At 41.7% G+C, this 72,089-nt stretch overlaps 1 pseudogene across 1 annotated transcript; it reads left to right on the top strand.

The window, feature by feature from the left end:
- Positions 1-14,445: 14,445 nt before the first annotated feature.
- LOC309801618 (piwi-like protein 3) lies at positions 14,446-49,280 on the top strand (annotated as a pseudogene). The gene is made up of 15 exons: positions 14,446-14,765; positions 26,376-26,572; positions 28,561-28,672; positions 34,856-34,982; positions 35,191-35,308; positions 36,024-36,138; positions 37,315-37,493; positions 37,935-38,007; positions 43,654-43,838; positions 43,964-44,067; positions 46,054-46,124; positions 46,484-46,637; positions 47,344-47,464; positions 48,311-48,464; positions 49,146-49,280. The product of its transcript is annotated as a piwi-like protein 3 (transcript).
- Positions 49,281-72,089: the final 22,809 nt, after the last annotated feature.

Genomic DNA, 72,089 nt, shown 5'->3' with positions numbered 1-72,089 from the left:
TGTCTATAGCTTCATTGTCAAAGCTTCAGCCTGCTGAAGCTGTAAATAGAGGGCTGGGCAAAATAGGAGCCAAATAGAAAATGACAGCCTGGGAAGGGGGTGTGGTGTCCATAAGTTCAGTGTCAGAGTTTCTGCCTCCTGAAGCCATAAATGGGCAACTGGGGAAAACAGGATCCTAATGGAAAATGACGGCTTGGGAATGAGGTTTGTTGTCCATAAGTTCAGTGTCAGAGCTTCTGCCTGCTGAAGCCCTAAGTGGGTGGCTGGGGAAAAGAGGAGCTAGCTGGAAAATGACAGCCTGGGAAGGAGTGTGCTTTCCGTCGGTTCAGTGTCAGAGCTTCTGCCTACTGAATCCTTAAAGGTGGGTCTGGTGAAAAGAGGAGACGATTGGAAAATGATAGCCTGACTAGGAGGTGTGTTTTCCATAGGTTCAGTGTCACAGCTACTGCCCTCTGAGCCATAAATGGGGGACTGGGGACAACAGGAGCTGAATGAAAATGACATCCTGGGAAGGAGGTGTGGTGTCCCTAGGTTCATTGTCATAGCTTCTGTTGGCTGAAGGCATAAATGCGGGACTGAGAAAACAGGAGTCGAATGACAAATGACAACCTGGGAAGGAGGTATGTTGCCCATAGGTTTTTTGTGAGAGCTTTTCCTGCTGAAGCTGTAAATGGGGGAATGGGAAAACAGGAGCCGAATGGAAAATGACAGCCTGGGAAGGAGATTTGTTGTCCATAGTTTCAGTGTCTGAGCTTCTGCTTGCTGAACCCAGAAATGGGGGGCTTGTGGAAACAGGAGCCAAGTGGAAAATGAGAGCCTGGAAGGAAGTGTGTTGTCCATAGTTTCACTGACTGAGCTTCTGCCTGCTGAAGCCACAAATGGGGGGCTGGGGAAAACAGGAGCCAAATGGAAATTGAAAGCCTGGGTAAGAGGTGTGTTTTCCATAGGTTCAGTGTCAGAGCTTCTGCCTGCTGAAGGCATAAATGGGGGCTTGAGAAAACAGGAACCTAATGGCAAATGCCTGCTTGGGAAGGAGGTGTGTTGTCCGTTGGTTCCTTTCAGAGCTTCTGCCTGCTGAAGCCGTAAATGGGGGTCTGTGGAAAACAAGAGACAAATGGAAAATGAGATCCTGTGAAGGAGGTTTGGTGTCCACAGGTTCATTGTCAGAGCTTCTGCCTGCTGAACCCGGAAAAGGGGGGCTGGCGGAAACAGGAGACCAATGTAAGAAGACAGCCTGAGAAGGAGGTGTGTCGTCCATAGGTTCAGTGTCAGAGCTTTGGCCTGCTGAAGCCGTAAATGGGGGGCAGGGGTGATCAGGAGCCAAATGGAAAAGGCCCGCCTTGGAAGGAAGTGTGTTGTCTATAGCTTCAGTGTCAAAGCTTCGGCCTGCTGAAGCTATAAATAGAGGGCTGGGGAAAATAGGAGCCGAATAGAAAATGACAGCCTGGGAAGGCGGTGTGGTGTCCATAAGTTCAGTGTCAGAGTTTCTGCCTCCTGAAGCCGTAAATGGGCAACTGGGGAAAACAGGATCCTAATGGAAAATGACAGCTTGGGAATGAGGTGTGTTATCAATAGGTTCAGTGTCAAAGCTTCTGCCTGCTTAAGCCTTAAATGGGGGACTGTGAAAACGAGCCGAATGGAAAATGACAGCCTGGAAGCAGGTGTGTTGTCCATAGGTTCATGGTCAGAACTTCTGCCTGCTGAAGCCGTAAATGGGGGGCTGGGAAAACAGTAGCCAAATGGAAAATGACAGCCTGGAAGCAGGTGTGTTCTCCATAGGTTCAGTATCTGAGCTTCTTCCTGCTGAAGCTGTAAATGGGGGGCTGTGGAAAACGGGAGCCGAATGGAAAATGACAGCCTGCAAGAGGGGTGTTCTCCATAGGTTCAGTATCTGAGCTTCGGCTTGCTGAAGCTATAAATGGGGGGCTGCGGAAAACGGGAGCCGAATGGAAAATGACAGTCTGGGAAGCAGGTTTGTTGTCCATAGTTTTAGTGTCAGAGCTTCTGCCTGCTGAAGCTGTAAATAGAGGGCTGGGGAAAATAGGAGCCAAATAGAAAATGACAGCCTGGGAAGGGGGTGTGGTTTCCATAAGTTCAGTGTCAGACTTTCTGGCTCCTGAAGCTGGAAATGGGGGGCTGGGGAAAACAGGAGCCCAATGGAAAATGACAGCCTCCGAAGGAGGTGTGTTTTCCATAGGTTTAATGTCAGAGCTTCTGCCTACTGAAGGCTAAATGGGGGCCAGGGGAAAACAGGGGCCGAAGAGAAAATGACAGCCTGCGAAGGAGGTGTGGTGTTCATAGGTTCAGTGTCAGAGCTTCTGCCTTTTGCAGCTATAAATGGGGCAATGGGAAAACAGGTCCCGAATGGAAAATGACAGCCTGGGAAGGATGTGTGGTGTCTATAGTTTCAGCATCAGAACTTCTGCCTGATGAAACCTTAAATGGGGGGCTGGGGAGAACAGGAGCCAAATGGAAAATGACAGCCTGGGAAGGCGGTGTGTTGTCCATAGAATCAGTGTGAGAGCTTCTGCCTGCTGAAGCCCTAAATGGGGTGCTGGGATAAACAGGAACTGGGTGGAAAATGACACCCTGGGAAGATGGTGTGTTGTACATAGGTTCAGTGTCAGAGCTTCTTCCTGCTGAAGCCCTAAGAGGGGGACTGTGGAAAACAGGAGCCCAATATAAAAAGACAGCTTGGGAAGGAGGTGTGTTGTCCATAGGTTCAGTATCAGAGCTTATGCCTGCTGAAGCCGTAAATGGGGTGCTGGGGAAAACTATGACCTAATGGAAAATTACAGCTTGGGAATGAGGTGTGTGGTCCATAGCTTCAGTGTGAGAGCTTGTGCCTGCTGAAGCCATAAATCGGTTTTGGGGAAAACAAAACCGAGTGGTAAATGATAGCCTGTGAAGGAGGTGCATTATCCACAGTTTCAGTGTCAGAGCTTCTGCCTGCCAAAGCCGTAAATGGGCGGCTGGGGAAAACTGGACCCTAATGGAAAATGACAGCTTGGGAATGAGGTGTGTTGTCCATAGGATCAGTGTCAGCGCTTCTGCATTCTGAAGCCCTAAATGGGTGGCTGGGGAAAAGAGGAGCTGGATGGAAAATGACAGCCTGGGAAGGAGGTGTGTTGTCCATAGGTTCAGTGTCAAAGCTGTTGGCTGAAGGCATAAATGGGGGACTCAGAAAACAGGAGTTGAATGAAAAATGACAACATGGGAAGGAGGTATGTAGTCCATATGTTCTTTGTCAGAGCTTTTCCTGCTGAAGCCGTAAATGGAGGGCTGGGAAAACAGGAGCCGAATGGAAAATGACAGCCTGGGAAGGAGGTTTGTTGTCCATAGTTTCAGTGTCAGAGCTTCTGCCTGCTGAATCCGTAAAGGTGGGGCTGGCGAAAACAGGAGCCAGGTGGAAAATGACAGCCTGCAAGGAGGTGTGGTGTCCATAGGTTCAGTTTCAGAGTTTCTGCCTGCTGAAGCCGTAAATGGGGGGATGGGAAAGCAGGTGCCGAATGCAAAATGACAGCCTAGGATGTAGGTGTGTTGTCCGTAGGTTCAGTGTCAGAGCTTCTGCCTGCTGAAGCCGGAAATGGGGGGTTGGCAGAAACAGGAGACCAATGTAAGAAGACAGCCTGAGAAGGAGGTGTGTTGTCCATAGGTTCAGTGTCAGAGCTTCTGCCTGCTGAAGCCGTAAATTGGGGGCAGGGGTGATCAGGAGCCAAAAGGAAAATGACAGCCTGGGATGGAAGTGTGTTGTCCATAGCTTCAGTGTCAGCGCCTCTGCCTGCTGAAGCTGTAAATAGAGGGCTGGGGAAAATAGGAGCCAAATAGAAAATGACAGCCTGGGAAGGGGGTGTGGTGTCCATAAGTTCAGTGTCAGAGTTTCTGCCTCCTGAAGCTGGAAATGGGGGGCTGGGGAAAACAGGAGCCCAATGGAAAATGACAGCCTCCGAAGGAGGTGTGTTTTCCATATGTTTAATGTCAGAGCTTCTGCCTGCTGAAGGCTAAATGGGGGCCAGGGGAAAACAGGGGCCGAAGAGAAAATGACAGCCTGCGAAGGAGGTGTGGTGTTCATAGGTTCAGTGTCAGAGCTTCTGCCTTTTGCAGCTATAAATGGGGCATTGGGAAAACAGGTCCCGAATGGAAAATGACAGCCTGGGAAGGATGTGTGGTGTCTATAGTTTCAGGGTCAGAACTTCTGCCTGATGAAACCCATAAATGGGGGGCTGGGGAGAACAGGAGCCAAATGGAAAATGACAGCCTGGGAAGGCGGTGTGTTGTCCATAGGATCAGTGTGAGAGCTTCTGCCTGCTGAAGCCCTAAATGGGGCACTGGGGAAAACAGGAGCTGGGTGGAAAATGACACCCTGGGAAGAAGGCGTGTTGTCCATAGGTTCAGTGTCAGAGCTTCTTCCTACTGAAGCCCTAAAAGGGGGACTGTGGAAAAACAGGAGCCCAATATAAGAAGACAGCTTGGGAAGGAGGTGTGTTGTCCATAGGTTCAGTATCAGAGCTTATGCCTGCTGAAGCCATAAATAGGGGGCTGGGGAAAACCGTGACCTAATGGAAAATTACAGCTTGGGAATGAGGTGTGTTGTCCATAGCTTCTGTGTGAGAGCTTGTGCCTGCTGAAGCCCTAAATGGGGAACTGGGGAAAACAGGAGCTGGGTGGAAAATGACACCCTGGGAATGAGGTGTGTGGTCCATAGCTTCAGTGTGAGAGCTTGTGCCTGCTGAAGCCATAAATCGGCGTTGGGGAAAACAAAACCGAGTGGTAACTGATAGCCTGGGAAGGAGGTGTATTGTCCACAGTTTCAGTGTCAGAGATTCTGCTTGCTGAAGCCGTAAATGTGCGGCTGGGGGAAACTGGACCCTAATGGAAAATGACAGCTTGGAAATGAGGTGTGTTGTCCATAGGTTCAGTGTCAGCGCTTCTGCATTCTGAATCCCTAAATGGGTGGCTGGGCAAAAGAGGAGCCGAATGGAAAATGACAGCCTGGGAAGGAGGTTTGTTGTCTATAGGTTCAGTGTCAGAGTTCTGCCTGCTGAATCCTTAAAGGTGGGGCTGGTGAACACAGGAGCCGAGTTGAAAAATGACAGCCTGGAAGCAGGTGTGTTGTCCATAGGTTCATGGTCAGAGCCTCTGCCTGCTGAAGCCGTAAATGGGGGGCTGGGAAAACAGTAGCCGAATGGAAAGTGACAGCCTGGGAAGAGGTGTGTTCTCCATAGGTTCAGTATCTGAGCTTCTATCTGCTGAAGCTGTAAATGGGGGGCTGCGGAAAACGGGAGCCGAATGGAAAATGACAGCCTGGGAAGGATGTGTGGTGTCTCTAGGTTCAGCGTCAGAAATTCTGCCTGCTGAAGCCGTAAATAGAGGGCTGGGGGAAGCAGGAGCCGCATCGAAAATGACAGCCTGGATAGGCGGTGTGGTGTGCCTACGTTCAGTGTCAGAGTTTCTGCCTCCTGAAGTTGGAAATGGGGGGCTGGGGAAAACAGGAGCCCAATGAAAATGACAGCCTGGGAGGGCAGTGTGTTGTCCATAGGTTCAGTGTCAGAGTTTCTGCCTGCTGTCACCCTAAATGGGGGGCTGTGGAAAACAGGAACCCAATGTAAAAAGACAGCCTGAGAAGGAGGTGTGTCGTCCATAGGTTCAGTATCAGACCTTATGCCTGCTGAAGCTGTAAATGGGGGTTGGGGAAAACTAGACCCTAATGGAAAATGACAGCTTGGGAATGAGGTGTGTTGTCCATAGGTTCAGTATGGGAGTTTCTGCCTGCTGAAGCCGTAAATCGGCGCTGGGGAAAACAGAAACCGAGTGGTAAATGATAGCCTGGGAAGGAGGTGTGCTATCCACAGTGTCAGTGTCAGAGCTTCTGCCTGCCGAAGCCTTAAATGCGCGGCTGGGGAAAACTGGAACCTAATGGAAAATGACAGCTTGGGAATGAGGTGTGTTCTCCATAGGTTCAGTGTCAGAGCTTCTGCCTGCTGAAGCCCTAAATGGGTGGCTGGGGAAAAGAGGAGCTAGCTGGAATATGACAGCCTGGGAAGGAGGTGTGTTTTCCGTAGGTTCAGTGTCAGAGCTTCTGCCTACTGAATCCTTAAAGGTGGGTCTGGGGAAAACAGGAGCCAAATGGAAATTGAAAGCCTGGGTAAGAGGTGTGTTTTCCTTAGGTTCAGTGTCAGAGCTTCTGCCAGCTGAAGCCGTAAATGGGGACTTGAGAAAACAGGAACCTAATGGCAAATGCCTGCTTGGGAAGGAGGTGTGTTGTCCGTTGGTTCCTTTCAGAGTTTCTGCGTGCTGAAGCCGTAAATGGGGGTCTGTGGAAAACAAGAGACGAATGTAAAATGAGATCCTGTGAAGGAGGTTTGGTGTACACAGGTTCATTGTCAGAGCTTCTGCCTGCTGAACCTGGAAAAGGGGGGCTGGCGGAAACAGGAGACCAATGTAAGAAGACAGCCTGAGAAGTAGGTGTGTCGTCCATAGGTTCAGTGTCAGAGCTTTTGCCTGTTGAAGCCCTAAATGGGTGGCTGGGGAAAAGAGCAGCTAGATGGAAAATGACAGCCTGTGAAGTAGGTGTGGTGTTCATAGGTTCAGTGTCAGAGTTTCTGCCTTTTGCAGCTGTAAATGGGGCATTGGGAAAACAAGAGCCGAATGGAAAATGACAACCTGGGAAGGAGGTGTGTTATCTATAGGTTCAGTGTCAAAGCTTCTGCCTGCTTAAGCCTTAAATGGGGGACTGGGAAAAGTGGAGCCGAATGGAAAATGACAGCCTGGAAGCAGGTGTTTTGTCCATAGTTTCATGGTCGGAGCTTCTGCCTGCTGAAGCCGTAAATGGGGGGCTGGGAAAACAGTAGCCGAATGGAAAGTGACAGCCTGGGAAGAGGTGTGTTCTCCATAGGTTCAGTATCTGAGCTTCTTCCTGCTGAAGCTGTAAATGGGGGGCTGCGGAAAACGGGAGCCGAATGGAAAATGACAGCCAGCAAGAGGAGTGTTCTCCATAGGGTCAGTATCTGAGCTTCTTCCTGCTGAAGCTGTAAATGGGGGGCTGCGGAAAACGGGGGCCGAATGGAAAATGACAGCCTGGGAAGGATGTGTGGTGTCTCTAGGTTCAGTATCAGAACTTCTGCCTGCTGAAGCCATAAATCTGCGCTGGGGAAAACAGAAACCGAGTGGTAAATGATAGCCTGGGAAGGAGGTGTGTTATCCACAGTTTCAGTGTCAGAGCTTCTGCCTGCCGAAGCCTTAAATGGGCGGCTGGGGAAAACTGGACCCTAATGGAAAATGACAGCTTGGGAATGAGGTGTGTTCTCCATAGGTTCAGTGTCAGAGCTTCTGCCTGCTGAAGCCCTAAGTGGGTGGCTGGGGAAAAGAGGAGCTAGCTGGAAAATGACAGCCTGGGAAGGAGTGTGCTTTCCGTCGGTTCAGTGTCAGAGCTTCTGCCTACTGAATCCTTAAAGGTGGGTCTGGTGAAAACAGGAGACGATTGGAAAATGATAGCCTGACTAGGAGGTGTGTTTTCCATAGGTTCAGTGTCACAGCTACTGCCCTCGGAGCCATAAATGGGGGACTGGGGACAACAGGAGCTGAATGAAAATGACATCCTGGGAAGGAGGTGTGGTGTCCCTAGGTTCATTGTCATAGCTTCTGTTGGCTGAAGGCATAAATGCGGGACTGAGAAAACAGGAGTCGAATGACAAATGACAACCTGGGAAGGAGGTATGTTGCCCATAGGTTTTTTGTGAGAGCTTTTCCTGCTGAAGCTGTAAATGGGGGAATGGGAAAACAGGAGCCGAATGGAAAATGACAGCCTGGGAAGGAGATTTGTTGTCCATAGTTTCAGTGTCTGAGCTTCTGCTTGCTGAACCCAGAAATGGGGGGCTTGTGGAAACAGGAGCCGAGTGGAAAATGACAGCCTGGAAGGAAGTGTGTTGTCCATAGGTTCACTGCCTGAGCTTCTGCCTGCTGAAGCCGTAAATGGGGGTCTGTGGAAAACAAGAGACAAATGGAAAATGAGATCCTGTGAAGGAGGTTTGGTGTCCACAGGTTCATTGTCAGAGCTTCTGCCTGCTGAACCCGGAAAAGGGGGGCTGGCGGAAACAGGAGACCAATGTAAGAAGACAGCCTGAGAAGGAGGTGTGTCGTCCATAGGTTCAGTGTCAGAGCTTTTGCCTGCTGAAGCCGTAAATGGGGGGCAGGGGTGATCAGGAGCCAAATGGAAAATGCCCGCCTTGGAAGGAAGTGTGTTGTCTATAGCTTCAGTGTCAAAGCTTCGGCCTGCTGAAGCTGTAAATAGTGGGCTGGGCAAAATAGGAGCCGAATAGAAAATGACAGCCTGGGAAGGGGGTGTGGTGTCCATAAGTTCAGTGTCAGAGTTTCTGCCTCCTGAAGCCGTAAATGGGCAACTGGGGAAAACAGGATCCTAATGGAAAATGACAGCTTGGGAATGAGGTGTGTTGTCCATAAGTTCAGTGTCAGAGCTTCTGCCTGCTGAAGCCCTAAATGGGTGGCTGGGGAAAAGAGGAGCTAGATGGAAAATGACAGCCTGGGAAGGAGGTGTGTTTTCCGTAGGTTCAGTGTCACAGCTTCTGCCTGCTGAAGCCGGAAATGGGGGCTTGGTGGAAATAGGAGACCAATGTAAGAAGACAGCCTGAGAAGGAAGTGTGCTGTCCATAGGTTCAGTGTCAGAGCTTTTGCTTGCTGAAGCCGTAAATGGGGGGGGGCAGGGGTGATCAGGATCCAAATGGAAAATGACCACCTGGGAAGGATGTGTGTTGTCCATCGCTTCAGTGTCAGAGCTTCTGCCTGCTGAAGCTGTAAATAGAGGACTGGGGAAAATAGGAGCCAAATAGAAAATGACAGCGTGGGAAGGAGGTGTGGTGTCCATAAGTTCAGTGTCAGAGTTTCTGCCTCCTGAACCTGGAAATGGGGGGCTGGGGAAAACAGGAGCCCAATGGAAAATGACAGCCTCCGAAGGAGGTGTGTTTTCCATAGGTTTAATGTCAGAGCTTCTGCCTGCTAAAGCCTAAATGGGGGCCAGCGGAAAACAGGGGCCGAAGAGAAAATGACAGCCTGTGAAGGAGGTGTGGTGTTCATAGGTTCAGTGTCAGAGCTTCTGCCTTTTGCAGCTGTAAATGGGGCATTGGGAAAACAAGAGCCGAATGGAAAATGACAGCATGGGATTGAGTTGTGGTATCTATAGGTTCAGTGTCAAAGCTTCTGCCTGCTTAAGCATTAAATGGGGGACTGGGAAAACGAGCCGAATGGAAAATGACAGCCTGGAAGCAGGTGTGTTGTCCATAGGTTCATGGTCAGAGCTTCTGCCTGCTGAAGCCATAAATGGGAGGCTGGGAAAACAGTAGCCGAATGGAAAGTGACAGCCTGGGAAGAGGTGTGTTCTCCATAGGTTCAGTATCTGAGCTTCTTCCTGCTGAAGCTGTAAATGGGGGGCTGCGGAAAACAGGAGCCGAATGGAAAATGACAGCCTGGGAAGGATGTGTGGTGTCTCTAGGTTCAGCGTCAGAAATTCTGCCTGCTGAAGCCGTAAATAGAGGGCCGGGGGAAGCAGGAGCCGCATCGAAAATGACAGCCTGGGAAGGCGGTGTGGTGTGCCTAAGTTCAGTGTCAGAGTTTCTGCCTCCTGAAGTTGGAAATGGGGGGCTGGGGAAAACAGGAGCCCAATGAAAATGACAGCCTGGGAAGGCAGTGTGTTGTCCATAGGTTCAGTGTCAGAGCTTCTTCCTGCCGTAGCCCTAAATGGGGGGCTGTGGAAAACAGGAACCCAATGTAAGAAGACAGCCTGGGAAGGAGGTGTGTTGTCCATAGGTTCAGTATCAGACCTTATGCCTGCTGAATCCGTAAATGGGGGGCTGGGGTAAACAGTAACCTAATGGAAAATAAGAGCTTGAGAATGAGGTGTGTTGTCCTTAGGTTCAGTGTGGGAGCTTCTGCCTGCTGAAGCTGTAAATCGGCGTTGGGGAAAACAAACCGAGTGGTAAATGATAGCCTGGGAAGGAGGTGTGTTAACCACAGTTTCAGTGTCAGAGCTTCTGACTGCTGAATCCTTAAATGGGCAGCTGGGGAAAACTGGACCCTAATGGAAACTGACAGTTTGGGAATGAGGTGTGTTGTCCATAGGTTCAGTGTCAGAGTTTCTGCCTGCTGAAGCCCTAAATGGGTGACTGGGGAAAAAAGGAGCTAGATGGAAAATGACAGCTTGGGAAGGAGGTGTGTTTTCCGTAAGTTCAGTGTCAGAGCTTCTCCCTACTGAATCCTTAAAGGTGGGTCTGGTGAAAACAGGAGACGATTGGAAAATGATAGCCTGGCTAGGAGGTGTGTTTTCCATAGGTTCAGTGTCAGAACTTCTGCCTGCTGAAGTGGTAAATGGAGGGCTGGGGAAAACAGGAGCGAACTGGAAAATGACAGCCTGGAAGGAGATGTGGTGTCCATAGGTTCAGTATCACAGCTTCTGTTGGCTGAAGGCATAAATGCGGGACTGAGAAAACAGGAGTCGAATGAAAAGTGACAACCTGGGAAGGAGGTATGTTGTCCATAGGTTCTTTGTGAGAGCTTTTCCTGCTGAAGCCATAAATGGGGGTCTGTGGAAAACAAGAGACGAATGGAAAATGAGATCCTGTGAAGGAGGTTTGGTGTCCACAGGTTCATGGTCAGAGCTTCTGCCTGCTGAAGCCGTAAATAGGGGGTTGGGAAAACAGGAGCCCAATGAAAATGACAGCCTGAGAAGGAGGTGTGTTGTCCATAGGTTCAGTATCAGACCTTATGCCTGCTGAAGCCGTAAATGGGGGTTGGGGAAAACTGGACCCTAATGGAAAATGACAGCTTGGGAATGAGGTGTGTTGTCCTTAGGTTCAGTGTCGGAACTTCTGCCTTCTGAAGTGGTAAATGGAGGGCTGGGGAAAACAGGAGCCAACTGGAAAATGACAGCCTGGAAGGAGATGTGGTGTCCCTAGGTTCATTGTCATAGCTTCTGTTGGCTGAAGGCATAAATGCGGGACTGAGAAAACAGGAGTCGAATGACAAATGACAACCTGGGAAGGAGGTATGTTGCCCATAGGTTTTTTGTGAGAGCTTTTCCTGCTGAAGCTGTAAATGGGGGAATGGGTAAACAGGAGCCGAATGGAAAATGACAGCCTGGGAAGGAGGTTTGTTGTCCATAGTTTCAGTGTCTGAGCTCCTCCTTGCTGAACCCAGAAATGGGGGGCTTGTGGAAACAGGAGCCGAGTGGAAAATGAGAGCCTGGAAGGAAGTGTGTTGTCCATAGGTTCACTGCCTGAGCTTCTGCCTGCTGAAGCCACAAATGGCGGGCTGGGGAAAACCGGAGCCAAATGGAAATTGAAAGCCTGGGTAAGAGGTGTGTTTTCCATAGGTTCAGTGTCAGAGCTTCTGCCTGCTGAAGCCAGAAAAGGGGGGCTGGCGGAAACAGGAGAACAATGTAAGAAGACAGCCTGAGAAGGAGGTGTGTCGTCCATAGGTTCAGTGTCAGAGCTTTTGCCTGCTGAAGCCATAAATGGGGGGAAGGGTTGATCAGGAGCCATTGGAAAAGGCCCGCCTTGGAATGAAGTGTGTTTTCTATAGCTTCAGTGTCAAAGATTCGGCCTGCTGAAGCTGTAAATAGAGGGCTGGGGAAAATAGGAGCCAAATAGAAAATGACAGCCTGGGAAGGGGGTGTGGTGTCCATAAGTTCAGTGTCAGAGTTTCTGCCTCCTGAAGCCGTAAATGGGCAACTGGGGAAAACAGGATCCTAATGGAAAATGACAGCTTGGGAATGAGGTGTGTTGTCCGTAAGTTCAGTGTCAGTTCTTCTGCCTGCTGAAGCCCTAAATGGGTGGCTGGGGAAAAGAGGAGCTAGATGGAAAATGACAGCCTGGGAAGGAGGTGTGTTTTCCGTAGGTTCAGTGTCACAGCTTCTGCCTGCTGAAGCCGGAAATGGGGGCCTGGCGGAAACAGGAGACCAATGTAAGAAGCCAGCCTGAGAAGGAAGTGTGCTGTCCATAGGTTCAGTGTCAGAGCTTTTGCTTGCTGAAGCCGTAAATGGGGGGCTGTGGAAAACAGGAGACGACTGGAAAATGACAGCCTGGAAGGAGGTGTGGTGTCCATAAGTTCAGTGTCACAGCTACTGCCCTCGGAGCCATAAACGGGGGACTGGGGACAACAGGAGTTGAATGAAAAATGACAACCTGGGTAGGCGGTATGTTGTCCATAGGTTCTTTGTCAGAACTTTTCCTGCTGAAGCCGTAAATGGGGGGCTGGGAAAACAGGAGCCGAATGGAAAATGACAGCCTGGGAAGGAGGTTTGTTGTCCATAGATTCAGTGTCAGAGCTTCTGCCTGCTGAAGCTGTAAATAAAGGGCTGGGGATAATAGGAGCCAAATAGAAAATGACATCCTGAGAAGGGGGTGTGGTGTCCATAATTTCAGTGTCAGAGCTTCTGCCTCCTGAAGCTGGAAATGGGTGGCTGGGGAAAACAGAACCCCAATGGAAAATGACAGCCTCCTAAGGAGGTGTGTTTTCCATAGGTTTAATGTCAGACCTTCTGCCTGCTGAAGCCTAAATGGGGGCCAGGGGAAAACAGGGGCCAAAGAGAAAATGACAGCCTGTGAAGGAGGTGTGGTGTTCACAGTTTCAGTGTCAGAGCTTCTGCCTTTTGCAGCTGTAAATGGGGCATTGGGAAAACAAGAGCCGAATGGAAAATGACAGCCTGGGAAGGAGGTGTGTTATCTATAGGTTCAGTGTCAAAGCTTCTGCCTGCTTAAGCCTTAAATGGGGGACTGGGAAAACCGGAGCCGAATGGAAAATGACAGCCTGAGAAGGATGTGTAGTGTCTCTAGGTTCAGCGTCAGAACTTCTGCCTGCTGAAGCCATAAATAGAGGGCTGGGGGAAGCAGGAGCCGAGTCGAAAATGACAGCCTGGCAAGGCGGTGTGGTGTGCCTAAGTTCAGTGTCAGAGTTTCTGCCTCCTGAAGTTGGAAATGGGGGGCTGGGGAAAACAGGAGCCCAATGATAATGACAGCCTGGGAAGGCAGTGTGTTGTCCATAGGTTCAGTGTCAGAGCTTCTGCCTGCTGTAGCCCTAAATTGGGGGCTGTGGAAAACACGGGCCCAATGTAAGAAGACAGCCTGGGAAGGAGGTGTGTTTTCCATAGGTTCACTGTCAGAACTTCTGCCTGCTGAAGTGGTAAATGGGGGGCTGGGGAAAACAGGAGCCAACTGGAAAATGACAGCCTGGAAGGAGGTGTGGTGTCCATAGATTCAGTGTCACAGCTCCTGCCCTCGGAGCCATAAATGGGGGACTGGTGAAAACAGGATCTAAATGAAAATGACATCCTGGGCAGGAGGTGTGGTGTCCCTAGGTTCAGTGTCAAAGCTTCTGTTGGCTGAAGGCATAAATGTGGGACTGAGAAAACAGGAGTCGAATGAAAAATGACAACCTGGGAAGGAGGTATGTTGTCCATAGGTTCTTTGTCAGAGCTTTTTCTGCTGAAGCCGTAAATGGGGGTGCTGCGAAAACAGGAACACCAGGGGGAGAGGCCCTCTGCTGCCCATGAGTGGTCCCAAATATGGGCTGTGGTTTGGTTTGGGGGCCAAAAGGATGGTTAAAATTGGGGTGGCCTAGGGCACCATCGGCAGATGTGCGGTGATGGACACTCTTACCCCTGCAGGGTGCCTCTGCTCCACCCTGAAACCTGGGAGAGACCTAAAAATTACAGCTTGGGAAGAGGCTGTCGTGTCCATGTATAAATCAGAGTGTGCAGTAGACTGGAAGGTGAAACTTCCCGATGCCGTGGCCATGCTGGTGGAAGGGATTCCCATAGAACTTATTGGCCGCCCGGTTAAAATAGGGGGATTGATGGTAGGGACTGGAAGAGGGGTAAGTAAGTATAAAGGGGGGCTAGAATCTACACAAACAGTTGTTGGGGGTTCCTTTTCGTGGAATGGTGGCTGGAAGGAGAAAGCCTGGATGCTAGGAGGTGTGGGGAGTTCAGAAATAAGAGGTGTGTGGCTGTGACTGAATGAAAAGGTCCTTCATTCTTCTTTAGTGGAATTCCCAAAATGGGATCAGAAGCTGAAGGAGGAAGAGAATCAGCAGGACTGGCAGCTTAGGGACTGTGTATCTTGTTTCCTGATCAATATTAGGTGTTGGGGAAGGTGGAGGGGCAGACAGGATGAGGGACGTGGAATATAGGTCGGCCAAGGCGGTGGTAGCAGCAGGGACCTGCAAAGTGTGAGTGGCCGTGGGCAGGGAGTCTGCAGTGTGTGAGGCAGGTGGGGAGAGAGAAGGGGCAGGCTGAGGGGCACTGCATTCTTCCTTGACCGTCCTTAATATGATTCAGGATCTTGTTCCACTGACAGTCAGTGTTCTTCTCCAAGGTGCCTGGGTTTTTGGCAGCAGCTAAGCGCAGAAGCTTAGGAGGGGACAGCTCACCTTGATCCCATGTCAGTGCCTCGATCCCTGATGGGAGTGACCTCAGCCCTGGAAGTGGCAGAAAAAGCGGCAGGGGAATCCCCCTTGCAGGGCCTACTGCTGGTAGATACCAGGGAAGAGGAGCTTTTTGATGGGATGCGTGAAGACTTTTCACGCTGCAGCTCCTTCCCAGCCATCAGTGAGCCTGGTGATTTGGGCTGGTGGTCTTCACCCAGCACTTCTTTTGTTGGCCTCTCCAGCAGCAGGGAGCAGCATGCGGTTGGGGCAGAGAACACCATGGCATGGGATGGGACCTTCACCTCCCTCTCCTTTGGGGAAGGAAGTGGGAGGTGACTGGATGGTACCAGATTCCTAACGTTGACTACCTGCTCAGGGCAGAAGTAGTATTTGGAGTACTCTGATAGCTATCCTAATAGATAACATTTTGTTCATTTCAATAGTTTTAATGAGAGAGCTGGGAACTAGGGACACACAGCATCAAGGTTTTTATAATGCATTTTGTAAGAGTTCTTTTTAAGTGTGTACAAATATAGAAAATATATGCACTCATATACACCTCTGTTGTTTTATTTAGCGCTTTACAAGAGCCCCTCAGTGAAGGGGTAGTAGCAGCTCTCAGTATCCTTCCTTTATGATGAACTTAATTTATGCAAAGTTACATCATAATTTATTTGTAACTGTGAAACTAGACTTAGTTATTGAGTAGACCCTCCCTAGAAACCTATGGCATTAATAAAACCAACAAAAATTTGTTCAATTTCCAATGATACACACACTACAGACTGAATTATGGGCCATCCATTTTAATGAAGGGAAGAAGTGCTGTAACAAATACAGAGCAAACGGAATATGAAGTTTTGTCCTCCATTAATATTAGTGACGGGTAAAGTGGGCTCCAACGCCTTCAAGGTAGCTGTAGACCATCATCTCTGTGTCATGGGCAGAGGGATGTTCAGCCAGGATGTCTTTCTCTGTCACTGAGAAAAATTTCCATAATATATAATGATACTTACTGAAACAGATATGGGGCATTTGGGTAATTAGGAATCCGTTAGCATATTTTTCTCTCTTCTCTTTTTCATATATGTCATCTTTTTCAGCAGATGTGTTTGGCTAATATTGGGAGGTAACACGAGTAAGAAAGGATATGATAAGATTCCTTAGACATTCTTGTTTCTTAAAAAAGAACTGCTTCCTTTCTCTGTTAGAAGTAATTTCATATTCAGATGGAAAGCATGGCTTCCCGAAGCTGTTAACATGTTCACTTAGTCTTGGATGTGACCAGTAGCACAGAACTCTGGTGGAACTCAGTAAGACTCCAAATGGTAGCAAGTCAGCATGTCATGGAAAGCACACCATAAGCAGGGTAAAAACTAGATGTGCAGGGGCAGCAGGAATGGTGGCAGGCACACATATTGCACGTGTCTCCTCTGCTCATGCGTACATTTTATCGTCCCATAAACGTTCCTTACAAAACGTAAGTTCAAAGATAAAATTATTAAGAATTTCAAGACAGCAGTAGCAGAGCATGAAACCAAGCAAGCGTGGGGCCTTCCTGAGCATTGTTCATGAGGGACGTGATAAACTGATAAAACAACCAAGGCTCTGAGATACCCACACCATGTCAGTGACAGAAGTCCAAGCTACAGATATTGAAGGAACCCTCAATGCCGCTCAGGTACCAAAAGCCCTGTCACTGAGAATGAACCAAAATATAAATTTGGGAGGATAATTTATGGACATTTAGGACTTTGGATTTTTAACCCACAATAACAAGAAAACTTCATTTCAAAAGAAAGTGTGAGGTCTTCAAGTTTGCTTTGGTTATTGAGGGTCCTTTGTGGTTACATATCAATTTTGGGGTCGTTTCTTCTATTTCTGCAAAAATAGGGGATTTTGATAGGCATTGTATTAAATCTGTAGATAGCTTTGTATAATATGGACATTTTAACAATAGTTCATGAACATGGGGTATCTTTCCATTTATTTATGTCTTCCTTAATTTCTTTCAATAATGCTGTAGTTTTTGTTTTTTTTTTTTTTTTTTTTTTTTTTTTTTTTGCGGTACGTGGGCCTCTCACTGTTGTGGCCTCTCCTGTTGTGGAGCACAGGCTCCGGACGCGCAGGCTCAGCGGCCATGGCTCACGGGCCCAGCCGCTCCGTGGCATGTGGGATCTTCCCGGACCGGGGCACAAACCCGTGTCCCCTGCATCGGCAGGTGGACTCTCAACCACTGCGCCACCAGGGAAGCCCAATGCTGTAGATTTCAGTGTACAAGTCTTTCATGTCTTTCGTTAAGCTTATTCCTAATTATTTTCTTCTTTTTGATGGTATTGTAAATGGAACTGTTCTCCTAATTTCTTTTTCAGATTGTTCATTGTTAATGTACAGAAATGCAAGTGATGTGTATATGTTGATTTCTTACTCTGCAAACTTTGCTAAGTTGTTTTATTCTAATAAATTTTTTGTGAAATATTTAGCATTTTCTATATCTTTTTCAATAGTTTCCCTTTCAGCCTAAGTGTATCCTTAAATCTAGGGGACATTATGACCTCCATCTGAGGCTTTCATCTTAATTATCAACTTATTCAGAGTCTTAGTTGGTTAATGTTCTCCTTATTGTTTGCCACTTTGGAGAATCCAACAAAATGTTCTACTCAAGGTGAGACCTCTTTTCTCTTCCACCTCTGAACCTGAATATCACTTATTACTTACTTCATTCTCTTAGAAGTTTAGCATTTGAAGTTTAAGTGGTGATCCTTCTTAAAAGAGGTCAATATGCTCACCGAATTCAAGACCTCTGGTGAGTTGTGTCAAGTGTATAGGAATCATATTGACTTCTTGGCTGTTAGCACCCCTGGAAACATTTCTAAAGTGGCATTTGAGCTTGATATTCAGGTTTATTGGACACCACATTAAAGAGGTTAACAGAATAAGAGTAGGCTGGTCTTTCCTAAAGCAGACTTTATTCAAGAGTGACCTTGTAGCCACGTGCATCAGGCTCATCCTCATTGAGTCACTGAGAGCCCTCAACCCCCCTAAACTGTAAACTCCTTATAGACAAGAATTATATTTTATAGCTGTTGTTCCCCTTCCCTATGCCTAAACATGCCTGAAATAGAAGGTGCCTCTACGAACAGGTGTTGCTTTATTTTAAACTACATTAAGTACATGTATATGTTCATTTCCCTCTGGGAAAGGAGGCTGCATTCCACAGGATTCAAATATCAAGCCTTTAAACTTCTTTGAACCCATAGATATATAAGTAGTTGCATAACTATCCTCCCTCTATACAACTCTAAGATGATCATATCAAAGTATGGTCATTAATTGTTTTTAATTGCAAACAGATAATAAAGCAAAAGGAACTTATTCCACCAAAGTAAAGGCCAAAGTTCGAAAAGACAAATTAATATGGGATTTGTTACTATTTAATTAGTAAAGAACACTGACAAGAAATATCACAGTGCTGGTTGCTATTATCATCTTTTCATTTTCCATTACAGTTGTTTATATTATCTTCATGGAGTTTCACTGAAGTTATCAAGGTTTTTGTATAGTCAAATTAAAAACCAAAATCCCTTGAAATGCCAATACAAAGAAAAATGAGTCAGAACATGAAAAAATGCTTTAGACAAGTTGACAACACATATTCTTTGCTCATTTCTCTTTTTGAGAGAAGTTCCTTTTTATTCGCACCCACATGTACAAGACACTGAATAAAATACAACCCCATCACTCGATGGTGATAAAAAAAGGAAAGACAAGCTGTTTCCAGAAAATTCCTCTATTTATTCCTAGTATCTTGTTGCATCTGGCAAAAAAGAGCATTTTGAAATATTCTCTGAAGTTTTGTATTTTATAATTTGCTTATTTATCTCAATTTAAACATTAAAAACACATGAGAAATATTTTGACATTTGGCATTTGACTATTCCTATCTATTTCCTTAATGTTTCCTTTGCCTCCTATGATGATCTTTTGGGATAGACAGCACATACCGCTCTCATACTCCCCAGACTCTACAGCCCCATACACATGCAAAATAGCTTGTGGAGATGTGTTAACATACACTTGGTTGAGGCAGGAAGGCTGTAGAATACATCGTTTATACACCTCAACATTTTAAGTGTTTTTGGAAAGTAACCCTAGTTTGAGTGCAAATTCCATCGATTTATCAAATGCATTTCAGGTATACCTAGATATGTCCAGTCAAATGGAAAGGCTATATTACTGGGAGACTATTTACATGAGCAAGTGAAAAGAAATCAGTGGAAGAATATATTATAACCAAGAGTCAGATATAATAGGTCAATCAAATAGAATGTAGATCCCAGAAGCATATCCACACATATAAGGACAATTGAATTTTCAACAGAGGTTCAAAGCCAATTTAGAGGAGAAAGGATAGTCTTTTTGACAAATGATGCTAGAAGCATGTAGTACACGGATATTGTGCATAGATAGCCATATGCAAAATTATGACCTCTGATCCCTACTTCACACCATATAAAGAATTAACTAAATGTAGATGAAAACATGAATCTCTAAAACATGGACAGAATCTTTTTGACCTTGAGTTAAGTGAAGATTTCCTACAGATGATACCAGAAACAAGATCCATAAAGGAAAAAAAGTGATAAATTGGGTTTCATCTTTGGAAGCCATTATTAATAAAAGCCACAGGTTGGAAAAAAATATTTACAAATTATATACATGAAAAGACTTGTATCTCTAACACATATAGAACTCTCAAAACTCAGTAATTAGAAAAAATTTTAAAAATTAACAGTATGGGTAAAAATATTTTAAAAGAGATCCTGCCAAGGAGGTGTACGGATGCAAATAAGCACAGGAAGTTGCTCACTGTAATCAATTATTAGCTAAATGAAAGTGAAAGCCCCAGGAGATACCACTACATTCCTATTGAATGTCTAAAATTAGAAAAGTCCAACCACACCACTTATTGGTGAGGCAGTGTAGGAACTGGAAGTCTTTTACACTGCCAGTGGGAAGGAAGGTGTCATAGTCACTTCAGTCAACAGTTTGGCTGTTTCTTTATAAGTTGAACATACACCTACCGTATGATCCAGCCTTTCTGCACCTAGATATTTATGCAAGAAAAATGAAAGTATATGTTCATACAAAGACTTGTACATGGATCATCATAGCATCTTTATTTTTAATAGACAGAATTGTAACAACCTCAAGCACGCATCAACAGGCGAATGAATAAACGTACTGTGGTATCCTCATACAGTGAAACACTACTCAGCAAAACAAAGTGATAAACTATTGATAGCCACAAAAATATGAATTACTCTCAAAATGATTACATTGAGTAAAAGAAGCCAGATAAAAGAGTCCTCACTGTGTGAATCCCTTTATATAAATTTCTAGAAAAATGCAAACACATCTATAACGATAGAAAGCATATCAGTGGCCATTTGGGGATGTGGAGGGGTGGAATGTGAGGGGGGAAAGGGCTTTATGAATGAGGCATAAAAACACTTGCAAGTGATGGATATGTTCGTTTTCTTGATTGTGTTGGCAGTTCCATGGGTATATGCATAGTTCAGAACTTAAATTGTGTTCTTTAAGTATGTGCAGTGTACCGTGTGTCCGTTATATTTAACAGAGCCATTAAAAAAGGCTAAGAACAGACGTTTGTCTCGACAAATGTAGCAAAGAACAGAAAAGTCAAGTACAGTATGATCTCTGTCCATTGAATTTTCCTATACTTTATTTCCCTCAAAAAATATATCCCAGTTCTTAAAAGAGATGGGACTCTTAATAAAAGGTAAAAACAAAACAAAACAAAACAAAACAAAAACCGGCAAAGCCATCAGCAGGGTGAGCTCCAGCTACTTTTCAATTGTGAGACACTAGGTGCACGGTGCAGACATGCCAGGATGTTTGTTCTTCCTGCACAATATTTTAGAGAGGAAATTAAACCACCCCTGTTAAATGCCTGCAAGTGACGGCCAGAGTGGAGTTTGGAGAATGATGGCTGTGATCTTTAATATGGTTGTGCCTTTGTAAAGACTCTCACTCAGAATTTCCAGGGTAATTTTGGAGTCAACTTGTTTTTGTTTTTTGGATGATATATATGTCTTAACTCACCTCAAGAATATATACACGTAGACTTGAAGTTAGGGACCAGCTGGTATAAATTTGTGTGGTTATCTCCTGACCTTACCTTGTAGCTTCCTTTTGTTCCTTGATTGTAGTTAAGCTTCATCTTCCCTCAAGGCCTTTGTATTTGCTGTTCCCATGTCTTGGAAATAATATTTACAGAAAAATTGTCCATAAATGATTCCTTTCTATTTGGCACTCATCTCTTAAAGATATTTTTTCCTTGATTGTCCTACGAGCCTAACTCAGTCCCAATTTATCAGATTACCTTACTTCTTTCACAGAATAATAATAAAAACAAATATTATCTTTGGTGTCTCTTTGTATTTAGATGAACTTCTTCCCAAAGAACTCAAGCCCCGCAGTGACAGAGGTTGTTACTTTTCTTATCTCTTATTCTGTGTCTTAGAACTGTGTCTGGCATGTAGTAATCACTTGAGGTCTGTTGACTGGGTAAAGAAGATGTGAGTAGATGAACAGATTTGGAGTTATTTGAGGTCGTGCTTAATGACGGCTGGTGTTGGTGATTCAAATTGTAGGTTTTAGAGTTGGAAGTGATCTTGCTGGTCTCACAGCTACAGCAAAACTCTCCCTACTGTAACATCCCTGACAGACGATCAAGTCTGAGCTTGAATAACTGTATATGGAAGACCCTAACCAGGGCACCCTCCTAGTTCTCTTCAAGCAGATCACAACTTTCCATGGGAGTTTGCTCCCAGTTATTCAGCTGTAATTAGGAGAAAACGGTTTGACTTACCCACAATCATCTTCTCATTCTCCCTGTTCTAGTTCCTAGAGAATAGACAGGAAGAGTTTCCTCTAAATTACATCCTTTGGATTTGCATTCTTGCTTGTACCAAAATAAACACCATGCTATGGCAAAATTCCCCTTGATTGTCTGCCACTTATTGCTACATTGCTTGTTAGTGTTTAGAAATAATTTGTCTTAATGTTCCACATTATAACTGATGGAGTACCTAAATAAAAGAGCTCTCAGTGTTATGTCAGAAGCAATCATACAGATATTTTAACTTACCCTTTTCATGTATTTAATGCTGATGCTGTGTGGAATTGAGCAATAGAGTCACCACATTATTGCCATTGATGAAAAAACATATTTATGGTGAAATTTTTGGTAACTTTGAAAGCTTTACCTGATGCGGAAATTGTCAGCTACATCTTAGAGCTCTGAGCATTTCTCAAAAAGCTGTGATACGAAACATCTCTGCCTTTTCTTGTATTTCTGTTATGTTCAACCACTTCACAAAAAGCATTCTTCATATTCCTGAAATAATGATGGGCTTAGTTGAGATTCTTTTGGGACCTAAGGGACCCACATGTGTTCATAATAGTGTTGAGTTACACAGAGCCTGGATGTTTGGCTCCAGACTGAAAGCCCCATGGAGTCGCTTTTTCACATCTGTTTACCAGTGTGTATGAATGGGAGAAAACCAAAGTTCTGGTTCATTTGATCAAGGTGAGCCAAAGTCCTTTTACTTTTGCTGTGACAAACAGGTAAAGAGGTGTAAAATATCTGAAACCAGCCACTTAGGGTTTGGTAGAATGCTTAGAGAATATACAACAAAAAGAAAAACAAGTGAGTACTGCTGGCAAACTGTTTCAAGGACAGCTAACGAAATAATAATAATAGTAACAACAATAGTAAGGTTGATTTTAAAAGACTTAAGAGTGGCATAGATTCCTAACCACTCTACATGTATTAACTCCATGCCACAGCTTTGTAGAATGGGTGAGGTTATTAACCCCTTGTTTTTTAAAAAGGAAGTGAAACAAAGAAGAAACACTCCTGAAGTCCCACCACTAATAAGTGGTAAAGCTGGGGGAAAAAGATCCAGGCAAATTAATTTCAGAGTTAGTGGTCTTAACCAGTAGGTTATGTCCCACAGGTAATATTTGCACGTTTTGAAATCACTTTTCAAATACTATTTCTACCCCTAAAGTACACAGGGAATACCCAGAGAAATTGGCATTATAATTATTGTTATTTCTTTGCCAATAATCTGTTAACTTTTGGCAGTTCAGTATCCTTCCCCAACTTCTTAAAAATTCAGCCAACAATCCCAAAAAAATAAGGGCTAGTGAAAATAAATGTCTTCTAAATCCAGTTCAAGAGAGCAACTAAAACCTAAGGCCCCCAAGGATGTAAAAGAGAAAGCAAAAGAAAAGAAGAGACAAGAAGCCCAAACCCAATGATTAAGCTCCACGTTGTTAGGTAAAGGGGCACTTAACTAATGCTTCTTTAACACCTTGTGCACAGAGACATGGCTCTACAGAAGCCAAGGAGTCTCCCTTTCATCACTGATTCATGGTATGCTTCTGGCAGGGTCACTTCCTTCTTTGAGCCTCAAAGCTTTTCATGAATATAATGAGGGAATTAGAACAAAGTGAGCTCTCACAAGCCAGCTCTCATGTTCTCTCGTGGTACCTGTGAGTCTAGGTAAGTGCTGAATGTCGTTAACATGACAGGTTATATTTTTCTTAACCATTTCTCTTCTCCTGATTTTTATGTAATTTCTAATACATAGTAGAATACTAGAAAAGAAAAAATACCAAACTGAAAAGTAACTGATACACTAACTTTCCATTCTCATTTCACTGCCAATTCAGCCAAAAGCCATCTGTAGAATTCTGATGCAGACCATGAAAACACACTCTAATTGTTCCAAAGTCTTTGCCATACTTGGTAGTCCTGTGATTTCCATTGGCAGAACTATCTTGGACTGTCATCTGCAAATCAATGAAAAAGAAATTAAGTAATAGGAATTCATATCAATGGTATTGGAGAAAGAAATCCTTGAAGTTATCTTATTGTGTGAACCTTCATCCATGTACAAAATCGACAAGAAAAGTTAAGCTTTAAAGGCAACATATTCCCATGAATAGAAGGGAGAACATAACACAAACAATATACAATGCTGAAATTATGTACATGCACATATATACAAGTGGTCTTGAAATATATTCCAGGATATTAATTGGATTAAGTTTTGGGGCACTAAAGCATTTTTTCTCATAGAGAACATTATTCTTTAAGACACATACAGACACACACATATCTGCCCTGCTGGCCTCTCATAGTTTCAGTTGATTCCAATCATTTCCCCATATATTTATTCTCAGATTAATGATTTTTGAACAAGTGTTCATCTCTTTAGAAATACCTGTGCCATGACCGCAGAGTGCTCAGATTTTTTTTGGCATTTGGTGGCATATGATGGGGAAAATGATGAGTTGTGTGACAGGAGAGGTACAAGGTGAACCTTAGAGTAAGTAAGACTTTGTGCATAGTTCTTAATCCCAAAAGGAAAAGAGAAGGATAGCAACAGCAGTCATTGGAATAAAGGACCTCTCAGATGAATCAGCATTAGGATAATTCATTGGTTACTGACTGTCCAGTCATTTTACGTTATAAAGTATTCCTGAGTGACTGCATCATTTTATGAAAGGATCTACCTAACTATAGCTATGTCTTGCTGGAATTAGTTTAGATGGCAATAATGTGCATAGAGAATGGCAATTCTGAATTCATGTCTTCCCAAAATTGAAGACACTCATTAAGGTACAAGTTTACCCAACACCAAAAATGATTTATCCATACTATACTAACTGAGACTGTGTCTTACCATTCTTGTTTGTTAAAGGAGATAACAAGGCTAACTTTTAGTAGAGTAATAGCAGTATACTTAGAAAATGCTTTCAGGTTAAGTTTTGTAAGCAAAGTTCAGTGTTCACCCACCAAAAGCAAATCAGCTCATTTAGTATTGCAGGAAATGCCTTCATACTTTTTCATTGCCACTAAAGGAATTGAAAACACCTGTTGGATATATTCCCTCCTAGAATGTCATTTGTACACTTATTCCTAATAGGACCTGTTATTTTAAAAGCAAACTCCTATTATACAGCGCAGAATAGATACTCAGTATTTTTAGTGATCACATGGTTTGGGGTTCTAAGATTTGGGCTCAGACTTGCATTTCAAGCATTGCAATCTGGGCTTGTTAAATGATTTCCTTGCAACCAGGAAAAGTTGTTTATCTGAATCTAGAGCCCAATTAAGTAAATGTGATAGTGGTGATAGTGGTTGATGAAGCAGACTAGCATAGCAGCTAGGGCAATTATGGACAAGTTCCTTTCAACCTCTCTGTGCCTCAGTGTCTTCCTCTGAAACTGAGTTTCTTCATCAATGGTGATAAATACTGGTACCAATCTGACAGACTTATTGGAAGAAATGAAGGAGTTCACAAATTTCCTAAAGGCTTAATGTTTAGCTTGTCGTTACTAAATGCTGGTAATTAGTAGTAAAACAATATCCCTCTATTATTTATTATATCAAAATAATAATGATAAGGGCCTGTAATTTTATTTATTTATTTATTTAGTTTTGTTTTTTGCGGTACACAGGCCTCTAGCTGTTGTGGCCTCTCCCATTGCGGAGCAAAGGCTCCGGACGGCAGGGGCAGCGGCCATGGCTCACGGGCCCAGCTGCTCCGTGGCATGTGGGATCTTCCCGGACCGGAACACGAACCCGTGTCTCCTGCATCGGCAGGCAGACTCTCAACCACTGAGCCACCAGGGAAGCCCAGGGCCTGTTATTTTAGTAGTTCTATTTTTTGGTCATATAGTTTAGACTAACACATATTGTTTAAATGTGAAACCAAGAAGAAAAACAGTTTTGTTTCTTAAACCTGGTCAAGGCACCCAAATCACCTAATTCAGAAATGTTTCTAATTTGGCATCTGCTTTGAATCTGTCACATCCAGAGAAAGTTTATTGTCTCAGAAAGTGACAGCCTTGTATTTGTGTAGCATAGAAAAGAAGATACAAGCTAGATAAGATACATATACCCCTTATCCTAGTCATGCCACATAGAGTGCAAAACTATTCCTGCTGGGTTCAAACATTGTGATCCAGAGCCTGCCATTGCCTATTATCAGGAGCAGCAAAGGGTAAGAACCGTATGTGTTTTCCCTTAAGTTGTTCTACAACACAGATACTGTCAATCAGCGTCTGATACTACCCTCCCCATGGACAAACTTCTGTGCTCTTTTGAGCATGCTCAGATGGAGTCTACCATCAGTGTGGTGGGAGTTCACTTCGCTTCAAGTGTGTCCACGTTGAAGGGTGAAATTAACACATACTAACGAAATTGTGGCTGTCCAAACTAGGAAAATAGTTAAAGAATCAGGACAGGAAGAATCAGGCAAATACTCATTTGGCATCAACCCAATAAAAAAGCTTCTTGGTGAGAAAATAGTTGCCAAAGATGAAAACCCAGAATAGTGCTACTTTAGCCTAACCACAGTGTCAAAGCAAATAACACACATACACAAAACGCAAAAGGAAGCCCTCTTCACACTAATGCCCCAAAGTCCTTTATGGGTCTTCAAATTGAGCAGGTATGTTGGTTGATTACTTGGGTAATTTCTCTGAAAATATTGTCAGTCATCACACTTGTGTCTCTGTGTATGTATTACTCCTTGGTATACGTGTATATAATTTACATATGTATGTATCATATATATCCTCACATTTGAGTACAGATAATAGTTTAAGCCCATAGGTGATAATAAAAATGGTTTAACAAAGATGATGTATTACTTATAACTAGTGTATCTGGTAAAAATCTCTGTTTGAAGATCCTTCAAAAGACCAGAGATTATTAAAAATAAGAGATTAAAACTGACTCTAAAAGCCTCAATTTTAGACAGTGAGTTTAGGTTCCCTAATACCTGGATTTACGTCCAGAGCTGGGATCTTGACACCCACATCTAACTTATTTGCAGATCGGAAATCTGGCCTGGCTATATTACTTCCATTCTTCCATATGAAACTGGTCTTACCCTCTGTGCTGATGTGAGCCATAAACTGCTCCGAATGGAAACTGCTTATGATTTAATATCACACACTCGTGAAAAAGCCAGAGGAGAAGATGCAAAAGAGAAATTCTTAAAAAATTAGTTGGGTCATCTGTTCTTACAAAGTATGTCTGCTTTTTGGAAACCTATCCAATCACTTTGACTTTTTTTCATTAGAGATGTTCCTAGGGTTTTTGAATGATTAAATGTAGACATTCAGAAGTAGAAATAGCATGAAAATGGCAAGAATCACTGGATAATTTTTCTCATCTGGTTGTACAGCATGGGAGAGGAACATGTGTCAGTTGTAAACTCTGAGGCTCTTGTGAGGCCTACTGTTAACTCAGTTGTTGGCTCTGAACGCTCACTTGCACTCAAGAGAGTACGCATCTTCCAAATTTCTCTTTTCCTTTCTCTGTCTAGCTATTTTTAAAAATTGGTGCTTAATTACAATCTACTAGAAAATTTCCATTCGAAGGAAGCTTTTATTTTTAATCTCCCTCTACACCAGAAATCTTAAATTGATAAGAGGATGTTTTGGCTAAGTAACCTTAAATCCAATCTTTAAGAAGAGCAAAGTTGGAAGACTCGCACTTTCTAATTTCAAACCTTATTATGAAGCTACAGTAACCGAGACAGTGTGACGCTGGTGTAAGTATAGACCTAAAACTCAGTGAAACAGAATAGGGAATCCATGAATTAACCCTCACTTTTATAGTCAGTTGACTTGAACAAGGGTATGGAGATAATTCAATCAGGGAAAGAACAGTCTTTACAACAAGTATTGCTGGGATAGCTGGATATTCACCTGCCCCTTCATCACAGGATACACAAAATTAACTCAAATTCACTAAAAAATTAACTCAAAATAGACCTAACTAAAAGAGGTAAAAATATAAAATTCTTAGAAGAAAACATAAGAGTAAATTTTGACTTTGAGTTAGGCAAAAACCTTATTAGATAAGACACCAAAAGCACAAGTAATGCCCAAAGAAACAAATAAATTGGACTTAACCAAATAAAATGTTTGTTCTTTAAGGTATACTGTCAAGAAAGTGAAAAGACAACTGGCAGAACAGGGGGAAATACTTGCAAATCACATGTAGTAAATAATTTGTATCTACATACATAAGGAATATTTACAACTCAATAAAAGAAACTCAACTTTAAAAAATGGGCAAAGGATCTGAATAGACATTTCTCCAAATAAAATATACAAATGGCCAATAATCACATGAGAAGATGCTCAACATCATTAGCCATGAGGGAAATGCAAATTAAAGCCACAATGAAATGCCACTTCCTATCTACTAGGATTGCTAAAATTTAAAAAGGAAGATGTTAACAACTGTTGGCAAGGATGTGTAAAAATTGAAACCAACCATTATACACTGCTGGTATATGTATGGCCTCTTTGGGAAACAGTCTGGCATTTCCTCAATGTGCTAAATATAGGATTACCATACGACCCAGCAATTCCACTCCAGCTTATATACCCAAGAGAAATGAAAACATATCCACCACAATTGGTATATGAATGTCCACAACATCACTATTCATAATAGCTTGAGCATAAACAACCCAAATGTTCATTAACTGGTAAACGGATAAACACAAATGTGGTATATCTATACAATGATATATTATTTGTCAATAAACTGGAATGAAGTAGCAATACATGCTACAGCATGAATGAACCCTGAAAATATTATGCTAAGTGAAAGAAGCCAGTCAGGGAAGATCACATATTATTTGACTCAATTTATATGAAATGTGATGAGTAGGCAAATGCATAGGGACACTAAGTAAACTAGTGGTGGTTTAAGGACTGGGGGAATTGGGTGGAAACAAGGAGTGACTGCTCATGGTTCAGGTGTTTCTTCTTTGGGTGATGAAAATATTCTAAAATCGCGTTATGATTGCATTACTCGGTAAGTATACTAAAAAACATTGGACTGCACACTTAAATGGGTGAATTGCATGTTATGTGAATTAATCTTAACAAAGCTATATATATCCTGCAATTACCTGTAGGATTTTAAACCACTTCTTTCTTACATGGTTTCATGCAATAACGTCAGGAATAATACCACATATTACATTTATTCCACAGGTATGACAACAGAACCTATAGGGTGGATGGTATTACTTGGGAGAAGTCTCCCAGCTCTACATTTACAAGATCGGATGGCAGTGAAACCTCCTTTGTAGACTATTACAGGGAGTTATGAAATTTTATTTCTTCAAACATATTTGTCTTAAAATTTTTCATGTTATACAATTAAGTATATTTCTCAAGTCTTAGTTAGACACATATATATGTATTTGTATATATTCTCCTTTTGGGGTATTATAGCGTGGCTTATATCTGTTATCCATGTATTCAGTGTTTTGTGTATAGGGTAATGTCACATAATTAGAATGGCTCCAAGATGGCCCTCCCTGTCAGGCTTAGAAGTGGCTATGGATGTTTTGACCATGTAGATGGATTGTTAGGTAGAAATAAAATATGGTAAGACTTCAGAAATGAGAACTTTATGTAGGAGTTTCAGCCCTACAGAACTTGGTTCAAAAAGGAGAAAAAATGACCAGTTACAATCTGAGATGATGTCTGTTATGTGCTAAATCTCATAATTCATGGATTCCTCTATTTATTTATTTATATTTGCCTGTGTTGGGTCTCCGTTGCTGTGCGCGGGCTTTCTCTAGTTTCGGCGAGTAGGGACTACACTTCATTGTGGTGCGCGGGCTTCTCATTGTGGTGGCTTAGTTGCTCTGCGACATGTGGGGTCTTCCCGGACCACCGAATGAACCCGTGTCCCCTGCATTGGCAGGCGGATTGTTAACCACTGTGCCACCAGGGAAGTCCCTCCTCTATTTTTTTAATTTTTAATTTTTAATTTTTTTTTTTTTTGCGGTACGCGGGCCTCTCACTGTTGTGGCCTCTCCCATTGCAGAGCACAGGCTCTGGACACGCAGGCTCAGCAGCCATGGCTCACGGGCCTAGCCGCTCCGCAGCATGTGGGATCTTCCCACACCAGGTCATGAACCCATGTCCCCTGCATCGGCAGGCAGACTCTCAACCACTGCACCACCAGGGAAGCCCTCCCTCCTCTATTTTTAATTTGAGTGCTCACAAATAAACTCAGGCCAGTTGGTGAGGTTGGTTTTCTAGCTTTAGCAGATGAGAGAAAGGTAATTGAAGGAATGGCAGATATTTGTGGCAAATGGAAAGAACTTATAGATGGATGCTTTTTTTTAAGAAAGCTTGTATTATACTGGGAGTCAAAACATAGCTACTTGGAACAATTGCAGGTACATAACCCTCTGACATCCCTTCAAGGGAGGGTTATTATGACATTATCCTCATTTGTGTTCCACACTTATTACTTGTTCATTCAATCCCAAAAGCATTTAGTGAGTGCCTATTGTATATCTTGGGTATACATTAGTAAGACTATTTAGTTCTCAGCTCTTAAGGCACTTGCATTCTCATGGCAGACAGAGAGATGACAAACGAGAAGAAAACTATTCTAATAGTTATAAGGGATATGGAGATAATTAAAATTGGGTGGTACTATGGAGAACATCTGGTGGCTATTAGTCTGCAAGGTCATGGATATCTTCTCTGCGAAGCTGATATGTAAATGGCAGCAAGGAGCGAGCTAGGTACGGATGAGGGAGAAGAGGTAGAACAAAGGCACTATTTTTGGGGTGGGCATGGTGTACCCAGAGCCCAAACTAGGCTGGAGTGTTCTCTAGAGAAGTAAATTGGATTTTATTGTCAAATCATATTATGTAGGGCTTCCCTGGTGGTGCAATGGTTGAGAGTCTGCCTGCCGATGCAGGGGACACGGGTTTGTGCCCCGGTCCGGGGAAGATCCCACATGCCACGGAGCGGCTGGGCCCGTGAGCCATGGACACTGAGCCTGTGCATCCGGAGCCTGTGCTCCGCAATGGGAGAGGCCACAACAGTGAGAGGCCCACATACAGAAAAAAAAATCATATTATGTAGATATTTGTAAGATTTCTGTCTAATATACAGAGAATGGGCTGTACGGGGGTAAAAATGGAGGCAGGAAAACCAGTGAGGAGGTTATTAAATCAGTTGACTTAAGTGATGATGGTGGCCTGGAGCAGGATGGGAGAAGTGGGTGAAAATGGAGAGGACATAGTGAAGGCTTGGTTGTAATAAGTGTAATAAGATTGTTCTGGGATGAGATAGGCACAGATGGAATTGCAACCTGAAATATCAGTAAGTTAATTTTAAAAGGTTTATTTCTGGCTTGAATAAAGTCTAATGAGAGTCAGGGAGACTCAGTGATCTCATCTGTTACCATTTTGTGGCTCTACCATCTCAACAAGAGGACTCCAAGGTTGTCATGTTAGAAGAAAAGAGGTAGAAGCAGCATACTGGCTCTTAGGTCCCTTAGACTGAAAGTGATAGGCTAATGCACTACTTTCACTCATATTTCTTTGTTAAAATTCAGTCCTATAGCCTGAACCTACCTAAGTGGACACTCTTTTCTTTCGTGTACAGATGTGGTGAGTTCAGTATCATCTCTCTGCCAAAGGGGGTAAAAAAAGTATGCTCTTTGGGCATGCTGATGAGTCTGGAGTCCCACGGTGTAAAGCCTGGAGTTTTCATTTTGGGAATTATTAGCTCTTACCTAGTCTTGGATTTTGATATGCAGTCACCTAGGCAGAATATATAGATGACCAAGAGAATGTAATATTTCAGGAAAGAAAGATATGCGTCTCTGTAGAATGTTAAGATGAGGTTAAATGAGAGCGTATACATATGCCCCAATTCACCAAACTGTACACATTATGGGCAGATTTTTGTATACCAATTATACCTCAATAGAGCTGGGGGAAAAATACACAGTGAAGAGTATATTGAGTTTCATAGCATGGAGTTCACTGCCAAGAGCAAATTGTGTAATGGTGGGCATTGAAGTCCAGGTGGAGGGTACTGAAGGAAAAATTTAGCAATGTTTGCATAGAAGGGAAGAGAAATGCTATGTAGATGAAGGATTTTTTTAAGTCAGAGAATACTACAGTGTGTGTTTATCCTGGTATAACTAGAGAAGGAGAAATTGTTAATACGGAAGGCAAGATAAATGAGGGGTAATGATAGGAACAAAATCCCTGAAGGAAAGAAGAGGTTAGAATCCATAGCTGTAGTAGAGATTACAGACCCTTTTCTGGAGCAGGACACATCCTCCATAGTAATCAGAGGGCAAGAAGAACATACATATGTGTAGAGAGAAGGCAAACACTGGGCAGAATATAAGTGTATTCCTGTCTGAATCCTCAGACATTCACTTCTCAGTGAGTATGAAGCAAGACCATTGGCTGAGTTAGTTGATGGGCAGCGATGAGGGAGATGTATAGCAGATTTGAGAAGAGATGAGAAAGTGTGAAATGCTGGTTTTTTGAACGGGTAGGAAGCATAACTAGGGAATCTGAACAGAACACCCCTTTTAGATTGTGGCAGACTAACTCTAGAACCAGTCAGCAGGGTTTGGTTGTTGGTTGCATGGGCAGAACAGACAGCTGGGTTTTACCAGGGTTTGAGACTTGCCAACGTAGCATGATCAAGGCATAGTGAAGGAATGAATGGCATTTGTGAGGACGTGATTGTGACAGGCTATGGAATGCAAGCTGGGGAAGTAAGGGAGGTGAGGCTGTGAGAGAGTTAAGGACCTCTCTCCTTCTCAGTTTATGTGTGCTGATTCCTCCACCTAGGCTGATGTTTGCTTGTTCATCCTACAAATTTTATCTCAAAGATCTTTGATTAAGAAGAGCCGTTCTGGGTCCATCCATGTTGCTGCTAATGGCATTATTTCATTCTTTTTTCTGACTGAGTAATATTCACTTGTGTGTGTGTGTGTGTATACACCACAACTTCTTTATCCATTCATCTGTCGATGGACATATGATTTACTTATATGTGCAATCTAAAATATGACACAAATGAACATATCTATGAAACAAACAGACTCACAGGTACAGAGAATAGACTTGTGGTTTCCAAGTGGGAGGGAGTCGGGGAGGGAAAGATTGGGAGTTTAGGATTAGCAGATGCAAACTATTATATATAGGATGGAACAACAACAAAGTCCTACTGCATAGCACAGGGAACTATATTCAATATCCTGTGATAAACCATAATGGAAAAGAATATGAAAAAGAATATACATATGTATAACTGAGTCACTTTGCTATATAGCACAAATTAACACAGTATTGTAAATCAACAATACTTCATAATTTTTTTTAAAAAAGAGCCATTCTGGATATCCCAACAGTACCCCTCCCTCCCATGCATACACTGACCTGCAACATCAGGCCTCTGTGAGGTCACCCTTTTCTGTTATGTACTTGTATTTCATAACACTTATCCCAATTTGTAATTATATATTTGGGTGATTTTTATAAATCTCTCCCCTCCCCAATAGACTATGAGTTTCATAGGACTAGGAGAGCTATGATTCTGCTCTTTGCAATACATATCTCTTATACCTTACACCATGACTGACACATAGTAGTTCATACACATAGGTTGTAATAGATAATTCATGCATGTTAGAATCAGAGAGTAGTGGAATTAGTAATAATTTGAGAGAGTGTGTCACATTAAGGCAAACTACCTTCTCAGCATGTGTTGATATATAGAGTCTTACATGTAAACATAAGAAAATGGTTCCAGCAGATTTACTTGAGTGAAATGGATGTGCTGAAATATTTGAATGACTAGGGTAGTCTCAGGATGCCCTGGTAGGAGCTGAGTCTCATAAGAGTCTCATAATGAGATCTGGGAAAAACTGCTGAATTCATAGATGAGGCATTAGAAAGTAGGCACAATCCTACCTTTCAAATAATGGAAATAGGGACAACAGGACTGATTTGTTTTTTGGACCTAAAACAATAGACTGCAGGTTTCTTCTTCAGCAAAGATGGGTTTATTTGGGATCAGTGGAGAATTGCAATTTGGGGTCTGCAACCCTGGTGAGCCATGTGCAAGTCCCACTTGAGGAGGACAGGAGAACCCTTTCATAGAAGAGAAAAGAAAGTTGGAAGGGCTTTAGTAAACAAAGAGACCATGGCTTTTCATTGGCCAAGGTCTTGCCTGGGAAGAAGAGAAGTCTTTCTTCTTCCTGTTGGGCTCTGCTATCATGGCAGGGTATGAGAGAGCTCCCCCTCTGGTCTCCTGACTCTATTTAATTGAGGTTTGTTTATTTTTTTATTTTTATTTTTATTTATTTTTTATTTTTTTTTACAAATTTAATCAGTTATACATATACATATGTTCCCATATCCCCTCCCTTTTGCATCTCCCTCCCACCCTCCCTAGAGGTTTGTTTATTTTTTACAAAAGCTATAAGAAATGGGAAGTGTGATTTCTAAAGTTCTCTATAGGAGGAAGAGCATGTCCAAAGGCTTTGATAAACTGGGTGATAGGAGCTGTGGATGAAGCTTAAAATGATGCCATGATTCTACATGCATGTATATACCTGCACAAGTGCCCTCCTTAAAGAAGGGTCTAGGACAAGGAAATAGGGGGTGAATCTTAGCTGCCTTCAAATAACTACAGTGCTTGAAGGAAAAAATATATAATCTGCAACAATAGCATGAGAATTAATAGTAGCCACCCAGCTTGAAAAGAAAAGAGCCATGAAACCTCGATTTGAAGTCTTCTTGCCCAAAGTTGGAACTCCTTTTGAAGCTCTCAGATGCTTAAATGACAGATGATACCAGAATTCATGTGGTTAACTTATTGATGAGGACCTTGCTAATAAGCAGCTTAGGAAGATCTACAAAGAATCTCCACTTTGTGTTGGGGAGTAAAGTCACTCTGTTGTACAAGAATTTGCTGCCTTAGGGATAGGAACTTCTGTATGTGATGTCTTAGAAGATGCCTTTCCCTACTGGAAGCAGAGACTAAGGGTTTAGGGGAAATAAAGTAAGAGGAATGTTGGGAATAGATCTGGAATTGCCACTCTAAAAAGTTGCCAGGTTTTTTTGTCCCCCATTAGTAGAGGAATCCTCTTGAAAATTCTCAATATGTTTTAGAAACTTTCAAGGCATTACTGTGGTGAGAAAAACATACTACACAAGTCTCACCCATCTACATCTATAATAAAAAGGGTAGCACAATGATTCCATTATGTTTTGTGGGTGTTCTACTCTCCTTGGCCATCTATGTTTATAAGTGATCCCTGGGACATCAAATTAAGAGAATATTAAGAGTGTTTTGGAGGCTTTCTTAAACTGGGGGAAACAATATCACCACACCTCTAGGCCTCCATTTGTGATCCGAAAATGCACTTTTGTACCTATTTATTTGATGTTACTAAGGTTTTGCTAATAGGCATGCCAGTGTTCGTTTTTCTGTTGAACAGCACTGTGGTACAGTGGTCACTACCTTAAATCAGCCACTTTTGATCACCAAGGGCAAATGGAAAATGAGCCGACAGGACACACTCCATCAACCTATAATGCTGGTTCCTGAGCTATGCCACCTGACAGGTACTGTGGATTTATACCATTTTCATAAAAGAGAGCCCTTCTTTAAAGTCACCAATATTACTTTACAGGATTTTCACAAGACTCCACATGACCCAGACTTGCTCTCTCTGATTTTCTTCTTCTTCCGGATACAACAGTTAAGTTTTCTCTAATAGAAATCTATTCTTGCTAGTTTGGAGTGTTATCTTTCGGATTTTTTTTTTTTAAGGCTTAACGGATGACCTGCATAGAGACTACAGAATGATGAGAGAGTAGTCCACCTATATGAGGATGGATCCAGGTAGAAGGCAGCATAAATTGCTAACATTCATGGATGCTTTAAGGGAGTAAGTGCGTGGCAATTCCCTGGCTGTCCAGTGGTTAGGACTCCATGCTTTCACTGCTGAGGGCCTGGGCTCAATCCCTGGTCAGGAAACTAAGATCCTGCAAGCTGCACAGGGTAAGTGCTACTTTTCTGTGTGTGTGAAGTGGAGACCTGTGTGGATCACTTGGCATCTCAGATTCTTCAATTAAAAAGTGACAATTGGGGCTTCCCTGGTGGCACAGTGGTTGAGAGTCCGCCTGCCGATGTGGGGGACACGGTTCGTGCCCCGGTCCGGAAAGATCCCACATGCCGGGGAGCGGCTGGGCCCGTGAGCCATGGCCACTGAGCCTGCACGTCCGGAGCCTGTGCTCTGCAACGGGAGAGGCCACAGCAGTGTGAGGCCCGCGTACCGCAAAAAAAAAAAAAAAAAAAAAAAGTGACGATTGGGAAGAAAGTGATATTTGGGGAGTGGGGAGGTGCAACTCTATTTTTTTCTGTCATTGCAGTGTCAGAGGAGGCCAAGAGGGGCTAAGAATGAAATAGATTCTAAGTGTCTGCACAAATGTGAGAACAAAGACAAGATTGAGTCTTAGGGAGTTTACCTGTAGCATCTTGACACAAAACACAAGCAATAAGGAACTTTAGATGAGAGGAACACTGACTTGTGTTTTGCAAATGGATAATTGCCTCTGCATATTTTCTTGGATTTGAGCATGTGGAAATATTTTTTCTTTCAGAAATAATACTGTGCAAAAGGAGCTTCGAGACTGGAATTTGGAACTTGAGACAGAGTTTTTATTCTTTTCTGGAAGAATTTTGCAAGATGTAAGAATTCATCAAGGAAGAAGAATTGTAAGACAGCTGCAGAATTGTCATGTCAAAGTTGGGTCAAATTAGTAACAACCCAAAGGGGAACTAACTCGGTCATGTCATAACTATGACTGCTGTTTTCAGACTACCTGTCATTTCCATATGAGAGGACAAGCCATCATTTAATAAGAATACAGGTAACATGCTTGGCATATAGTAGACTCTGTATTATATCTTTATTAGTATTGTGCACATTCTCTCATAGTAAAATGATCTTCCAAATGTATCCTTAAGAGTCAAATACCTAAAATCATAATAACCCATGGTATTCTAGTGTGACTAACCTATATCTTAAGGAAAAATAGCTGACATTAGACCAGATGTGAAAGACTACAATGTACATAGATTTCCTTGGACTGCCTTTTTTTTTTTTTTTTTTTTTTGCGGTACGTGGGCCTCTCACCGCTGCGGCCTCTCCCGCTGTGGAGCACAGTCTCTGGACGCGCAGGGCCAGCAGACATGGCTCACGGGCCCAGCCACTCCACGGCACGCGGGATCCTCCCAGACCGGGGTGCGAACCCGTGCCCCCTGCATCAACAGGCGGACTCTCAACCACTGCACCACCAGGGAAGACCTGGACTGCCTTTTTAAGTCAGCGTTTAATTCCACCCCCAGGATTCTCATCTCAGTTGTTCGTGATTTCATAGATCCGTGAACTTTGAATATCTGTCACGTGCAATCTTATGTTACCTGTTCTTGTCCTTCAGCATTTTGAATGAGCATTATAATGACAGTAGAAAGCAAGTGGTTTGTTGATTTCTTAATTTTAATGGACCTTTACCTAGAATATAATGTGTTGGAGCTTTTCAGGATCAACTGACAAATGAGAATTTCATGTTTAGATTTCATGTAAAACTCTGTCCAAGTTCTTACTCTGTATCTTGTGGGGAGGGGTAACAAGGGAGGGCTTTACTTTTTTTGCAAACATGTTTGAAAACATGTCAGCTTTTGTATTCATTAGTTATAATAAACTTATTTTTAAAGTACTTAAAAAATCTTGTCATGGCTGAAGTTTAAAATGGTAATGTTTCAATGGGAGATAGCACAGATTTACAGTGGAAAGGATTGTAAATGGATAATTGCCTTTGCATATTAGATGATGTTGGTTTTCTTTTTTTTTAATGAAGTTTTATACCATGTCTTGGAATTCTCTTCCAGTTTGACAACCATAATGAAGATTGGTCAAGAAACACAAGGGTACCTGTACTTAGAGCAATGTCACTGGATCATTGGCTAATACTCTACACTAAGGGAAATTATGGAACAGCCCTTACCTTTCAGCAGAATCTACAGAAAATCACACCCAAAATGGGCATAATTGTCAGAAATGCAAAACTGTAAGTAGAGCAGAAATTATCTACAATTTCAAAATCGATTGCTGGCAATTTGAAAGTGGAAAAACTTCTTAAATTGTAGGAATCTGTCACGTTATCCAAACTCTGAAAGTGTGTAAGCAAAAAAGTAAAGTCTGCTCCAGCCCACACATATTAAATCAGGCTTTTGTGATCTATGGATTTCTGGCTATTGGGCTACATCTTGAAGACATGAGAATTAGCAACTTGATATGAGTGGACGGGGGAGGAGGGAATAGCAAAAACTACTTCCCAGTCTTGTTTCCAAAAATTGAACTTGTTTTTGTCTTAAAAACCTTCAACTGAAATACTTACCTTGGCAGTTTATCTTGCCTTGTTTTATATCATGTTTCATTGGCTGTATAAAATGTGACATGTTTCACTGTTCATTACTTTTGAAGTATAGATGAAATACTTATTTTCTAGGCTTGAAGCAGATGATACAGTCCATTCTTATATAAGCACCTTTGAAAAACATGCTTCACAAAAAACACAGATTGTAAGTGTCTATTTGATGTGTGCCCCGTCCTTAGTGAGCTGCATTTGTATGTATTTTAGAATTTGGATGTTGCCATTGGTTTCCTAAACCAGCCAGAAAATATAAATTTACCCCTATAATGTAGCTGAATACAGACTTTGGGGTTTAAGCTACTACTTAATATCACCATGTTATGCTCATTCTTTTAGGCTTGAGGACTTAGAATTATCTTTTAAGTCTCAGATTAAAAAACACCATACAAATATTAAGTAATATGGATTATGGTAGGCACACATTCATCATTTCTCTCTCCAGCTGTAACCTGCAAAGTCTATGATCTGTTCTCTTCCAGTAAGTGTTCTTTCTTTTGTCTGGTATTTTTCTTGGGATTTTTCCTTTCTCCCATCTGTTGTCACTACGTTGTATCTGAATTACTAAAGCAACATCTTTTTCCTTTCTTCCTTGGATTCTTTTCCCAAACTCATCTCCCATTCTTCCCTCATCATCCAGGATGTTCTTTATATTTATCTATCTATCTATCTATCTATCTATCTATCTATCTACCTATCTATCTATCTTGGCAGTGCCAGGTCTTAGTTGCGGCATGTGGGCTTCTTAGTTGTGGCATGCAGGGTCATTTAGTCGCAGCATGTGGACTCTTAGTTGTGGCATACGGGATCCAGTTCCCCAACCAGGGATCGAACCTGGGCCCCCTGCATTGGGAGCGTGGAGTCTTACCCACTGGACCACCAGGGAAGTCCCCAGGATGCTCTTAAAAGGGATCTTTGTTTCTTGATCCTGAAACCAGGATATTCCTCCTCTTGTCTTTTCCATAGAGCCTAGACTTTTCTCTCCTTTCAGCTTCTACCAAGCAACCTTGTAGGCTACTCTGAAGGATACCTTCTGTGAGCCATTATTATACTCAAATGAAATGTCTTACTTTTGAAATCCTGTTCTTAAATCTGTGTCTTGCTTCCTGTTACTTTGATTGAATGCCATGCTTCATGCTTCTCTGGTGCTGTAGCCTTAAATGCTCAGCTAGGTCAAGGAAGCCTCTGGTGGGACTCAGCAAAGCATCACGTGTTAGAATGGAGTTCAAGAGGCCTTGGTGGTGGTTTGCATCCCAACTCATCACATGACTTTCTTTGTTCATTTAGCATCTGCCTAGAAAGTGAAAGACTGCCTTTCTAATTGTGGGAATTTCTCTTAAGAAAGTTTATCTGAAACTTGAATGGGAATTTGCCCCACTTTTACTAATTTATCCTAGTTTTGCTTTTTGGAACAATATCTTTTATTCAGGGCAGTCCCTTAAATATTTTAAGGTATCTTTTCAAATGGTGGGGAGAGCATGCCTACAATCTTATGCATTCCAAACAACTGGGAATGACCAATAAAATAGGAACTGGAAATTATGTGTAAAACATCTTCTGGCACAAATGTAAGTCTCCCTAGACCAGGAACAGAGGGGAATTCTCGTATATAAGCAGGGGTGAAGCCATGTGGCTCACAAATTTCAAACGCTGTGTGGCGCTGGGTGGGGGCCAGAACCAGGCTGTGTAAGGTAATCCACTGAATGTGATGGGAAGACATCAAGTCAAATATTTATATTATATCCCAAATTAAACATTAACTTCCCAAATATTAATATGAATTGGTGGTAACACTACCAAGAGTTCATAAGTACTCACATAGTTTGGGAATAGTAAAGAATTTAATTCCTATAAACGTGTGAGCTGGTGGAGTAAGGCAGAAATAGAGGAAATAAAAGCATAGGTAAACTATAGACAATTTTAAAACCAGGAAGGAAAAGCAATCTAGCACTGTATTAATAATTTAAGGCTAAAAGAATAAAAATAGCCCTCTTACACATAACATTAATAACCTATTCCTCAAAATCAGATATTGGCAGTAAAAATGGCAACTGTGAACATAGTCCCTGTTATTTTAAATAGAGAATCTTTTACAAATTTTCTGTTTAAAAATGAGTACACACCAATCCAATCTAAAACCTCCACTATCTATTTTCCTGAATATTTTAAAACTTTTTTCTTTTCACTTTATATTTTCAGACTTACAGGAAGAGTTGCAAAGACAGTACAAATCTCTCAATAACCATCATCCAGATTTCCCAACCAGTAAATTTTAGCACATTCCTATAATCATTCTCTCCCTCTCTATATCTACCTACATATAATCATTCTTTCCTTCTCACTATATATACATATATATGTATATATATACACGTGTCATTATTCATAGTAGTTACATGTGTATATATATGTTTTTTCCTGAGCCATTTATCTGATCTATACCCCTAATCCAAATTCTTCCAATCATTCCTTTTTACAGCAAAATAAATTCTTTGGTCCATCAAGGGTCACCTGAGGCATCTAACCAACAGGCTTTTTCAGTCTTCTTTTAATCTGGGAAGTATCTTCAATCTGTCTTTGGGTTTTATGGCCTTGACATTTTAGAAGTGTACTGGCCAGTTATTTTATGGAACAATCCTCAATATAGGTTTGCCCATTTCCTTATGACTAGATTCAGGTAATGCATTCTTGCAGAATATCACAGAAGTATTCTATGGTTTACTAAATCCATCATATTTGGAAGACCATGATGTTGATTTAACTGGTCTTTTTTTTTTTTCTTTTCATGGTTTAAGTCATCAGCTCTCCATGTAATAATTTTTTATCATTATTAGAGTTTAGTTGATGTACAGTGTTGTGTTAGTTTCTGCTGTATTAACTGGTCATTGTAATTTTGCTCATTTGATTAAGTTGAGGTCTGGTAGGTTTCACCATTATAAAGTTACTGTTTTATCCCTTTGTAATTGATTAAAGTTATTATGGTGCGACACTTTGAGACTATGCAAATGTTCTGTTTCTCATTGAAGTTTCACTCATTAATTTTAGCATCCATTGAGGATTCTTGTCTGAAACAGTTGTTAGTTAACATAGTCTCACCAAATAGTGATGTCTATGTTTCCAATATCCCTTCTATATTTATTAGTTGATATTTTATTATAAGGAAGAGCTCTTCATTCTTACTTATGTAAACACAGACTCATGGATTCTTATTTAATGGATCATAATCTTTTAATCTCATTGGATGCTCACTTTGTCCCCTTCACACTCACTATCCTACGAAAGAAACTACTTCCCTGACTTCTTATCACCATAGCTTAATGTTGTCTGTTCTTGAACTTTACCTAAAGAGCCATGTGGCTTCAGTCTTGTGTTGGTTTTTCTTTGGCTCAGCATTGAGGTTTATCTTTGTTGGGTGTAGCTGTAGTTTTTTGTTCTCTTGCTCTAGATAGTAACCCATTGTTTTTAACTTAATGCATCCTATTGTCAAACATTTGGGATATTTGTAGTTTTGCTATTACTACAAATAATCATGACTACTATCATGACTACTTTTGTACTTGTCTTTAGTGCTCATATGTATGCATTTCTGCTGGGATGTACCTGGGAGAAGAATGTTCCTTGTCACTAGATGCTGCTAATCAGATTTCTAAATGGTTATACCAAGGTGGTACACACCCACCATCAGCTGGAACATTCTCATAGCTTCATGTCTTTAAAGCATAGTATTATAAATCGAATCTGTTTAGAGTGGTAGGCTCAAGATTTAACACGAGTACCCTTTCCTTGGCAGGACCTGGTCTTTGATTTCTGTCCTTCTCCCTCTTTGAGGAGAGGCTGTTAGTCTTTTCAGAGCCTCCCAACCTCTCAGCCATGTTTACTGGGATGGACAGATACCTCAGGAGAGAATGCAGCCTCAGTTGCTGGGATCACCTCTCTGGGTCCCTACTTCTCTCCTATCTTAATCCTATCATTCTTTATTGCCTTGTTAAACTGGCTGAGCCTGAAACAGGCATGTTTCTATATCTTCATCAGCTTGAATAGCTCTTAAGAGGAGACAGGTCCATGCTATTCCAGAAGCTGAAATTTTAGGAGACAATATTAGCTGACCACTCTCAGGAAACTCAGATCAGCAGATTTAAAAAAAAAACAGAATCTAGAAGATTTTAAACTTGTACCTAAAAGCTTGACCTATTAACCTACTCACATATATATATATATATATATATATATATATATAGAGAGAGAGAGAGAGAGAGAGGAAGGAGAGACAGGGAGATGTGTGCGTGCACGTGGGCATGCATGTGTGTGTGTGTGTGTGTATAAAATATGGACTCAAAAGATTAGGTGCTCTTTAAAAGTGCATCTATAAGTTCATTTTGTCTTTGTCTTCAACTGATCACACTGGGCTTGGAGAAACCTAGCCAAATAATGTAGGACCAGGATCCTATCGACCACATACACTGACCACAGTACATTACAATTAGAAATCATTAAACCACGTACACCTGAAGAAACCATTATTTTTTTAAGTAACAGTGATATTAGAGAGAATAATGGAAATTTATTAAACTCTTACAACCGAGGGACTATATAAATAAGTACTAGGCATCAAAACGTGGGTGACACAGCAAACTAGAAATGAGACCAACAGCCCTTGACGAATACACTGGGAATGAAGTCTGGATTTTAATGCACCAAGAACCAAGTCAACCAAAGTAAAATAGAATGAATGAAATCAACAGTAAAAAGAGAAACTAAATAGAAAACAATCTGCAAATAAATCTAAAGCTTTGGAAAAGTTAAAATTAGATACTGTCAAGAATAAAGAAAAAGAGTAAGTCTCAACAACACTAGGAATAAATAGAGTTCATTATTAGAGATTTGCTGGTGGTTAAGGAAATATTAGGAGAACACCATGGGCTAGAGTGGGCCACTAAGTTCGAAATAGGTTGTTTATATTTTTCAAAAAAACTGGTTAGTGTGGTGAATTATAGTGTGGTGAATATTTCTTAGTCCATGCAGGTAATGCATTTAATAAAATCTCATACTTCTTCATGTGAAAAGAAAAACTCACTTAATCTACAATGAGAAAAGAATTATCCTAATCTGATAAAGAACGTCTGCCAAAAACTTCTATAAGCATCATTATGTTCAAAAGAATATACTGATGATTTTTCCCATTAGTCAGAAACAAGGCAAGCAGTAGCCTCTCTTCCTAACTGCTCAGTGTCCTACTGAAGGTCCTGGCGAGGGTTTGGAAACTTGCTCTGCTGCTTGTAAATCAGGCAGTTTCCATAACAGCCCCCAAGCTTGTTTGCTGGTGGGGGCAGATAATAGTATTTATCTCAGTCGATTGGTGAGAGAATTAAGTGAATCAAGTAGAACGCTTGGGAAGTGCCCACACAGAGCCATCATCCCATCAACGGTGACTGTCCTGAGGACGGTATAGATCAGTCTGTGTTTTTAACCCACCCATATTGACTTCATGATAAACTTCTGGAAATGGAATGACTCCTGGGAATGGAATGACTAGGATGAAAGGGTTTTGCAAGTTTAAAGGATCGATGCATATTGCCAAATGCCTGTCTCGCAGCCTGTCTCTTCCATACACTCACACTCACACTTGTTGAATGCAGTGTGATTCTAGACCCTTCACCCTCATGGATTCAGATATCTATTTAATAAATAGTCTCTACTTTGTCAGTGCTCCACCTATATAGCTTCCTCGACACGCATCCATTTCTCACATCACTGTGTTCTTGCATTTTGGGGAATGTCATGTTTGCTTTCTTTCAAGGTCCTTTTCTTGCTGCCCACTGAAAATAAAGAAATTTATGAAGGCATAAAAAGATATCTGTGTGTCAGTTACCCGATTCCAAGCCAGTGTGTGTTGAAACGGACCTTAGAGAGACCATCACTACAAAGATTGCCCTACAGATGAACTGCAAGCTAGGAGGTGCCCTCTGGAAGGTGGATATAGAAGTACGTGGGGATTTTGTTGCCTTCTCTTGCTTTCATCTGTCTTTGGTAGAATTTGTTAAGGTCCTATTTAATTGGAAATTTGCTTTGTGTTCTAACTCAAGCTGCTACCTGGTTTAAAATTTAAGTTGCAGAATGCAATGTTCATCATTATCGATTGTTTCCATGGTATTGTACATCGACGGAAGTCAGTCGCAGGATTTGTGGCAAGCATCGATCCAGACTTGATGCGGTGGGTAAGCTTTGGCAGACAGTGTTTAGTGGGGAGCTATCTGGAGGCCAGATAGGAGAGGCGGACCTAACACACATTGTTGGCAAGCTCCATGGGCAAGTTGTTCTTAGAGATGTGCTCTCCTGATCTTCTGGCAAAGTCAGGCTCCCAGAACATTCTGTATGGAAGCCTCTGATCATTCTCTATTGCTGCCTAACAACTATGACAAAATATGGCAGCTTAAGACGACACTCACATGACCATGGACAGTCCTGTGGGTCAGATGTTGGGCACTGCGTGGCTCTCAGGGCCTTACAAGGCCAAGATTTTGTTTTTTGGCTGCACTGCGCAGCATGCGGGATCTTAGTTCCCTGACCAGGGATTGAACCCATGCCCCCTGAGGAGGAAGTGCAGATTCTTAAACACTGGACAACCAGGGAAGTCCCAAGGCTAAGTTAAAAGTGTCACAGAAGCCACATTCTCACCTGGAGGCTTGGGATCCTCTTCCCAGCATACGCCGATGTGGCAGAGCCAATTTTCTTGTGATTGTGGGACAGAGGACCCCACTTCCTTGCTGGCTGTCACCTACAGCTAGTCTCAGCTTCTAGAGTTCCATCCACATTCCTTCTGATGTGCTCCTTGCCTCCCCTCCAACTTCCAACCCGCCAATTCACACTGTGCTCTTGTTCTCTTTTGAATCTCTCCATCTTCCTCTTCTGTCATCAGCCAAAGAAAACTTGCTGATTTTAAAGGAGCTCATGAGGTCGGATATCATCCATCTGGAGACTCTCCTTATCCTAAAGTCAACTGTGCCATATAACATCATCACAGGGGCTAGATCTCAGTATGTTCACAAGTTCCAAGGATGAGGACAGGTAGAATTCTGCCAACCGCAGGATTTGATCAGTGAGCCTCTGCATAGGGACACATGAGGAAGCACTTAGGATATACGTGGGTGAAGACACCTATGGGAACATACCTAGTGGCCTGTAGGTATCATAAGATCTTGTCTTCATACATTTGTATATAATGTACCTGAATAAGGAGATGTGCTTCTATAGCCTATGATTCTCCTTTTCTCCAGGGACCTTCTTTTTTCTGTGCTTAGAGTAGAAAATAAAACCCATAGTGCAGATGGGTTTGCATATTCTTCTCTTGTGCATTATGGTATGTGGGACAGTCACAAACCACCACTATGTTCAATGTTGTTTGTGGCCCACCAAGTATAATTCCACAGTATCCTTTAAGGATCTTTTTTTTCCAGTCATACTCTAAATACAGTAACATGGATTTACTCTGCCTTTTTTAGTAGAAAATGTTGTGATAATAGGTAAAAAGTTAAGCTTGCATTCATGCAATAGATATTTTTGAGCACTTGCTATGTGTAAATACTGAGAATGCAGCAGTGAAAATGTAAAGCCAAAATACCTGATCCCATCCATCGGAGTACAGATTCAGATGAAGAGGCAAACATACATCATACCCTATCAGGTCATCCTAATACTCTGAAGTAAACAAAAACGCAATAAGGGGATAGAAACTCTAGACAAACAGGTGATTTTACTTGATACATTGAGCAGTGGTCACAATAGCTATTACTGTTTTGAAGCAAACTGCTCCCTCCAAAGCAGATTCATATGGATGAACCATTGTTTAAGACATTGAACTAGAAGTAGGAGTCTCCAGAAAAACACTGGGTTTGCACTTTGTGGAATTCCCCAGGAGCTGAAACAATATGAGTCATATGTATTCAAAGCATGTATAATTTGTAGTTAATGTTAACAAATGTTTCCATTCTTACTCTTTGTGTGCATGCAAAATGTTACAAAATGCCTAAGATATGTGAAGAGACCAATACTTGGATCTCTACAGCAGGATGAAGAATGGATCTTTAATTGGGTCCTCAACCACTGATAGTGAATTTTTTTTGGTCATGGATTAATTTCATCATTTTGATTCTGAATTAATCTTGTTTTCCAAACTAATGGCTTATTTTTCTCCATACAGGTGGTTCTCTCAATGCATCATCCAGCAATCGGGGCAGGAGCTTGTCAATGGGCTGACAACCTGTTTGCATAGTCAGTGCCTGGTGGAAGCTGGAGGGCTTGAGTCTATACTGGTGGAGATACTGTCCCCCCACCTGGGACATCTGGCAATGAGTGAAAACATTTTTCATTGTCACAATGGGGATAGAGTGCTAGGGATGCTGTTAAATGTCTTACCATGCATGGGACAGCAACACTCCCTGTCCCTGACCACCACAAAGAATTATCTGGCTCAAAATTTTCATACTGTTGTTAAGTATGGACTAGACTGAAGATTTAAGCAGTGTCCTGAAAGCTACCATGTTGACAAATGAACATAGAAGTTGTCAAAAACAGTGGCCACTTTGTTCCAAGTTATGGTTTATTTATATGTGTTTCTGACTTCCTTTCAGCTGCCTTGAAGCTCTGGTATGAACAAAATTCATCTCTGCCACATTCTACCATTGTGCATCGAGTTGGAGTGGGAGATGGACAGTTTCAAGCACTGATTGACCAAGAACTAAAACAGATGGAGTCCTACTTAGAAAATGCTTACAGAGGACACGAGTGGGTATATTACTCATTAAGTGCAGATTTTGTAAGCTTTACATTTTAGTTTCCGGGGGCAGGGGGAAATATCTACAACAGTTGTGATGTGTGAATTGGAAAGCTGGATACAGAGGGCTTCAGTGGATGGGTGGGGAGAAAAAAACAGACCCTTCCCACATTGTGTTCCATGCCCATGTCAGAGGAGAAAGCAGAACTGAAGCCTTGCAGTAGCAGGTTGTTTCCCCATATGGAACCGCATGATTCTTCTCTTTTTCTAATCTCCTTCCAAACCTTGATGGAGGAGGGCTTGCTAACCTCAGATATTCCTAAAAATCCATGAACATAGCCTGTCAATGGTTTGTACTATCCAGATCCTTTATCCTGGAGTTCTGTACGTCCCAGGACTGGGGATTCCTCTCAGTTCCCTTCTCTGGCTTCACCTGTTTGTCAGTGAAGCCTGGCGCCCAGCACAGACAGTACTAGTAATCCTGACTTTGGGAGGAAGGGACCCTTCCCCTAGGATCTGAATGGCTATGAATAGAAACCTCCTCCTTTACTTCCTGAATCAGGCTCTTGGAGCTAAGACAGTAAAATTGGGGTGTGTGGAGAGATACCATCTGCAGACTCCTTTTAATGGCTCCTATGTGTGGGCTGTTTTCGACACTCTGAATGCTTCTGAGATAATGCAAAGCAAACAGAGTGACATTGATCTTAATCTTTTAAGTGTCAGACTAACTTTCATCGTGGTGAAGAAACAAACATCAGATTTTTTATTGAAAAGGATGAAGACTTGACAATCCATCTCCAGGAACAGTTATTGATTTAGAGGTGACTAGGATGGAATGGTAAGCCATCTTTCTTTATTTTAAAGATTCCTTTTTATTTAAATAGTAACAGAGTTTTTTAAGGTTTGCATGATTTGGACGAGAAAGGAAGAATTGACCTAAAGAAGGTTAAAAATGATAGGTATATTAGATGATAATTTTTTCTGTCTTCAATCATTTTGTTTTTCAGAGAATTTTAAAAACAGACAAATATTTATTGATCGTTCTATGATTCAGTTGTTAGGAAGAAGGCTAGAACTTCTGGTTAACTTTAGACTTCTAAGTGAATTATGCAAATAAGAAAGTTATGCAAAACCACAGCAAGAAATAAAACAGGACATTCATACCAACTGATAGGGAGAAATGAATTAAATTTGAAGGCAGAAACATTGATTTTTCTAGTAGAAGGCATGAAAGGATTGAAGAAAACAAAGCAAATGAAAAGTACAATTAACATAAAATGACATAAACATTCAATATTTACAATAAATTGGTTAACCTTACCACTTATATAACTTAGTTTGAATATATTCTGGTGATTTGCAGAGATGGATATTCCGATCTTTCCCTAAATCTCTGAATCACATTACCTATGACCATGTCTAACATGATAATTTGATGTTTGCTGCCTCTAGGCATCAGTGCATATGCTTGTGAGTTTAAATCCCATGAGTGTTATTGTCAATGATTTCACTGTCCTTTGTGGATTTGCTTTAGCAAATCATTGCTCAAAATTTAGCCAGGCTTCTAAATATAAAGGAAACTCTGTATCATAGATTTCTGTAAATTGTTACTTCAAAGACTAGGTTTGCTACATTGTTTTTCTTCTAAAATAAGCTTGATACCAATTATGTTCTATAATTCTAGGTATGACTTTTTTATTGTGAGTCAGTCTGTGAAAGAAGGCACTGGCACTGGCACTCCCACTCATTATAATGTCATCCATGACATGCTTTACTTGAGCCCAGATGCAGTACAGAGTCTAACTTACATACTATGCCACATGTATTACACTTTTTTAGTAAGTATTCTTTTTCTTTAATTTGGTAATGTGCATCTGTTAATCCTATACTCCTAATTTATTGCTCCCCCCTGCACTTTCTTCTTTGGAAACCATAGGTTTGTTTTCTGTCGCTGTGAGTCTGTTTCTGCTTTGTAAATAAAAATAAGTTCATTTGTATGCTATTTTTTGGGTTCTACATGTAAGTGATATCAAATAATATTTGTCTCTGATTTACTTCACTTAGTACGATAATATCTAGGTCCATCCATGTTACTGCAAATGGCATTATTTCATTCTTTATGAATGAGTATTATTCTATTGTATACACCTACCATGTCTTTGTCCATTCATCTGCTGATGGACATTTAGGTTGCTTTTGTGTCTTGGCTATTGTAAATAGTGCTGCTATGAACATTGGGGTACATGCATATTTTTGAATTAGAGCTTTCATCTTTTCTGGATATACGCCCAGGAGTGGGATTGCTGGGTCATATGGTAGCTCTGTTTTTAGTTTTAAGGAGGCTCCGTACTGTTCTCCATAATGGCTATGGTATTTTTTGATACTGATTTTCCTTCAGATCTGTGAAACTGTTCAAAATTGAATCTACTTTTTGAACCTTGGATATCCATAAAAATTTAAACTTAGGGAAAGTAGATATAAAGGTAAAAAAAAATTTTTAGTTGATCTTTCTCCTAAAGGGTATCATCCGAGTTCCTGCTCCTTGCCATTATGCCCATAAGCTGGCTTACCTGGTGGGCCAGAGTCTTCACCAAGAACCACATGGATCTCTGTCAAAAGTCTCTTTTACCTTTAACATAGAGAAGAAAGCATGATGGGATGTTGAAAACCACAATTTGTAAATTTATTTTCTCATTCTGCATCTGTACATCTGAAATTTTTTTCCTAGATGCACGATCAGAGTTTAAAACCATTCTTGACTGGACATGGATGAGACTCCAAGTGTGTTATGCTATTTTCAATACTACCACTAACTTAACATGAGGCTTCTCTTCTCCAGGCGGGAGAACTGACAGTGAGAGTTTTGTTTTACAATTTACCTCTCAAATGTGTTACAAGGACTTTATGATTAAACATGCCTGAATATTCTGTACTCCAAGCAATGCTGCTCTAATTGTAAAGGTTGGGGGACTTCCCTGGTGGTGCAGTGGTTAAGAATCTGCCTGCCAATGCAGGGGACACGGGTTCGAGCCCTGGTCCAGGAAGATCCCACGTGCCGTGGCACAACTAAGCCCATGTGCCACAACTACTGAGCCCACATGCCACAACTACTGAAGCCCACGTACTCTAGGGCCCATGCCCTGCAACAAGAGAAGCCACCGCAATGAGAAGCCCGTGCACCACAATGAAGAGTAGCCCCCACTCACCACAACTAGAGAAAAGACTGCACACACCAATGAAGACCAAACGCAGCCAAAAATAAATAAATAAATAAATAAATAATTTTTTTTAAAAAGGTTGGTCATTAGTCACATGGAGAATATATATATCTATGAACAAGTAAATTCTACTTGGAAAATCATACCTACTTTATTTTTGTAACATCCTTTTTCTCAAGGACAACAAAGACATAAAAGTGGCAAAATTAAATGGGAATTTATTTGTGTGTAATATTTTGTATGAAAGAAACAACCTATGTATGAAATAGTTTGTTCTTTGTACCTGCATGGGAATCTGAATTTTTTCTGGTGGAGCTGCAGTAAGGAGAGCTTTGCGATTTAAAAGTTGGTGGCTCAGGAATGTAATATTTTGTCACTTTTTCCACAAAGAAGGTAAATTAAGGGCTTTGTTAGCATTTCTGTTTAATTCATTCTCTTGTGCATGTCTAAGAGTGACATTATTGTGTTAGCTGTATCATCATCAGAAGAAAGTCTTGAATAAGTTGTTTAAATGAAGCTATCATGTTTTTCCTGAAAGCAGACACATATTTTTTCTCTCTCCACTTAAAACTATCTTTAAATAGACTTAAGAAACAATATGAGGGACTTCCCGGTGGCTCAGTGGTTAAGAATCCACCTGCCAATGCAGGGGAGACGGGTTCAAGCCGTGGTCTGGGAAGACCCCACATGCCGTGGAGCAGCTAAGCCTGGGCGTGACAACTACTGAGCCTGCACTCTGGAGCCCGCGAGCCACAGCTACTAAGCCCACACACCACAACTACTGAAGCCCACACGCCTAGAGCCCATGCTCCACAACGAGAAGCCACCGCAATGAGAAGCCTGTGCACCACAATGAAGAGTAACCCCCACTCACCGCAACTAGAGAAAGCCCGCACACAGCAACAAAGACCCAACAGAGCCAAAAATAATTAATTAATTAATTAATTAATTTATTTATTTAAAAAACAATATGTGAAACTTTTGTTCTCTTATACTCCTAGAGTGTTTTTTTTTTTGAGGTGGGGTAGTTAGGGGGCTTCAAATACATCAAAAAGGATATGTTTAAAAACAATATAATTGCTTTGATTATAGGTTAATCAATTTAGGTTTGCAATTTGAACCCATCTTATAAGAAACAAAATTAAAACAATTCTTTTAAATATACTGTAATCCAGGTAACGTCCTACCTAGCTGTATTGCTAATAATGATAAATATAATATAGGATATGGTCTCCATGATTAAAGATAACACATTCTTTTCTAAAGCTAGAATTTGATTTATGATAATACATTTATGGTAGTACATTTCTAGAGAGCTACAAAAATCACTTGGAACAAATTCAAAGTAATGAGAACTTTCTGAACATTTCTTATAAATGCAATACAAATATTATTTATTCACAAAACTATAATGTCTAGAATTATAAATTTAAAATGTGATTCAATAAAGGTATTCATGTTAAAATCACTGAATTCAGTCTTGTTATTAAAAATATGGTCTTGGGCTTCTTAATCTACTGATTAGAAAAAATTGTTGCTTTTGTAAGATGAATAGAAATATTGTGACCAGGACACCATCTGACTTTATTAGCCTACTAGTCCTTTATAAATTAGATGAAGGAAACTGGGTATCAAATATTTCTAGGGGAAAGTGGGCTTCCCTGGTGGTGCAGTTGTTGAGAGTCCACCTGCCGATACAGGGGACACGGGTTCGTGCCCCAGTCCAGGAAGATCCCACATGCCATAGAGCAGCTGGGCCCGTGAGCCATGGCCACGAGCCTGTGCATCTGGAGCCTGTGTTCCACATTGGGAGAGGCCACAGCAGTGAGAGGCCCGCATACCGCAAAAAAACAAAACAAACAAAATATATTCCTAGGAGAAAGCTTTATTGTTCCAAAGGCTTATAGATAAACTTTCTCCAGTGTATCATAGTACCTAAGTTTCACGTTACTGAGTAGCTTAGGAATGAATTTGGCCTAAGCAGCAATATAATATATAATCTAAGAATAATGAATTTCCTGACTCTGAGTTAGAGGTCTGATGTGGGGATTACTGGGCTAAAATAAATATCAGCAGGGCTGCATTCCTTTCTGGAGGCTGTAGGAGTCTGTTTCCTTCATTCTAGCTTCCAGAAGTTGTCTGCATTCCTTGCCTCCTGGCCCCCCTTCCATCTTCAAAGCCTGCAATGGCCAACGGAGTCATTCTCATATCCCACTGACACTGACTCTTCTGCCTCCCACTTCCACTTTTAATGGCCCTTGTGAAGATGTTGGGACCGCTTGGATAATCCAGGATATTCTCCCTATTTTAATGTTAGCTGATAGGCAGCCTAGCTCCATCTGCAACCTTAATTCCCTTTCCCCATATAAGGCAACATTTGGGTAGAATCCAAGGATTAGAACATAGACATCTTTGGAGGGGCCATTAACCTGCCACAGAGACATTGTCCAGGGCTGAGCGTGTCGGGGAACAGGGACACATGTGAATGTAGGAACTCCTTCCTCCAATGGGTGCCTCAGAATAAGAGAGACTTAGGGGAGCACCCACTGGAGTCTCAGGCAGCACAGCTCTTGAGCACCTGCCCCATGACCTGCACCCCTCTCCTCATCATTCTCCTCCCTCTCTGCATAGGTGAGGGCTGACCTGTTCTGGGTGGAATATTTGTGGGGGACCCCTCAGTTCTGCCCTGTACCCTCATTCACTTGGCTCACTCTTCCCTCTCTCCCTCTAGGGTCTTTGGCCCAGGCAGGGCTGACTTAGCCACCCTCAGCATCCAAGGGCCCAGGACAGATGGCCACCATCACCTGTACTGGAAATAGCAACAATGTGGGCAACCAGGGAGCAGCTTGGCTGCAGCAACACTCAGGCTGTGTCCTCACACTCCTGACCCACAAGTATGTTAACCCACTCTCAGGAATCACAGAGAGATTCGTGGGCTCTGGGTCAAGGCAGACTGGCTTCTCTCTCTCTGGTCTCCAGCCTGGAGATGAGGCTAATTATTAGTGCTCAGCATGGGACAGCAGCTTGGTGCTTGCATTGTGCTCAAGGTCCACAGGGAAGTGAGAGAAAGACCTTTGGGCTTCAGGCTACCTACTCGCTGCCCAGAGCATCGGGGAGCAATGGATCCCTGAGGAGATATGGAGTAGACAATATTGGGTACTTGAAGGGGCTTTTTAAAGTTGGGACTGCCAACAAAACTCAATAAATCCAGTTAAGGATGTTTAGAATTACTCATTCAAAAATATTTATATGCAGCACAGTTCTAAACCTACTGGGATCTACTTGATGATGTGTATTACATGTATTTATTAATGAAGAGGAGCTAGGTTAAATGTTTATTTAACCTCCGATTTTTTTTCCATAAAGGAACTGTAAACAATTAATGCCAAGAATAGCTAAAGGGACATTTACTTACCCAACTTCTTCCTAACAATCTTTCAATTCCATGCAATGATCTAATTTTTCAGTCCTGTGGATTATCCACCATTACAGCATATATTGGCCACTTCCTGGGGTCCCTAACGCTAGAAGAGTAATGCTCTCACACAGCTTATGTTTTTGGATGTCAGTCTCTTCAATTGTGCCTCCAAAGCCCCACCTTCACCTTTTTCTACCAGTCCCTGAACACAACGGTGTGAGAATTAGAAGGGTGCCTTGGGAGCACAAATTGAGTTAAATCCCCAGTGAGGGTTTGGGCTTGGGGGAAGCATTTAGGACACAGAAACCTGACCCCAGAGGGTGATATCTTTAGGATTTATGGAAATGAGCTAGAAGGAGAAATGAGGGGGGAAATGCTCTAGGTGTTGGTAACAGCATATGTCAACAACAGAAAAAAAATTTTTTGGTTGTTCATCCAAGTAAATAATAGAATTTGCACTGGGCCTAAGTGTGGCAGATGGCGGTAGGGACAGGGTCAGGAGAAGTGACTCTAGATGTGTCTGGATGAGATGAAGGAAGGGTGCAGCCATGTTGTAAAGTTGACACATTCTAAGAAGTATGCATTTGGCTGTAGAGGTCATGTGGAGCCTGAGCTAGTCAGAGTTCTCTAGAGAAACAAAAAGAGATAGAAGGAGATTTATTATGAGGAATTGGCTCACATACTCAGGGCTGTGCACATGCTCAGGAAAGACCTGGGAAGGTTCTAAGCTCTCACCTCTGGCTGACCTTGCCATTCTGCACAAGCAGGAAGTGAAGGCTTAGGTGGGGATTTCCACTGCCTGGCTGAGTGTTAAGACAAAAATCCCCATGCTCACAGAGCCCCTCAGTAAAGATTGGGTGACTTCTTGGTTCCAGGCTGTTAATGAAATCTCTATCCAGTCAACAAATGACCACCAAGTAACCAAACAGGGACGACAGTGGTCACACACGACACAGAATACACTTTAGTGAATTCCCCCAGAAAAGTCAATAGCAAAAAAACAACAAAAGAAAAAAAAACCCAAAACAAAAAACAAACCAAGGGCTTCCCTGGTGGCGCAGTGCTTGAGAGTCCGCCTGCCGATGCAGGGGACACGGGTTCGTGCCCCGGTCTAGGAAAATCCCACATGCCGCGGAGTGGCTGAGCCCTTGAGCCATGGCTGCTGAGCCTGCGCATCCGGAGCCTGTGCTCCACAACGGGAGAGGCCACAACAGTGAGAGGCCCACGTACTGCAAAAAAAAAACCAAAAAAATAAAACAAGTACAAAAAACCAGCATAACAACAAATCCTGGGGAAGGGTGAGAATCTGATTCTCAGAGTTTCCATGTGATATTAATTTAAATGTCCAGTTTATGCCCCCCCACCAAAAAAAAGAAGAAAGTAAAAAAAGTGTCCTACGTGGTCCAGAAAAGAGTTGACATAGTAGGGCTGAGACTGCTTTCCTTAGAAAGGCCTGCTTGCTAGGTTGGCCCTTGGCTCGAGACTGGGAACTTGGAATCAAGACAGTCCCCACCATTCTCCAGTCAAAGTGGCTCACTGTGCCCAAGCTGTTGTTGCAAACACTGTGCTTTATGTTGAACATCTCTTTCCTGCTGAAATTCTTGAGTTTAGGTATGTGCTAGGCAGAGGATGACTAAATGACCAGCCCCCAGTAACAACCTCTGGGCACACAGTCTCTGATGAGGTTTCCTGGAAGACAACATTTCACATGTGCTGTCACAAGTTTTGCTGGAGGAGTTCAGTGTGCCTGTGTGACTCCACTGGAGCAGGATTCCTAAAAGCCTGTGCCTGGTTTCCTCTGGACCTCCTTCATGCACTTTTACCCTTAGCTTATTTTGCTTCGTGTGCTGTCATGGTAATAAATCATAGCAGCTAGTATGATAATATACTGAGGGCGGCGAGAGAATCACATAGCCTGGGGGTGTTCTCGCCACCCCCCAAAACAGGCTGACACACAAGGGGAAAAAAGCCCTAGTAGACAGTATCTTCATGAAACTCCTGACAATGGACAAATACTTTGTATCAGCTATTTTTTAAACCATTTTTTAAAACTGAAGTGTAGTTAATTTACAATGTTGTGTTAGTTTCAGGTATACAGCAACAAGATTCAGTTTATATATATATATATATATGTGTGTTCTTTTTCAGAATCTTTTCCATTATAGGTTATTATAAGATATTGAATATAATTCCCTGTGCTATACAGTAGGTCCTTCCTATTTATCTACTTTATATATAGTAGTGTGTATATGTTAATCCCAAACTCCTAATTTATCTCTACTCCCTCCCCCTGCTATCCCCTTTGGTAACCATAAGTTTGTTTTCTATGTCTGTGAGTCTATTTTTGTAAATAAGTTAACTTCTATCATTTTTTTCAGATTCCACATATAAGTGATATCATATGATATTTGTCTTTCTCTGTCTGACTTCACTTAATATGATAATCTCTAGGTCCATCCATGTTGCTGCAAATGGCATTATTTCATTCTTTTCTATGGCTGAGTATTATTCCATTATATATATATATATATATATATATATATATATATATATATATATATATATATATATACACACACATATACACCACATCTTCTTTATCCAGTCATCTGTTGATGAAGATATAGGTTGCTTCCATGTCTTGGCTATTGTAAATAGTGCTGCTATGAACCCTGGAACATTTTTTGAGTATGTTCAAAGAATTAAAAGAAATCATATTTTAAAAACTAAACAATAGTATGAAAATTATATTCCTCGAAGTAGAGAATGGCAATAAAGAAGATAAAATTATAAAAGAGAACCAAGTGGAATATCTGTAGTTGAAAAGGACAGTAATAACTAAAAATTTCACTGGAGGGGCTTAGATTAGTTTCCCAGGGCTGCTGTAACAAATTACTACCAACCACATGTCTTAAAAACAACAGAAATTTACTGTTTCACACTTCTGGAGGGTGGAAGTCTGGAGTCAAGCTGTAGGCCCGGCTATGCTCCCTATGAAAGATCTAGAAAATTATTCTTCCTCGCTTCTTTCTAGCTTTTGGTATTTTCTGGAACTCATTGGTTTTCCTTGTCTTGCAGCTGTATCATTCCAATCTCTGCTTTCATTATCACGGGGCCTTCTTTCCTCTGTGTCTGTGTATCCAAACTTCCCTGCTCTTATAAAGACAACAGCCATTGGGTTAGGGCCCACAGTAATCCCATATAACCATATCTTAACTTGAGACCCTATTTCCAAATAAGGACACTGTCACAGGTACTGGGTATTAGAGATTTAATATATAACTGGGGGGACACAAACCCACAATAGGGCTGAACAGATGTGAGCAGGAGGAAGACAGAATCAGTGAATTTGAAGACAGGTTAACTGAGTTCCAGTCTGATGAACAGTAAGTTAAAAAAAGGGGGGGATAGGGAAGAAAAATGAACAGAGCCTTATGAGACCTGGGTAATACTATCAAGCATACCAACACATGCATAAAGAAGAGTCCCAAAAAGACATGAGAGAGAGAAAGGGAGGCCATGTGAAGTATTAGCCAAAATCTCACCAAATTTGATGGAAAACACAATCAATATTCAAGAAGTTCGATGAACATCAAGTTGAATAAGCCCACATCACAATAAAATGGTTCAAGGTCAAAGACAAAGAGAGAATCATGAAAGCAACAAGAAAGAAGTGACTAATCACGGGCAAAGGCTCCCCACTAAGTTTAAGGGTCGACTTTCATTAAAAATCATGGAGAACAGAAGGCAGTGGGATGACGTAGTAAAAGTACTAAAACAGGGAATTTCCTGGCAGTCCAGTGGTTAGGACTCCACGCTTTCATTGCAGAGGGGCCGGGTTCAATCCCTGGTTGGGGAACTAAAATCCCACAAGCTGTCTGCAGCGTGGCCAAAAAAAAAAAAAAAATGAAGTGCTGAAAGACATTGACTGTCAACCAAGAATTCTCTAGTAGAGATGCCCTTCAGTAATGAAGAAGACATTAAGACATTCCCAGATAAATAAAACCTGAGAGAATCCATTGCTATCATCAGGCCTATAAGGAATATGGAGTCCTTTAGGCTGAAATGAAAAGACAACAGAGTAACGCAAATCTACATGAAGAAATTGTTACATATGTAAATATAAAAGAAAGTGTAAATATAAGTACATAAGATGTATATAGTACAAACATATAAACAATGTACTATTTTCTTCTATCTGCTTAAAAAGGACACTTACAAGAATATAATAATCTACATTGCTGAACACACAATGTATAAAATATGTAATTTATATGACAATAACAGTATACAGAAGGGTACATGGAACAGATCCACAGATGAGTAAAGTCTCTTTAAGTCACTGAAATTAATTTGGTATTAATCCAAATTAGAATGCTATAAATTAAGATGTTAATTGTCCCCAGGGAAACCACTAAGTCTATAACCCAGAATCTATAGTAAAAGAAACAACATGGGAATTAAATTGGTACACTAGAAAATACCCAGCACAAAAGAAAGCAGCAATGGAGGAATATTAGAACAAAAAGATATAACTCATACAGAAAACAGATGGCAAAATGACAGATTTCAATGCTACCTGATTAGTGATTAAATTAAATGTATTCATACATAGTTTACAGACTCCAATAGGCAGACATTGGCAGAATGGATAAAAAGCTATGATCTAGCTATATGCCATCTACAGAGTTGCACTTTAAATTCAAGATACAAAGAGATCTAAAGAAAAAAGATGGGAAAACGTATATCAAGCAAATATTAACCAAAAGAGAATTAGACTGGCTTTATCATATAAGGCAAAAAAAAAACATTATGGCAATTTTTTTCTAGAGACAAGTAAGGACATTTTAGAGTGACAAAAGGGTCCATTTCTCAAGGAGGAAACATTATAAACATTTTGCACTTAACAAGATAGTTCCAAAATACGTGAAGCAAACTGACAGAATTGAAAAGAGAAACAGACTCCTCAACAATAATAGTGAGAAACGTCAATACTCAACTTTCAGTAGTGGAGAGAATCTGTTATTTCTTGGGATTCTCACATCAGCACTGTGGGGTGGACAGAGTAGGGGCTGTGGCCCATATTTTACGGTTCAGGGCACTGAAATTTAGAGAGATTGAGTAACTTGCCCAGAGTCACAACACTGAGGAGTGATGGGTCTGAGGCAGGGGAGGGAGTTGATTCCCTGGGGATAGAGATTCCTGAACACGTGGACATGAGATCATGCCCTGGATACACAAACCAAGAGCTCTCCTCACTCCCTTTCCCACATCCTCCTGCCCCAAGGATGCTGCAGGGAGACAGCTGATACTCGGAGGAGGTACCGGGCCCAAGAGAATGGCTCAAATCGGGACCCACCTCCTGGCTCTACGTTTCAATCCCTGACCCCAAATACAATGCCTTTCCCCCAAATGAAGACCCCCTGATGGAGCGGGATATCCAAATATGTGTGCATCTCCCCTCCCTTCCCCCTCAGCACTGGATTCTAGCAGCTGATTTGCAGTGAGACTTCCTGGTGGTCAGGTGACCACCCTGAATAACCAGTAGTCTACTTGACTCCCTAACGACTCAGAACCCAGGACATTCCAAACCAACTGCCCACATGACAGTTGCACAGAGAACTAGCATCATCTTCAACTGACCAAACCTGGATGATGAGCAGTTAATATTCATTATCTGGGAACAGGGTCTACTGGGCTGGTGTTTTGGTGGCTTAACAGATGAAGTTTACAGCCCCCCAGGGTCTCACTGACTAGAAACTGCCCAGTCATCTGAGCAGCTTGGACTAAGCCCTGGCTAAGAGCGGGCAGTGGCTGCATGGGCTCTGAGTGGGCACCTTCCCTGCCCAATCCTCCCTCAGCCAGATCCAGGCTCTGCTGTACAAACTACAGCCATTACTCCTGAATCTACTTACTGGTATTATTTCCACAGTACCTTCGGTGGAGTGGTTAGTGGGGGTGCTATTTGTGTCTGTACCCTGTTGTTTGGCCAGATGCTGATTCTGATGTGTCTGAACCACCGCTGCGGATGGCCAACAGATTATCTTGATCGCAGAAGGTATTCTTGTGCATCCTGTGTTTGATTCCTTTATAATCTTCCTTTTCTTCTTGGTACCCAAGTCATGATCCTGGAAAACACAAGAAAAATTGAGAGAACTATTGATATGTTGCTGGGAGAAGACCATGAGGAGGTGTCAATTCATTCCCAGGTCACACGTCTGTTCTCTTTGTTCACCAGCCTCTTAGGGGAGCCAAGTGAATCAAAGCTGGGCTTGAGAAGAGGGTGTTGCAATGTGGTGTGCACTTAAACTAGCCAGCAGGCTGACTGCACGGGGACATGACTTTATTTAGTGAGATAATATAGAAAGGGAGCACAGCACAGTGACCAACAGAGTGGGGGCTGGTGCCTGATGGTCTGGATTCAAATCATACCAGAAGCCACGTGAACCTGGGAAAGTTATGCAGACCCTCTGTGCTCACTTCCTTGTTCTGTGATAATGGAAATGTTAATAGGGCCCACTTACTAGTATTATATGATGAAGCTTAATACAACAAATCAGGTAGACCCTGACGAAAAATGATGGGTACTTCATAAGTGCTACCTAAGTGTTCAAATAGTAAATGTCTGGAAGAATAAGCAAGAAGTGTGGTAGTGTTGCCTCCAGAGAGGGGACCTGGATGCCACAGGGCAGGGGAGCACGGAAGGTTATGGGTGTGATGCTTTAGAGCTTGTGAAGAATATCTGTTATCATCTCCTGTGATCCCCACATCAGCCCCGTGGGGAACTCACGGCAGGTGCTGTGATCCATATTTTATGGTACATGGCACTAAAATGTTGAGATTTTAAGTGACTTTCCCAGAGTCGCAAAGCTGATGACAGATGGATGTGGGACAGGAATGTAGTTGGTTCCCTGGGACAGAAATCACTGAACCCCTGAATCCTCTAGATGGTGCCCTGGACTCCTGAGCCCAGGGCTCCCCTCCCTCCATCCCCCCAATCCTCCTGCCTGCCCCATGGTTGCTCCAAGGACAGGAGGGGTCTGAGCCAACAGGAGGGCCCATGCCTGATCCAGCTGCCTCCCTTACATGTTGATCCCTGACTCCACAGCTGTTAAATATCCCTGAAAGAGGGTCCCTTGAAGGATCAGGGGGTCCCATCTACGACCCTCCTCCCTCAGCATCTTCACACACCGGGTGAGCCTCCTGGTGGTTTGACCAGTGGTTGGCTTGTCTCCACGTGGCCCAGAGGCCTGGTCTCTCCAAGCCAGCTGCCCACATGGCACATCTCTAACAAATTAGCTTGGTCTTCAACAACCAGCCCTGGATGCACAGTTAGTGCTGATTAATGAGGACAGTGGCCTGCTGGGCTGTGCTTGGTGGTTTAGTGGGTGAAGCTGGCGTGCCCCACTGTCGCCTGACTATTGATGTGAGCAACTGTCTGAGTAGCCTGGGCTACAGCCCGGCTGGGGAGGGGCCGTGGCTGCACCGGCTCTGAGGGCGCACCTTCCCTGCTCATCCTTCCTCATCAAAATCCAGCCCCTACAAATTCCTCATCCATCCCTAGACCCTGCAGTGGCACAGGAGAGAGGCCCATGTCCTCCTAGAGGGACCCCTCCATAGCCACAGCCTAGAGATCCCATCCCAGGACTGTCTCTGAGGATGGCCCAGGCCCTCCCAATCTCTGTCACCAAATGTTCATTCCACTAACCCGATGGCACTGTCCCTTCTCTCCACGCAAACACCCAGTGATCCTGTCCACATCAACCACTGGAAATACTGCCATGAAATCCCAGTTTCCTTCCTTTCTGAAAACCTCTAGATTTAGACTGCTAACATTTGCTTTTGGATTTTGACATTGACATTCAGAAGTGTTTAGCCTGTAATTTCTCCTGTCCTGTAATATCTGCTGCTGGTATGACATCAGTATTCTCCTGGTCTGATGAAAGCAGTGTGGGTGTGTTCCCTCTGTATCTGTTCTCTGGAAGAGTGTGTAGGAGACGGGCATCATTTCTGTCTTAAATGTTTGGTAGAAATCAGAGGAAGCCACCTGGGCCTGAAGTTTGTTTTGCGGAGAAATTTTTTTGCATCTCTTTCTAATTGAAGTTTACTTGGTGTATTGTACAGGGCACAGATCTTAAGTGTAGAGCTTTATGGTGTCTTGTAAATATAAACACATCTATTACCAACACCCAGTTCAATACACAGGACATCCCCAGCACCCTCACAGCCCCCTGTAGAAGGGGAGAAGAATAAGTGCTAACTTATTCGGTTCTAAGAATGAAATCAGTTACTCCGTGTATATTCCAAGTGCAGTGATTTACACACAAATAACTCAAAATTAGTGTGGCAGCACAATCAGAAAGTAGTGGAGGGCGCTGGAGGCCTGGGAGAATCCAGTCCCTTTGGGATTTCCGCTGTCGAGGTCTGGGGCCAGAGTAAGGAAGCTGAGAGGAGCTTCTCAGAAGCATCTGGGCTTTTACAGAGGGAAAAACTACTGCTCCCCAGAGTGGAGCGCCCATTGTAATTCACTGAGCCCTCCCTTTGCGGAGAGTGCTTTTCTATACTTGTGTGTTATTTTACATAGAAATGTTTAAAAAATAAACCAAGGAGGAGATCAATTTTGCTTGATGTAAGAGCCTCCAGTGTTAAAAATAAAACATATATCTAAAATTAATGCTAAATCTGTACAGCTCTGACAGGAAGTAACCGGCACTCACTAGCTGACCCAGGAGCGGAGGGGGAGCAGAGAGGCGGCCCTCCTTCCTAGGCCTCGTGTCTCATTTAAGCTGCCAGACGCTGCACAAGCTCCATCCCCTCTGAGTCTCAGGCTGAGGCCTCCAGGTCACGGTCTTCATAGGTGTCAGACCAGAACCTGCCACACAAAGGCAGGGACTGGAATCAGTGGGGAGGTGGGCTCCCTGGGGTCGGTGTGTGGGGCCCAGGGGGCTACTCAGACCCTGGAAGTGACTTTGGGCCCTGACATCCACAGGGCTCACATCCTCAGGGCACTGAGGCCTGTTTGCTGCTCTTTGCCAAGTGTGTTCTGGTATAAGAGAGAGATGTCCTACAGGGGCGATTTAACCTGGGCATTTGGCTGGGCGGCGTTCAAGTGACTGGTCCCCTGAACAGTGAAAGTGATGCAGAGGAAAGGGGAGGCCCTGGGGCTCCAGGGTGAAAAGTGTGGGTCCCTCTCACCTGGGCACTGTGAGGAGTGGGAGGTCTGATGACACAGGTGGGAGTAGTGACCCTGTCCCTCCAGCCCACACACAACACGGCCCATCATGAGACCAGCACAGTGGAAGTGGGCAGAGAACCGTAATGTTCCCTTTTCCCCTAATACTCATTTTTCTTTCTTTAACACCCCAGCCAAACTTGCCAGTGCTTTTTAATTAAAAAATATCCTGATGATCACTGCTTTGTGACCGCCTGGAGGGGTGGGATAGGGAGGGTGGGAGGGAGGGAGATGCAAGAGGGAAGGAAAAAAAATAAAAATAAAAATATCCTGATGCTGTGGTAATAGAATCATAAATTTTATAGCTTTGCTATATCCCAACATGAAAAGTTTACAGAAGACACTGCCTTTCAGAGTGTAATAAAACCAGATGTATTTGTTATTTAATTTTAAGGTCATAATTAATTTGGAATCCTGGTCCTTCAATTCATCCTAAATGAGCATTGCCTTGAATTGCCTTCATTTTTTGTGTGTGTTGTATTCAATTTTTACACATCTATGAAAAATCTATAGAACCTCAGGTTGAGAAATGGTGCCATGAGGTGACCCAGGCCTTTCAGTGGGGCTCCACAGAGGCTGAGTGGTCCCCAGGGGTTGGGAAAATCCCGGCCAGGTGTGGATCCTGCAGTGTCCCCTACTGGATACCAGGGCTACCGCGTGCCCACAGGGACGCAGCAGCGCTGGGCCAAGTGAGCTGTCTTCTTGCATGAGAAGAAGCCCCGGTGCCTCTGTCCTCCTCACCCTTTCCCCAGGAGGCCTGAACTGGGGGGTACCAAGGCCACTCCAGATATCTCACCACACCTGGTGATTAACTGGGGATGTTGCCTGCTGACCTTGGCGGGTTGGGAGGGCAAGGCTGGGTCCTGCAGAGGGAGATGTTGAACCTCACCAGGGACACTCTTTACAAAGAACACAATGTGAACACCACCACCAGGAGTGATGTATGTGGTGACCCCACAGACGCCTCCGGCCCCCCTCTAAACATAAGAGCCTGGCATCTTCAGGGGTTCTATGGAACGGGGACTGTTACCTGGTGAGATGCACTCAGGTCATCCTCCAGTTGCCTGCGCAGATTACCACCATTCTCTTGTCTCCACCTTTTTGTTCACACGCAGTGGTGACCACCTCCGTGCTCTTTTCTGGCTTTTGGGTTTTCCTGAAGCGCCAAAAAAAAAAAAAAAAAAAAAGTCAGGGATGGTAAGGGAAGCACATACACTTAGTTGCCTTCTGCTCTTCCTCCTACCCTCTCCACGCTCACATTCCCTCTTCTTGTTCTTCCTCACCCTTTTACTTCATCCCTTCTCTTGAATCCAGGACGAGAGAATTTCTTTTTTTTTTAATTGGATGAGTCAGTCTTCTTTTATTTATTTATTTATTTTTAACATCTTTATTGGAGTATAATTGCTTTACAATGGTGTGTTAGTTTCTGCTTTATAACAAAGTGAATCAGCTATACATATACATACATCCCCATAACCCCTCCCTCTTTTGTCTCCCTCCCACCCTCCCTATCCTACCCATCCAGGTGGTCACAAAGCACCGAGCTGATCTCCCTGTGCTATGCATGCAGCTGCTTTGCACTAGCTATCTATTTTACGTTTGTTAGTGTATATATGTCCATGCCACTCTCTCACTTTGTCACAGCTTACACTTCCCCCTCCCCATATCCTCAAACCCATACCGTTTTTATGTTAAGTTATATTCTACATGTAGCTGGAAAAATGTTAAAATATTTTAAAGAACTGCACATCTATTTTTGAAGCTGATTTGTCTGTTCAAGGCTTGCTAGCACTTTATCCATCTCAGTACTACTTCACTTAGTAAACAAATGCAGTTGCCATAATTGCTGCATATGTGTCTGTGTTCCCTTCTAGGTTATATGTTTTTGAAGTTAGAAACTATATTTATATCACAGCCCCTATGTATAGCACAATATCCATTGCTAATTCAGATTGTGTTTTAAGATATGAGACAAAATTTAAGATTTTTATTATAGTCATAAACATCTAGCAAACCAACCAGAAAATAAAAGCTAATTTTCAATTGGTTGGCCAAGAACAAAAAAGAGAGGAATACCTAGTGCAAAACCATATCTCTAATAACTACTGTTGGATTTAGAGCACACACATGCTAACCTTGTTTTAAAATATCTTCTTATCAAAGATTTGAGGTTGAACCTGAAAAAATTATATCAGAAGTGAAAATAATTATGTGGTCTGACCAGCCTGGATCACACAAAGTAAGTGTACACTATATATAAAGTAGATAAACTACGAGGTCCTACTCTATAGCACAGGCAAGTATATTCAATACCTTGTAATAACCTATAGTGGAAAAGGATCTGAAAAAGAAATATATATATATATATATATATATATATATATATATATATATATATATATATATATATATATATATATATATATCTGAATCACTTGGCTGTACACCTGAAACACAACACTGTCAATCAACTATACTTCAAGTAAAAAACAAAACAAAACAAAACAAAACAAAGTAAGTGTAAAGGGAAGTATAGTTTTATAAATTCACCTCTGATATCCAATGGACCAACTGAAAGACAACAGAAACTACAACTTTCTAGGAGACAGGACATGGCTAGCAAACCAGGCCGTTACCCTCGGTAATGGTCATACCTGCCAAAAAATATACAGACTAGCCTGCATTCATGAATACATAGGTATTCTTCACTTATCTGGCATTATTAGGCAATGAGGTATTGTATGTTAGGAGAAGTTTTTTTTAAATGACAAATTTAAGAGGAGTTATTTTAACCTTCACTCGGTAATTTTTTTCTAAAATTAAGAAATGTATCCACTGGTGTATCTAATGTTTCCGTGATAACTCGGGGTCATCAGTTCAATCAACGTTTGCATGAATAATGCAAATGGAAACAAGACAGGCATGCTTAATGAAACTGAAAATGACATAGCACTGGCTGGAATAACTGATGAGAGAGCAAGAAAAAAACAAAAATGAAAACAAACCGTGATCAAGAAACAATCAGTCAAGTTCTGACTTTCTGTACTTAGTTTCAAAAAGAGATATCACAAATCCCAGCGAGAGACTCCAGCATCATTAGCTGTCTTTCTCCTTTGTTTCCACCTTCCTTTCCTTTTCCTTCTACCCTAGATTGTTCCAGGAAATGTTTATAGCTGCTTCCAAGACAAATGCTAATACTTACTTTCTCTCACACAAACTTCACAATATGTCACGTGATAAATAGTGTGGAGGTAAAAGACAATTCATCACAGGGACATCTCCTATGAAAATAAAATTAGAAACTAGCTTCTAAACATGCAGAGAGAAGGGCGTGGTGTCAGGCACTAATTTCCTTGCAAATTCCTCTCCATTTCTAATAGACGTTCTTATTTACCAAGATCCCTTTTTATTGGTGCCCTATTCCAGACTGCTCCACTCCACCCATCCTCATCCTGTAAAATACATTCACACTCTTTTGTGACCCTACTTATTTGCCCATTAAATAATCAATCATAGAACTGTCGGAATTAAATATAGCGTGAAATTAAAATACTGGAGTCACTTGGAGGGTTTAAGCAGCTCCACCAGAAAATACTGGGCATGGATTTAAAGAGGCTGTGCGGGATTTGCTCTTGTCCAAGTTCTTTCTCAAGAAGTATCTGAAATAAGCCTAAATTCAGAGTTAATCAGATTGGCCTGCTTTCTCAGGGGGACTGGAATTCATTGCTCTTTCCCCTCAACTCCCTGATGTTAATGGCACTTTCCAGAGATGAGGTGGACTTCTCTGCCTACTGCAGAAGCTCAGTTCACCCCGGGCCCACTTCCTGTCTGAATCCCACACTTGAGGCCAGATGCCAGCCTTCCCAGAACATTCGTGGTCTCATTTCAGTTTTTGACCTGCTCAGATTGAGTCCCTGTAGACTCTTTCTCAGCTTGAAACCTGATCTTCAACCCCTTTCCCTCACCTCGATGGTTACCTTCCTACTTTAGGTCTCAGGTGCTTTAGCTATAAAATGATATAGTTGCCCTTAAGTCTAAAGTCTTCTTTCTAAAGCTCTGCAATGTGGTGGCTCCTTGAAAATGTTTCTCTTTGCTGGTTTTAATTTTGTAGAGAATTAAAACCACAGCTACTCTAAAAGACAGTAAGTTACATTGGATAAGGAAAGTGTGTTTCTGTATTTAGATTAACAGGGATAGAAGACGACTTAGTATGTTTTAACATACTCATGATCCATTCTCGGGAGAGTCAGGGGAAGAAGGGGAAGGGAGTTAATAAAATACCAAATCATTGTGACAAATTAAGTTAACCAAGATGTAGCTGATTAGTTACTACTTGAATAAGCCACACATATCCAATTCAAGTTTTCCTTTATTTTTCTAAGAAGGGATCCCAGTGAACTGAGTCCCATGTTCAGTAACTCCACACTCAATGGCTTAGTCTTTAAAAACTGTTATGTTGCTGGAAGAATAAATATTTCCCATCAGTCCTAATTGATGTTCAGCTATCACGTACATTTGAAATAAATTTATTACTTTTCCTGATCTCAGTGTAATACATTCCAAAGGGGGCAAAGAGCACACGAAAATTTATGAAGTCTCTATCTTCTACACTAAAGTGTGTAATAAATTACATACTATTTGTCCGTGAAATTCACAAGCCATAGAAATCACACCATTAGCAATGTATACAGTGGTAAACAGGTAATGATAATGATATAAAACAAAATAGACTGTGTATGTTGGCACTGCAGCCAATAAAGTAATCATTAAATGCATTCATATGCATCTATGCTAGTTAAGCTCTTTGAGGGCAATTGCTATGAATTCTACATACCTGTCAGGATATTATATAAAGCCCAGTTTCTATGGCCTTTATTCAAAGATGCTGAGAAAGGGTTACTGTGGGTAAATTCAGACCTTTTCTCAATATAGAATTTGGTCAAAATGCATTCTGAACAACAAAATTTCACACTGCTTTCAATTTTCCTACACTAATTGCCACCTCAACAAATGCAGGATTAAGTATAATGGATTATAAGAAGTTAGAAAGGAAAGATGGAAGAAAAGAAGGAAGGTAGAAAAAAGGTGGGTATGGAGTACTTCAACATTTATGTAAAGAGTGGACCTAAAACTAACCTGAGGTTACCCTAAACTATTAGCGTATGATATAGAAGCGTAAGTGAAAAAATAAAAAAAAAACAGCAAGGAAAACTCAAAGATTCTTTGTTTTTTCACTTTACTGCATATACACATCCATCTTAAACAATCTATATGCTTATATCCAATAAGAGAGCATTGTTTTGCAAGGCTATTTGGGTTCTATCAGCATATAAAGGTTGGACAACTCAACTTTAGCAGAGTTAGCCTTCAGGTGAATAATTGCTTCTTTCAGGTTGTGAGCATTTCAATTTTCCACAAATGTTTCCCAAAAAATGAAAACTAAAAGAGTCCTAGGACAGCGTCCTTTAGAAGTTTTATAGTATCAAGGTTTTTGGAGGAAGAGTATCCTTGTCGATTATCAACACAATGATTCCAAGCAGGTCAATTTATGCTGAGAATATTATATAACAGAACCCACTTCACCTCCATTATACTGACAATGATCTTCCTTACTTCAACCTTGTGCTTCTTAGTAAAGTTGAAAATACTGAGCCAAGAACAGACAGTGACAATGCCAGAGACTCAGATGTACCTATAAGGTGCCTTCAGACAACATCAGCCACCCAGGCTAAAGTCCTGGTTTAAAACATCCCAACATGAATGAATCTCAAAAACCATATGCTGAGCAAGTGAAGCCAGATCAAAAGGGCACCTACTGTATTATTCAACTTACATGAAATTCTAAACTGGGCAAAATTCATCTCTAAAGATAAAAATCAGATCCGTGGTTGCCTTGGGGTGGGAGATGGGGATACTTTTGCAAAAGCCTAGGAGTAAACTTTCTAGGGTTTTAGAATTGTTATCTATCTTTATGGGGGTGGTAGTTATACAAATGTATACATTAATTAAAAGTCACTGAACCGTTGACTAAAAATGTCTGCATTTTATTGTGTGTAAATGATACCTTAATAAGGTTGATTGCAAAATGAACAAAAAACAAAACAATGCAGAGGAAGTACCTCTCAAGACCTCAAAGGAAATAAACTGTTTTCTTCCAGGGTACCAGATTGGAAATGAGGCACTGGTCTGTTCTACCCTCAGATTATCCCGAGGATTATCTAGTCTATTTTAAAGCACTAGAGTCTCCTATCAGAAAATCTCACCCCATGTTAAATTACTTTGATTTCTTCTCTGCCTCTTCTCCCAACACAGTGAAGTCATTTACGGAAGAAAAACCAGCTTTTTCCAACTTTGCATCATCACATATTCTTTCCAAATCTATTATTTATGGAATAAAATTTAGCTACACTTTGCAAAAATCTAGCTTTTTGAGCCTTACAAATCTTAACAGTTAACCTATTGCCTCCATTGGAATTTTGAAAAACAATTATTTTGAAAATGAATAGCTGAGATTTGACATTTTTGTGTTTTGTGATTTTCTCTTCACCTAAGAGAGAAGTGAGTAGGAATGAGAAACACATACATAAAGAAAAAGCAAATTATCTTGCTGCCTTTGCATGGTTATAATTTATAGGAGGCCCTTTTTAACAATAATCTATTATCAGAGTCAATAAAATATAATCTCCATGAAGGTCAGGCCAGGATATTGTCTCTTTTTCAGCAGATTGCAATACAAACCACATTCATGGATATGCTTCTTCATGATCTTTGTAATACTGTAACAGCTGACCATTTCCTCATGCCTCTTCACCTTAACTTAAACCTGGTTTTTCACTAATGACCTCACATTTCCTTCTGTATCACTTGGTTGTCGGCCTCTTTTCCAACTCCAACTCCAACTCGCATTTCACTCTGCAACCAAAGGAAGACTCACACCTTTCTGCTTTTTAGTGATACCTCAAGGTCATTACCATATTGTGATCACCCTGAAGAATAGCCAGACAATTGTTATTTCAGAGCCATCTGACAGTTTGTAGCTCTAAAAATTAACTAAGGACCGCATTTGTTAAAAAATATCCTAGTTTAAGATTTTGGTAATACAGCAACAGTAATTCCAAAGTCATTTATGACAATCAGTGTGGGAAGCACCCTCCTTTGGGAAGATCCTTTGCCATACAATACATTTTCCCTGTCAGGTAATAAGGAAGCACGGCCGTGGAAAGTAACCTTTTGTGGAAAGAAATACTTGGCTTGAAGTTCATACATTTTTCTTGAATTAGATTCCCCATTAATTACTTTACCCACAAAGAGGTAATTATCAGAATTATGTAAGTGATTAAGGAGATGCTACTCCACATTCTTTCAGCTTGTTGACCTTTCTCACTTTATTTCATGTGGCTATCTGAAAGATCAGTGATTTACATGTCTTTCTTTTTTTTAACAGATTTCTGTGTGTGTGTGTCCCCATGATGAAAACATCATTAAAATAAAATATCATGAATAGACTCTTAAGAAACAGAGTCTACGTAAAGTCCTGGAAAATGTGAAAGCACTAATATTCATGGACAATTCTACACTCTGAAAGTTACTCCAAATTTTGTTGATCTCTATTTTGTCTAGGAGTTTTTCAAATTTCCTACAATGATCATTTGTTAGTTTTATAATCACATAATAAAGGCATTACATCATACAATCTTTTGTTATCCATTGCAGTTTAAAAACTATTCCTTTCCTTCTCCTCAGCAGATATGTCATAGATTATTAGTACACAAGCAAAGACTTTCAACTTAACAGTACTTTATAGTGAGAAAAACTATACTGAGCTATCTCTATCCTAAGACAATGCACTAGAAAAGCACTAGGAATTCTTAAGCAGTAGGAATACAGAGACGATCAAGGGGCAAGTTCCTTGCCTTCGAGTATACATAATCATTATAGCAAATGCTTAAATAGCACTTAGTATATAACTCACCACAGCGGTCTTATTATACTCCTTTTTAATAGGTGAGCAGAGGAAGCCACAGGGAAGTCATAGGGTAAAGCCAGAATTTGAACCTAGGTAGACTAGTACACTCTCCATGGCTTTAACTAATATGTTAAAATATATATATATATATATAAAGGTTATATATATATAACTCCAAGTATTCCAAAGTTACAAAACACTTATCTACGAAAATTCAAAAAGGAGCACACAAACTTGAATAGAAAATAAACATGTAAAAGGTCATAAATAAACCACAATATAACCTGCTCCACATAATATACTGACTGCAGTGTCCTGAGCCTCTCCCATCCTTAGGTAGCCGGAAATTACAACAAAATAATACTTTTCACTTTTGGAAGCCACACTATCTCTCATACCAACCAACCAATTACTTCCTTAGAGAGAATAGGAAATTAACCTGAATATCATAAAATATATCTATCTATATATATATAAATACTGATGTAGAATCTTTGTTTAAAGACAATAACTTCGATAGCAGAGGGAACTTTACCACTGCAGGCTTCAGATAACCTCTATATTTCTCAAAGTTCATGCTAAATCATAAAATGCCATATTGTGTCTGAAGCTATTTTATCCATAGTCCATTTTCTTAAATGGACTAGCAAAGCAGTAAATACTGAGGAACATTTTGGCTCCCAAATCCTAAAGCCATTCTGATTATGCCTGGGTCATCATGGGGACATCATCCGAACTACCAGAGGACTGGCAGAAATACCAGTGTCCTGGCCAGCTTATAAATTAGAAATTATACAGAATCCAAGTTTATTTTTTTGTTAAGTAATTCCTATGAGGTTTTTGGGATGTCAATGTAAAGTCCTTTCATGTGTAATGTTTATCCATAAAATAGGGAACAATGCCAATCCCCGTCATAAATACTTTCACAATCTGACACAGAAAATCCACTGTAGGGCATAGGACCTGCAAATAGGATATGAATCACACACATCCATCCACTCATTCAGACAATCCACAAATATTCATTTTTAAGTCTACTATATGCCAATAATGTACCGGGCTCTAAGATGCTAAACCATGCTAAATGCTGAAACAGACATACTCAGTTCTGGCCCTCCTGGAACTTATGACCTACAGAAGTGCCTTCATTGTAAATGGTCAGGACTCAGCCGATGCTATTATCATCAGCAGGTGACCAAATGATAGAGCTTGCTTTCTAAACAAGCTCCACACTCTTTGCTTTCAACATTTTTGCTTTCCTTCAAGCCACATAATCCAGTGGTCAGTTTCTCCCAGTTAGTGAGGTTTGGGGAAAATGTACCCAGTGAACAATTCCTTGTGGCCTCACTCTTTCCTCACACTCTCCTCTGTGCTCTTGAGCTAAAGAGACCTGGATTCAAGTCACTTGCTCTAACCTTATTATTTTAAAATAGGGCTGCTCCTGCTTTGAGGATCTCCACGGGATCAACACAGTAGCAAAGCAGCACTGAATCAGAAGCAGGTACATTTCAAAATGACAGCTCTAAAAATATCCACTCTCCTTTTGTTCTTCTCCTATCCCTTTGCTCTGAACACCTCTGCTGTGAGGCTTTGCCTTTACCCTTCTCTGATTACTGCTCCAAAAGGGTT

Source organism: Mesoplodon mirus (genome assembly GCF_964341445.2).
Source record: "Mesoplodon mirus genome assembly, contig: SUPER_3_unloc_1, whole genome shotgun sequence".
Taxonomy (NCBI): domain Eukaryota; kingdom Metazoa; phylum Chordata; class Mammalia; order Artiodactyla; family Ziphiidae; genus Mesoplodon; species Mesoplodon mirus.
Note: the sequence above shows the minus strand (reverse complement) of the source record. Positions and strands in the feature narration are given on the sequence as shown.